We start from the raw sequence: 54,518 nt of genomic DNA, 5'->3' as shown, positions 1-54,518 counted from the left end.
AGTGATGCTTTAACTTACTCTTGTGGGCACAGAGTAAATTTATAATTATGTTCTCCCAGTAAAGCTCAGCTTTAAAGTGTGGATAACTGAAAGTGGCAACATGTTGTCTTAAAGTCCCAGTGAAATAGATATGAAGAACTAAAACCAGGTTCATCAGGGAAGTTCACAGTTTAAGAGAGAATGTGATAGAATGTACTAGAAGAGAGGGGGACAATGAAGGAGAGGCAGAAACACCAAAAACACTTCAATTCTACCTAGTCATGCTGTCACACATCTTCAGGAGTGTTTCATTTCCTATGGCAGGTCCTACAAAGCCAGCAGGTGAACTACAGGCTAAGTGTCAGGATGGCTGAGGCTGGAGTGATCAGGAAGGGCCTTGTGAAGGGACTGCCATTACTGGCGGTATTTCATGACAGAATTTTCCAGAACCAGATGGCTGTAATCCAGCACAGACTGAAGCAGGGCAACATAGGATGTTTGGTATGTAATATACGTTTGAGCGAGGATAGCCAATGAAGATGGAAGTCAGGGGCTGAAACTGCCCTATATCCTTCATGTATATTGCGTGGAGAAGTCAACAAAGTCCTTTTCATTACAGATCTTCACCTTATTGGTTGATCTCCCTGTACCCCAGGAACACATCCCTCCACCTTTTCCCTGCCCTCAGTTCCCAAGACCACGTTCTGGATTGGTTGGCTTCACTGTAGTCTCTGAGCTGTTTTCTCTTCTGAAAGAGCACAATGCTCTAGGACACAGACTCCACTACTCACTAGCGTTAAAAACAAGCACAACAAAACCTCTTCAGGCTACTTGTTTAACCCCTCTGTCTAATTTCCTTTTATGTGAAATGGGATAATGGTACCTAATGGGTGTGCTGAGGATTAAATATCGGTAAAGTGCTTAGAACTGATTGCTTTGTACATTAACTCCAATTTTTAGAGCAGACATCTTAAATCTTCCCTTTGAAAGACTAAGAATGTGTGGAGAAGCGAAATTTTTGTACATTTTCTAGATGTTAAGCCATGTGCCTGTGAGCTGGTCACAAACACGATCCCTTCACCCGGGGGTTCGTTGTCCTGGCATGTGACCGTCTCTGTCAAGGGTGGCATTTGGTGATGACAAACAGTTGCATGTTGAAAATACTTCCAATGGGCTATAGAAATGACAGGAATGAATGTCAGGCAATAATAGAGATGGTGAATAAGTCCATTTACAGCAGCCTGATTCGATCCACCATCCCAACATAAATAGAGCCAAATATGATGCCCAATATAAACAACAGTTTTCACTGTTCTGCCAACTGAATCCTGTGGTGAAAAGAAAAACCAATCTCACTTTACATTTTAAAAGCGATAAAAAGAGAATGGAAAAGCAAAAAAATGTAATGCAGTGGGAAGTGCCCTAAATTGGGAGTATGGCCATCTAGAGTCTGGTACCTGGTATGCTACTAGCAAGCTGTGTGAGCTTGGGAAAATATCTGTACCACTCTGAGTCTGAGTATCTGCAAAAATGAGAGGGTAGATGGGTGCTGAAATCCCCAGCAGTTTTTATAGGCTATGGTATTTATTCTCGATTTAGTGGGACTGTTTGTACTAACCAAAGGTTGTGGTTCTAATGAGGCAAAGATAGTTACTTCCCCATCAGGAGAACAGCTTCTCTTGGCTGACAGGGGACTTGCTCGATTTCAGCACAGGAAGTCCTGCATCCCAGGAAACCCCTCCGTCCTGGGCTAACCGGATGCTTGGTCACGCTAGTTCCCTCTCTTCTAAGGCAGATCGTTCGGATCACCAGTGCTGCGTTGGCTAGGGAATCCCATGATCATGGCTCTGATCTTGTGCCAGTGGCAACAAAAGCAGTTTATGTGACAAACCCAACAATGTGCCAACAACCCGTGACATCTCAGTTCTTTGAAAAATCCATTGTGAAGTAACTAGGAGCTGAAGAGCTGTACTCAAAAATAGAGGGAATGCATTTTAGAAAATGCATTCAAGACCCCGCTTGATTGCCCAGCTGCCTTTAGTGCCAGTGATGCCCCAGGGGACCATCTGGGCAGAAGGCAGAGTTCCCGAACTTTCGCTCGTGAACATCACCCTCCTGTGCGTTGAGGGTTCTTACATCTGTGAGCATTTGGCCAACTGAGACCAAGGGTGTCTAATTCTCTGAATTTCCCTAGACACATTTTGACGTACAGTTGCTGAAGAGTGAACTCATCTGAGGAACCAAGGGAAAGACCTTAAATTTTGTTACGCCTCAGAATAGCCTATATTTAGGACAGAGCAGTCCCCTAAAGTATTGAAAGGGACAGAACCCTCTCAGAGCAATGGTGCATTCATTGATAACTGCACTCGTAGCCTTCAAACAACACTCGGTGAAAGACAAAATTCACAGACAGTGTCCTGTGAATTACAGAAAAGTCAGTTGGCACAAGAAGACTGGTTTTTGATAAGTTAGTAATTCCTTACTGACTTGCATTGGTGTTGCCATAAACACAGTTTCGAACCTTGTATTAGGTTGGTGCAAAAGTAACTGTGGTTTTTTGCAATTGTTTTTAACCTTTTAAACGGCAATTACTTTTGCACCAACCTAATAATTTGGAGATGTTTTGTTACACGTGTGCAAGTTAGGAAAGATAATCCACCTGAGAAATAACCACTTCCTTCCCTGTATTTTGACTGTTGGGAACATTCTGGCTCAGACAGATGTCAAATGGAAAACTCGTATTTGTAGTCTTCTGACATGTCTTGACGCTTCTTTCCACAGGCAAAGTGAAGGAGTGGGTCTCATTTCTTTCATTCCCTCACCCATTCTTTATGAAGCACCTACTAGGAGGCCATTGTGTTAGGGTGGGGCTCTGAGGTAAGTACAAGACAAATAAAATACATGACTAAGGCTTACATGTGGCAGGCTAACTTGTTAGCTTGCAAGTAAGGTAATATCTCAAACCTTTATCAGTTCTTGACAATTTATTCACCAGTTATTTGAATGTAGGGCCAGGACTCCTTGAGTATGACTCCACTGACAACCTGTCTCCCACAAACCACACCTGGAATACATTACCTACTGTCTATCTGTATTTTTTTAATGGGGTGAGAACTTAAAAACATGTACAACAGTCTGAGTACAGAATCCTTCCAGATATTTTTCCCCTTTATAGTTATCTCACCCACATCTGTTTTGATAGCTATATGAGTCAGTATTCTTCAGAGAGACTGAACCATTAAGAGATACATACATAAATATAGATACATACATATAGATGTGAACTTATTTTAAGGAGTTGGCTCACACAATTGTGGGGACTTGCAAATCTGAAATCTTTGCAAGGACAAAGATTTGTAGGACAGGCTGGTGGCAGGCTGGAAACTCAGGCAGGATTTCTCTGTTACAGTCTTAAGGCAAAATTCCTTATTCTCCAGGAAACCTCACTTTTTGTTCTTAAGGCCTTCAACTAATTTGATGGGGACCACCCACATGATCAAGGGCAATCTCTTTTACTTAAAGTCAACTGATTTTAAAGGTTAATCACATCTACAAAATACCTTCACAGCAACGTATGGACTAGTGTTTGAACAAACTGAAGACTACAGCCTAGCCAAGTTGACACACAGGATGAACCATCACAGTAGCCTTTTTCTTTTTTAAGCAGCCCACCTTGCTGTCTTTCCAAAATATTGAACTCTGCCTCTTCTTATATTCATATTTAATTGTGCTATGGCATTACAATTAAAAACATAACTGGCGAATTACCCAGTTTTCCTGGGTCCCATGTATGCAGGAGGTATACATGTGATTAAATTTTTATTCATTTTTCTCCTGCTATTCTGTCTTACGTCAATTTGATTATTAGACCATCCAGAAGAACCTAGAAGAGTAGAAGAAAATTTTTCGTCCTCAACAGTTGGCTTAGTCAGCAGGATAAAATTTACTGGCTGGAACTCCATGTTTCCCCACCCCGCAGAATACTGCAGCTGACAGATCCTGTGATGTCTGAGGAACAGTCAGCAAGAAGTAAGCATTCTTACCCTGTCAGCCTCCCGGATCTCTGTCTGCAGGCTTTGGTGGAAGTTAGAAGTGGTGAGAGTCGTTTTTCTCTTTCTAAATTTAGTTTAGCAGAGAAAATAGTGGAACTAGTTCCTTGGGTTTAGCAGCACTTGGTTATTTGGTATGAGTACTCAAGAGTTTTCTTAATTGTTTTCCTTTCAGAGGTGGTAAAAATAGGGCCTCTCACAGTTCTCATTTTTCCACCAGCCAGAGGATGGTAGATGCATGCATCTGGCTTGCAGCCAAGTGGACAGTGGATTCAAACTTAGGGAATCTAAAAAAACATGAGTGAATTTTTGGCTTGATAAGTCATCATATTCTGTTCAAAAGCAGGGCAAACAAGTGTTTCCCTCTATTTTGGAATAGTTGTTTCTAACTCTGGGAATAAACTGTTTTCCTTGGTTAAGCCATAAAAAGGCTTATTGCTTTGAGTCACTATTGATATCCTCGGGCATAGCTAAACCTTTGCTATGGATCCTTTCTCCTCCCAGAGATGGTCACTGGTTTTCTTTGTCATCTGTCTATTATATTGTTTGTCTTGTTCTGTGTTTTGAGAGCGTGGTTTTGACCTATGAGAATAGCCATCTGGAAGGTGCAGGTAGCTGTATGCATTTGGCCGCCAGCCAAACAGACTAGGGATTCAGGGCAGCTGTATGCAGTGGGACATGTGCACAGGAATTTACGTGGGGCTTGCAGCTGGGTCAGCTGTTGTCCGTATGTCAGAAGCACAGGATCTCTTTGTCTTTATGCCCCACTGTTCCAGCTCTCAAAGATACTTGTCATGAGGGGTCCCCCCAAAAATAAAAATAAAATAATAAAAACATAACTGGCGTGAAAATGAATGTAGGAAATCAACTCAACTGGTAGACACAGAGGGGCATACGTACTAGCAGCTTACTGACTTGACATGTTATATAGGTCCTGGAGATAAGCCACCATTTTTATTTATTTATTTTTTTACAGAAGGAAAGGAGAGTGCAGGTTAACCAATCAGATTTTAAACAGAGGTCAGTCAAGAGAGCTTCTGTTCCTGTTGGTCTCCAGCTTGCCTGTCAATTGGAATCACTTGAGCAGCATTGAAAACTCCCATCATTCACACCTCACCTAAGAGTAGTTAAATCAGAATCTTTGGGTGCCAGGCATCATGTTCCCTTTCCAACGTGCAGCCAAGATTGAGAACTTCTGGTTTAAGGTCCTGGTCATGAAGCTCTCAAAGTCTGCTGTCTCCTCCCAACGTGTAAGTGTATCAGCTTTGGGACACTATATTTAGAAAGCAAAAGAGCAAAGAAAAGTGTATACAAAAACAAAGGGCCATCATTAATGCCCTAAATCTGTACAAATTCAATACACTTTGGTGAATTTAAAAACATTTCCTCCTTAGTTAGAATTCCTACATGTGGAATTGCTCCATAAGAGCAATGCCCATTTTAAATTTCGGTATATTTTAATTGCTCACCAGAAAGGTTGTATCAATTTACACTCCCACTCAAAGTCACTACGCTGTAAATGGACAATCTTTAACCTCTTTGTTCCAATCTGATAATTTAAAAATACTGGGATGTTGTTTTATTTGCATTTCTGTAAGAATGTTATTTTACTGACTGCAAATATTTTCCTTTATAGGATCTATAAAGTAATATAGTAATATAAATATTATATAGATATACCCAACCTTGTTAATCTATCACCTCTTACAGCAATGTTTTTATCTTTTTTCTTTAATTATAAAAAATACTTTATTACTAATTATAAAATAATATATATCCATTGAAGAAATTTTGGTAAATACAGGATAAGAAATGAAAAAAAATGATAATTACTTGGCAATAATAATGGCTAAAAGTAAAAAAATAATAATAATAATGGCTAAAAGTGTAGCATATAACCAAACACGTATTTGTTTTAAAACCATTTTTATTTACACTTAGCATATTATCTTTCTCCATGTCATTCAGTATTCTAATATGTGACTTTTAGAGGCTGTCTAGTTGTCTAAAGTATTGTTTTACATCCAGTATCCTTCAAGGCATCTGAAACAAATGGATCTTGGCTTAAATTACTAATCCCTTTACCTCTCTCGTATATATCACAAGTTGTGGACTGACCGTTATTTGGTGGTTCCCAGTGAAACATGGTTCCCAATATTCAAGCTTGTGCAGATGGCCCTCCCTTACTGACTCTGGCTTTGGCCAATAAATAGGACGTTAGCAAGGATGATGCAAGCAAGGATTTCTTAGTGCTTGTACATTGGTTGGGCTTGTCTCTATTGAAATGCTCATTCATAATATCTAACCACCATGAAAAGAAGCCCAAGCTAGTTAGCCAGGTGGAAAGAAAAAGAACAAGAGGTCACAGCCTTCCAGCCTTTGCCACTGGGGCACCAGCCATGTGAACAAAGCCATCTGACTGCAACCTCATGGTAGACGCCAACTGAGACCAACAGTAAAATAACCCAGCAGAGCCCCCGCTAACCCACAGAACGATGAATGCATAAACTGGTTGCTGTCTTAAGCTGATACGTTTTGGAGTGGTTTATTACCCAGCAATAGATAATTGAAACATGACAGCATCTGATAGGAATACTGGCATCAAATATGGAAAATAAATCTTTAGACTCATAAACTCAAAAAGGACTTTTTCTTATTATCTGGTTAAATTTCTGAGGTCCTATCTGATTAGATGACACAGAAAGAACATGGGTGGTAGAGTGAAAAAAACATGAATTGTAACCCAGTTTTGCATATGACTAGATATATGACTTCTTAGAGTCTCAGCTTCTTTGTGGGCAAATCAGGTTTTAACACTAGCTACCTCGCAGGTATTTTATTCGTCAGCTTTGCAAGTGATGGTGCTTTTGACTCAGTGGACTCATAAACAGGATGAAGGAATGTACAGATGTGAGTTAACATTTTTGTTAGAAAGCCATGTCTCAAACCCAAAAGAGTGTTCTTTCCACTGTACCTCTATTAATGAATTTACTTATGGATTTATGAAAACCAGATGGCAAGATAGATTCTCTGTAATGCCCACCTGGCAAAACTGCTTCTGATTTTTCAAGGCAGCAGGCAGACAGCTTGGAGACCATTACGTCCATAAATAGCCTTTCCTCTTTTTAACCAAGTCATCTACTCTATTATTTGCATCAGGGGCCTTTTTTTTCAAAGCATCTGTCCCTTTGGACTCATCTGGTAAACTCCAATACTTATGATACTTATGTGGGCCCAGTCCTCAATACAAAAGAAGGTTTTTGTTACATGAATTTGCATATCCTGTCAAGGACAGCTTCAGAACACTTTCATTTCAAGGTAAAATGAAACTTACAGGAATAAGCAGAGAGGTGCTTCACAGTTAAGTTTAAAGGGGGCAATAAGAAACAAAAGACAAGTTTAATTGTAGCATGGGGCTTTACAATGCTAAAAATGTAGTGCATATGAAGGAACTATATAGCCTGTGTTCTATTTCCATGTGTCACAAAGAGCAGGCTCACGGCATCTGCAAATTTCTAGTAAAGCGTATTATTTGAAAAATGTTCATGGTTGTATCTAACTTTAGACTTGTTATAAAAATACCGTTAAAGTCTTTTCTCCTTTTCATCAAGCAGATCCTGACTTTCAGCATCCAAGAGTGGAAACAGCCAGCAGAAATTGGAGAAGCAGTGGGGTTAATACCTAGATCTCAGTCACATACTCACCTAAATCAAGCATCTTGCATAAAAAACAGTAAGATGTTATACTGTTCCATGCTTGGAACCCAGCATTAGGTGGACTGGAGCAATTTGCTTAAGGGATTTAGTTGGGTTCCCAGGCACTATAAGAGAGTATGTATGATGCTAAGTGTGCACTGAACCCCGTGGATGTCCATGCCAAGGTCAAATGGCAGAGCTGGGACTCACACCTGCCCTTCTGTCTCCAGCTCTGTACTTGTTCAGCCACCATTGTGGTTGCTGGCTCAAGTCTGGCCTTTCAGAGACTTAATTCCAAGAGTTTGCCAATGTTTAAATCTCTAGATTTACATGACACTAAACTTGGGCTGCCAGATAAAATACAGGATACTGAATTAAATTGGAATTTCAGATAAACAACAAATAATTTTTTTTAGTATAAGCATGTCCCAGTTTGTCAAATTTAGAAACCGTACACTAAACCTTAACTACCCACCAAGATTTGTTCCTGATCCTTATTCCGACCATAACGAAAAAAAGCAAATGCAATGAGGCTTAGAAAACCCAACTACGAGGCAGCCCAGCCCATGAGAGGCCTGTCCTCACAAGATAAATAGAACTCTATCCTCTTCATTCAATAATTTCTCTTGAGCTAACTAACCTGCAGGGGACTAAGGCGACAATGTGGCCATCTGCTGGGTCATCACTCAGACTGGGAAGTTCACTGGGGCCACAACTAACTCTTCAACAGATGATCTTTTACAGGTTCAAGATTAGTCATCGCATTATTGCTTGTTCTACCAAAGATTGGAAACGACCCAGGTGCCCGTCAATAGGAAGATGGTTGAGTAAACTGGAATATCCACACAATGAAACACTCTCTAGCTGTGAGAAAAGAAGGATGTCCCCGAGACAGAGGTGTAGAAGGAACTCCACATGAAAAAAGCAAGTGAGGAACACAGGGTATGCTGACAAAGTAAGAAAGGAGGGGGAGAAGAATAGAAAGAAACGCTGGAAAGAGAAGTACAGAATTCATGACAATGGTTTCTGGTGGGGATGGTGCTTGGGTGGAATTGAGTGGATGGTGCATAGGGAGAGTGGAAGATTTGTTTACTCTGTATCCATCTGGGTATGTGCGTATATATGGATCTGTGCAGAAAAGAGTTAATGTAGCAGGCCTGAGACTGCTGTCATTAAGGCTGGCTTCTGAGGTTGGCCTTTGACTGGCATCTGGGAACTTGGATTTCTAGTGGGTTCCCACCATTTCCAGGACTAGTAAGAGTGGCTCTCTGTGGCTAAACTGTTTGTCAACAATGTGATTTATGCTGAACACCTGCTTTCCTTCTGGGAGTCTGGGATTGTGGTACGTGTTAGGCAAACGGTGCCTACGTGACCGCCCCCAATAAAAACCCTGGGTACTGAGTCTTCTAATGAACTTCCCTGATAGACAGCATTTTATACGTTTTCTCAGCTGGTTGCTGGGGAAATTCAGTGCAACCTGAGCTTGCGCCTGGTTTCCTCTGGTCATTGCCCCACGTACCTTTTCCCTGTACTGATTTTGGTTTGTATCCTTTCACTGTAATGAATTATACCTCTGAGTAAACTATGTGCTGAGTCCTATGAATCCTCCTAGTAAATCACTAAACCTAGGGATGGTTTGGGGGACCCCTGACACCGCAATCTCTCTCGCTTTCTCTCTAAATACATATATATATATATATATATATATATATATATATATATATATATATATGTATATTTATATACATATATATAAAATATATATGTATAATATATGCATCTATTATACATAGATATTTGTGTACTACATGAATATGTTATCTATGAAATATATTATTTATTTGCCTAACTAAAAGCCCCATTCAATCTATCTCCCTTCCTTTGTTTCTTTTTTCTATTTACTATATATAAGAGTTCTTACCTTATGATTTCTATTAAAATTAAAGAAAAAGTTAAAAGGCTATGGCCTTGCCTTGTATTTGCCTAACTAAAAGCCCCATTCAAAATGTTTTCAGAGAGAGAATAGAAACAGAGAGAGAGAGAGAGAGAGAGAGAGAGAGAGAGAGAGAGGAATCTCTTTCTCAAAGGAATCTCTCTCTCAAAAGGCATCTCTCAAAGAATACAATGAATTTCACTGCCTCGATCTATATAAAGAGACAGAAAATTCTTGTAGCTTTTAAATGGCAGTGTTAGTTTTTTCTTTCAAACTTTTTTCAGCTCTTAGACATTAATGTTTCAAATCCTTAGGGCTTTGTTCTAGAAGAATATGGCCCTCTTTGTACATATGAAACAGTCCAGCACATAACTGAAAATACAGATCTGCCATTTAGGAGAACATTTTTGGAACAGAGCTTAAAATCACCTTTAGGGGGGTAATATCATACATTTAAAAGGTTTTTCTATAAAGAAGGATTATAAAGAGATTACAGAGACATAACCAAATTCGTTGTGTGAACACTGAGTAGCTCCTGAATCAGAAAAAAACAAAATGCTGTAAAATATGGTTTGGGGACGAATTAGGGAAATTTGAATGTAAAATTGATGTGAGGTGATGTGCGATTACTGTTAACTCTCTTACTTTAGGAGATGTAGACTTAAGTGTTTGGGGTAAAAAGTCATGTTGTCTGTGTTTCAAATGGTAAGAAAATCATACACTACACCCACATACACAGGTAATGGTGAGGTAGCTCACTGGTAACAGTCGTTGCACTTAAGCAGCAGGCATTCCAGCTGCATCGGACAATTCTTTCAACTGGTCTATGTATCTGAAAGTTTTTAAAATAAAGTTGGGAAGAAAAAGATTTTTACCACCCAGAGTCAGTTCTTCTTCCATCACCATATATTTGATCCCCTTTACCCTATAGACGATGTAATACAGAATTGTACACCCGAAATCTATGTAAATTTACTAACAATTGTCACCACAATAAAATTAATTAAATAAAAAAAAAAAAGAAAAAGATTTTTAAACAGGCCGTTAATGTAATTGAAGTTAAAATAGAGTGATATAATAACAGTTAGTAGAAAATCAATAACCACTCTGCTATGAATTCACCACCTTGATTTAAGAAGGACTTAGACTCTTTTGAATAAGAAAACAATCGGCTTCCGAGATCAGTCAGTAATATTGTGATAACCATGTATGGTGCCAGGTGGGTACTAGAGTAGTCAGGGGAATCACTGCGTAAGTCATTTAAATGTCTAACCACTATGCTATATACCTGAAAGAAATATAGTATTGAAGGTCAACTGTACTTGAAAAATAAATAAGAAAACAAAAGGCGTTATTTACCCTTGACTACTAGACAAGTTGCACTTCATTAAACTCATAGTGAAATGAATCAGATGACTTCTCACTTCAGTTGATCAATTTGAATAACGATCTTCCTCCCAAAATTGACCTCATTGATTGAATTGTTCTTATTTCATGATCAGATCACTTTCATTTTATCATCATAAAGAATGATTTTTTAAGCACCTACTATGAACAAGATGCTGAGGACAATGCATTCTTAACTCGAGGGGCTTGTAATATCATTGAGTAGCTAGGAGATATGAATCAAAGATAAATAACGAGACAAAAAGAATAATCATTAAGCTAAATGCATAGTGTCGTAATCTCTCAGGATCTTACCGCATAAAACCTGAATATGTCTTTACTGATCACACACAACCTCATTCCTCACTTTATAGGCAAGTAAGCAGATTTTTTAAATGTATTTTTAAATTACAGCTGACATACAATATTATATCAGTTTCAGGTGTGCAACATAGTGGGTAGACATTTATATACCTTACGAAGTGATCACTGCAATAAGTCTAGTAATAGATTTGTTTTTAAGTGATCGAATTTTTCTTTCAGACTCTCGGGTTGTCACTGTTTGTTTTATGTTGGTTGTTGTCGTACTCAGACTTTCCCACTTCAAGATTATAAAAATATTCATCTATGGTTTCTTCTAATACTTTTAATGTTCAATGTCTTATGTTTAAATTTTTGAATCATGAAATTAATTTTGGTGTAAGAAACATGGTAGGACTATAGCTTAATTTTTTCTAAACTTCAGCCAGTTGCCCAACACTTTTAAAATTTCTTTTGTCATTGATGTGACTTTAATGTCCCATGTGTGCTTTTACTTAATTTTGATATCTGCTCTCTTTCACTGATGTGCTGGTATGATGCCATTGTAGGCATTATGTTGCCTTTGTAGATCTGGAAGATAAATCCTCCCCTTCGTACTTTTTCTTTTAGAAATTGCCTGACCATTCTTACAAGTGGTCTTAACCCAGTCAGCTCCAATGCCTCATTTGTATATCCAGTAGTTAGTGATGTGCCTTTTACCATAGGAAAGGAGATGACATTTATGGATAACATAGCTCCAGTCTTTGTGCCCAACAAGAATGCCCAACTGACTTCCAAAATATCCCTGAATTGAGAATCAATCTGGCAAGTTACCCATGATATCCTGTTGGTATTTGACTGGAATTGCACAGCATGACAAATCAATTTAAGCAAAATTTCCATTTTTTATAGTGTTATGGTCTCTGGCTCTAATAACGATACATTTCTCTTCATTTATTTACGTCTCCTTTGTGTTCTCCAGTGTGCTGATAGGAAACAGGTGGCACACTCAAAGTTAGAAATGGATGTTTAGCAAAGTGACTATTAATGACAGTGGGGACAGGATTTAGGGAAATTAGAAAGGATGGTATAGCAGCACTCCAGGAGGACTCTTTACAACCCCAGGCCTGAAACGGCAAGGGGAAGAAACAATTAGTAGAATTTGGGAAGAGTGGCCATTAGGAGAGCATCACTTGATAAGAACTTCATTAGAGGGTCTAAGCCAACCCACAGCCTCAGAAAGGGGGAAAGGGAGCCAAGGGGATAAGTGCTCTGACCTGTCCCTCCATTGGCCATACCCAACCAGATGTCTGCCAGCTGTTTCTGTTCTTACAGCTCAGTGTTCTCGGACGCAGAGCAGGGTAGAAAGGAGAGGGGATCTGGAGAAGAAATGGCAAGCTCGCAGTCTTCTAGGTAAGGTGTAATAGACTTCCACCCTCCTGCCACCTCCTTCATTCCTAAGCATTTCGTGTCAATTTTCTTCCCAAGTATTTCATAGTTCTGTTACTGTTTTCAATGGGATCTCTGCTTCTAGTACCAATCTGGATCAATTATTGTTTATATGTGAGAAGGCTACTGATTTTAACAAATGGTTGCCATAGCAAAGTGGTTTGATAAGGTGATTGAATTTTACTGCCTGTGTGAATATCACTTACATGGTATATGACCTGAAGAAAGTCCATTATTTTTTTCTGCATTAATTCCATTGCTTGTAGAAAAAGAAAAAAAGAAGAAAAAAGGATAATAAGATGTTTACTTCTTTTTTAGTATTTAATGAGATAATACATAAAAAGCAGTTAAAACAGTGTGGATCTGGGGCACCAGTGGCTTTTCAATTCAGTATATTAACCCTGATCATTATCAGCTGATTTCCCCCATGCCAAACTTCATTTTTCAAAAATCTCTCCAGGTCAACTAGATGAACTAAAGAACTTTAAAACATAACTATTGATATTGTGACTTTACCTACAAAAGGCCCCAATAATTAGGAAGGGAAGAATTATCTTGGGGACCCCACTTTGAGAAGCAAGTCTTTATATAACACTAGACTACAAGTACAGCTGACCTCTTTTAACCAACATGAGTGAACCAACTGGAAGCTTTGCCACTGCTTAAAACCCACAGTCCCTTTCAGCTGGGTCCAAAACAGAACAAGGTCAATTTAAACATGTCTCTAAGATTTCTGTGGAACAGCTGTTCTCAACCTGCAGCACTTTTGCCCCCCAGGGGATATTGTGAATTGTCTGGAGACATCTGTGATTATGACAACTGGAAGGGGTAATGCCACTGGCATCCAGTGGGTAAGGGTCAGGGATGCTGCTAAACATCCTACAATGCAACAAAGAATGGCCGCACCAAAAATGTCAGTAGTGCTGAGGCTGAGAAACTCTCCTGTGAAAAAGGAAGATCAGTCCAGCATGTGGTCTGGATTTAGACGAGACCTTGCCCCAGTTACGGTGGTACAAATAAGAGGAACCTGGTGTTTCTGCAAACCTCGTGTGCTGGGTGGCTTGGAAAGTCACGCTCCTCCTCCCACCCGCCAACCTTGTCTTTGCACTTGAAAACTCCAGGGCTAGCAGCCTGGAGGCTCTGGGACTCTACACCTCCTAGAGCCCAGGCATCTATCTCTTCATCTCAGAAGACTCCAGATATAGAATCGCTCCATGCAATCAATAAAGGTATTTTAAACATCGGGACAAATTGAGATGATTTAAGTAACTATATGTATGAGCTGTTCTCAGGAAGCAGGGAAGGGTGAGAGGGAACCCAAATCATGCTTTTTAGACTCTAAAGAAGAATTTTGGTAGTGTAAAATGTCAGTTCTTCGAAGATAAAGTCAGACTTTTAATATTAGAAATGGTTTTCTGGAGTGTGTCTCTAATCTGTATAAGTTTGAGGAAGTGAATACTATTAATAGGTGTTTTCAACAGCACCTTTTAAAGCAATGTTCCCAGCCTGTTCTGAAGCTACAATACTTTGTGGTTTTGAAATGTAAAGTTTGATGTTTTCTCTTTATTTTAGTTGATGCTATGGGGCCCATCTCTGGCTGACTTTGCTGCCTCTCTTGCTCTGCTCTCTTCAACCAGACCTCTGTCCATTTTGGAAGAAGACTAAAAATGGTAAGAACAGCTAAGAGATCCCTAAAAAGTTTTATCTGTAACCTTTGAGAAAAGAACTGAAACCAGCTGGCAAGAGCGATGTTTAAGAATCTGCACTTTGGTTATTTGCTGGTGGAAAGTTCTTTGTGATAATTCATAATCATGATGAATCATTAAGGTATTTCATAATTCCAGATTAGCCAATGCTCTGTCCAATTGCCTACAAGAATAAACATGTGCTGCAGTGAGGAGGGACTGATGTTTGAACTGGGAAAATAGTTTCTGTGGGTCCAATTTTTTCACTCTGTGTTTTTGGCTTTCAAACCCTATAAATCACTGAAGTTACTTCGTGCCTTTCCAGTGTATGGTGTCATCTGAACAAGTATGCTATAGGGGAGCACATAGGACCAGGATTGCAGGAAACCTGGGCTTGCATGCTATCAAAGAAAACCAGAGCTGGACGGTAGTAGTGAAAGATGGAAAAACAGATTTTGTTCAGGAACTATTGCAGTAGGGGAAAAGAGAACTCTGTATAGAACCGGGCTCACTTCCAAATACAGCAAGGACAAGTGGGGATTTACAGCTGATGAGCAGAGTGAGGGTTGGTGGATGGAAAATTACTAGGAGGAAACCTCAAGGCTGGGAGGATGCAGCATGAACTTATTTACCAAGACTCTTGCTGAAAACAGGACAAGGAGATCAGACATCACTTCGGGGGTGGCAGGGGACTCATCTTTGAGGTCTTTGACCAGAGGTCAAGGGTGATCAGACATCAAGGGTGAGGAATTCTCGTTAAACTGACTTAGCAGGATTCATGCTACAACTAGACAGATGGGCACAGATACCCAAAAGTCGCTTAGAGGAGCCTGACTGAAGTTTAGTTAAGCAGTGAGTCTTTGTCAGTGCTGGTCTGTCACTAGCTGGGGGACCTTGGGCTTATCACCCAAGCCCTCTGAAACTCAATTTCTCTGGCTATAAAATGAGTATTATAATGCATCTCCAGTTGCATTGTAGGGCCATTGTGAGGCTCAAATGACAGACTGTATGTTCAAGTCCTTTGCAAGCAGTGCGAGTTATTGGGTATGCCAAATATTAATCAGCAAAAGTCATCAGTGGCTTTTTTTCTGAAATTATTTTGTCACCCAAATCAGACATGATAGAGCACATTCACCAGAAACCCACACTAGCTTCTAAATCTGAACGTTGACACCAAGGCTCATTTTGTGTCTAAAGTCTAATGAATAGTTAACCATGGGGGTACTATGTGACAGAGGAAACAACTTCTTAGAGTTTCGTTTCCTAGATACTCAGATGTCTATTTTTATGCAAATCCATTTTGCATCTGCCTTCGCCCCTTGAAGGATGGCACGATAAGATTGGTACTAATTAAGAGAGCTCACACTTATTGACCACTTACTATATGTCAAGCCTCATGCTGAGGACTTGATGTCTGTGATCCTATTTCGGCTTCCAAAGCAGGCTTGGGAGGCACTGATGAGGGATCTGGAGCTTCGAGAGGTTAAGGAGCTTGAGTGGTCTTGACTGGCACCTGACTTCGGGAGCCATGTTGGAGACCCCTGTGCTCTACCTAGACCAAGCCTGGAACATAGTTACCCAGGAGGTACACAGTAACTGGGGGCTTTGATTATCTTACTTCTTAAGACAAAAGGAGAAGTTGGTAGATCTTTTATGAGACATGAAAAAAAAGCACAGGAAAATTATTCAACCTGATTAATAGTTATAGTTCTGATCTTTTGATATGGAAACTCCACTTCTAGAAACTCTTCTTAAAGAAACGATCAGGGATATGGCAAACTATTTACAAAGATAGTCTGTGCAGCAAGGCAAAGAGAATCTCTCATGTCCCATGTTGGGGAAGGGTTCATTCACTGTGATCTACCCATTAAATGGAATATTATGTAACCATCAAATCATTTTTAAAAATAATGCTGAACAACATAATACTCATGATATAATGGTAATGAAAACAAGCTAGAAATTGGTAAGTATCATTTATTCCTGATGTTTTTAGTGCATGTGCTAGATGCTAACTAAAGGTTGGTTAATCTGTGATGATGGTTTACATGAACAAATGTGTCACCTATTTTTCTTAATAGTTTCACAAAAGAGCCCTGCATTCTAACCATTTTACAGTAGAGAAATCTGAGGCTCAAAAGGTAAAGTGATTCATCAGAGAGAGCTCTTAAGTGGCAGAACAAAAAATTTAAATCAAGTCTTTGCACTGACAAAGCCCCACCCAGCTAGTTCTAAAAATGTTTCTCACTATGTGAAATAGATACAGGAATGGGGAAATCAGTACTAGAAGGAAACATGTCGAAATGTAACAGTAGCTAAGCAATTTTCAAAATAAAAACATTATTCTGCTCTTAACTATAGCAAATTTCTTCATGGCTAAACCAAGGGGTAATAAGGAATCCACTGACTAAATTAATCAGTTCTGATTATTTAAAAATTTGGAAGATGGTGCTGAAATTAAAAACGATAATTACAGATTAACCAACCAGTGTCTTTTGTTAAAAAACAAAATTCAACCGAGTAAATTTGAAGATCTAATTGGCTTTAATTAAGTGATTCGTGACTCAGTCAGCACCCCATCCAGTAACTAGAAGAGTTCTCCCAGGGGTTATACAAAATGAGAAGTTTTATTGGAAGAAGGGCAGGACAAGGGAGCTACATAGTAACAAAAGAAAAGGCAGGATTATTCTTGGGTTTACATGTCTTTCCTTTGGGGGAAGAGAACCAGAAGGGTTTTTATCATGCAGATCACTCTTCTTTCTCTGGGGGGGTGGTGGGGTGGAGAGGGCCTACGTAACAGATTACTGGTGCTTGACCAGAAATTTCCAGACTGGTTAAGATGTTTCTGGGAGAGGTTTAAACTGCAATTAGATCAGGTATGAAATCTAGTTTTGGTATCATGGGCTTTTAGAATGAGTGGTGCCATCTGAGGCCTGTGTACCCCAAGAATAGATCATTTATATCTTAGAAGCCCCCCAAAGTTTAGGGCTGAGGTTGGCAAATTATGACTGTGGGCCATATCCAGCCTGTCACCAGTTTTTGTACAGCCCACAAGGTAAGAATGTTTTTCATGTTGTTAAATGATTGAAAAAGTCAAAGGAAGAATACTATTTCTTGACGTGCAAAAGTTATATTAAAATCGAATTTTAGTGTCCATAGATAGTTTCATTGTTTGTGTATTTGTTGCTATATCGACTATAACTGCTTTTGCACTACAAGGCAAACTACTCAAAGGGTGGAGTAGTTGTGACAGAGACCATATTGCCTACAAAGCATAAAATATTTATTAACTGTCTCTTACAGGAAAAAGTGCCACTCATGGTTTATGGAAAACAAGGCAATAGGGTATAAAGTCAAATAAGTTTTAAAATCATATGGTCTTTGGTACCTGTTGTGATGCATAATAGTCGTTGAATTCCTAATTTATGTAAGACTATATCATTTTATTCTTATATTTTGAAAACTAAGTCTGTTGAGCTAAAATCGTAGGAAGTAAATGATTAAAAGTTTTTTCGATATAAGTGGGTAATATTCTTGTACTTAAATTTTTTTGTTGTATAATAAGATTTTGGCATTTGTGGTAGTTACAGTTTACAGAGATTAGACTATAATTAGAAGTATTTCAAAATTTTCAAAAAGAGGGTATTTGGTTATAAATCTATTAGGGAAATTTCCAGTGCAGGCTTGGTCTATAAAACAAATAGCACTTAAGTAACTTCCCTTATTCACAGTGCTTGGTTGGCCCCTTGGGGATGTAAATAATACACATCTACTTATCCAGCAATTCAGTTCCAGATCTACATGGCAAAAGATTAGTGAATTCAAATGTAAGGGTTTCCAACAATTGCTCCCCCACTCCTCACCTCTTCTATGTCCCTTCTTATTATTCTCCAGCCAGCCATCACTTCGAGGTCAACCGAGCTCATCCACCTGCCGCTCCCCGCCATGACATAATCCCTTGTTTCCCCAGTTGGTTCACGGGACTCCCTCCACCAGAAGTACATATGCCAATACTTCTTTTTCAACTCAGGCAACTTGGCTTTTATCTGCTCTGTGATCTAGAAAAGATATCAGAGGAGCAGCTGAGTGCATGGAGGTGTCCCCTGAAGCTTGGCACAGGGTAGCCCACAGGGGTTGCCCAGTATGCTGGCCTTCTGACTGCTTGGTTAGGTGAATGAGCAGAGGAAGGAGAAGAGGAAATTCTCTCTTAACTGAGTATAACAGTAAGGGTTCCTCCTCTCATCTCAAGATGAATTTCCATTTGTGAAGACTTTTGCAGAAAGTATTAATAATTAAATCTAACCAGATAATGGCTAGGCAAAGAATGTATGATAAAGACTAGAAGGGGGAATGCAAATTAAATACAGAAAGGTGAGGAGTTTTTGGGGGGGTTCCTTATTGCCACCAGGTAATTACACTCGACTTCCTCATCCAGTGGTTCCCTGACCCTCCTAGAGTTCTCTCTTCACCTTCTCTCTCTTTGAACCTTCAGCACCTCCTGCTGTCTCCTCACTCTTAGCTGCTAACCTTACTTCCTACTTCTCTGGGAGCATGGCGGCAATTGGAAAGAACTTCTACATGTTTCCTTCTCATTGTGTACCCACCCAGAACTTTTGGACATATATGTCCTGCATGACCTCCTATCCAGTTAGCTATCACTGCGTAACAGATCACCCCAAAATACATAACTTTAAACAAAAACCATACGCTGGTATGTGTCGTGGGTCCAGAGGTTGACTGGGCTCAGTTAGGTGGCTCTGGTGCTGGGTCTCTCATGCAGTTGCAGTCAATGCCTGGAGGTTGGACTCACCTGAAGACTCACTCTCTGAGGTCTGCTGCCTGGGCTGGGAGACTCAACAGCTGTGGGCTGGAGCAGCGGGGGCTGCTCAGGTGTCTCTGTCTCCATGTGGTCTCTCCAATATGGCGGCCGATGTGTAACCAGACTTCTTACAAGGCTGGTGGCTCAGGACTCCAAAGCAACTGGAGAGAGAGAGAAAGTGAGAGATGGAGAGAGGGCGAGTGTGAGGTGAGGTGGAAACTCTATCACCTTTTCCATCCTAGCCTTGGAAGTCCAGCAGCATCACTTCTTCTGATGCTGTCCTTCAAAGCACTCACAAAAGCCTGCCCAGGTTCAAAGGAGGATGGGAGATGTGTCAACAAATTTGTGGACTCTTACGTTAAGGATGAAATTTCTATATTCCTAGCTGAGGCCAACCGCCCCACTAGTGCACTGTGTCTCCTTCCTGCTCGCTTACTTGGGGTCAGTGCTCCAGCCTTCTCTCCTTTCTCTCCTACATCATCATCATCATTATTATTAATGTTTTTTTGCATTTGTTTTACTTTCATGACCTGAAGTGTGTCATTTTCACCAGCATTACAACATGCTGTTATTTCTGCCTTCCTAAAGTAAATTCTCTCGATGCTACTGTCCCTATGAATGCCTGCCAGGGTCTTTGTACCCCCCGCCTCACCCCCGCTAGGAAACTTCCCAGAAATATTTGCTGTCTCTAATCCCGCTCCTCACATTCTTCCAAGAACTTTGAAGTCATATTTTATTTGGCTTCACCTTAAAACATATCCAGGATTTGGCAAGTTCTCACCACTTCCATCCGTTCCTGCCAGCTGGGTCTTTTGCTTGAATTATTTTATTAGCCTCTTGACTGGTCTCCATGCTTCTACCCCTGCCCCTCATTGTCTCTTCTCAACGCAGCAACCAGTATGATCCTTCTAAAATCTAAGTCAGCTGACTCCTCAGCTCAAAAACTTGCAGTGGATCCTCATGCCACTCAGAGTAAAAGCCACCATCCTTGGAATGGCTGACAAGGCCCTTGGTACTTGGCAGGAGGGCTGGGGGCCCTCCCTCTTTGACTTCATCTCATATCATTCTTCTCCTCTCCCTGTTCCAGCTACAGCAGCCCTGTTGCCATGTTCATGAATGTTGCAGCATATTTCCACCTTGAGGCCTTTGTTTTAGGCTCTTCCTTCTGCCCTGAATGCTTCTCCCCTAGGTAGATCTGCATGGCCACCTTCCTCCTTTCCTTGAAATCTTTGCTCAGATGTCACCTTCTCAATGATGCCCACCCAAGCCACCTGATTTATAGTCACATAGCCATCTTGCATTCCTGATCCCCTTCACCCTGCCCCACTTCTTTTTCCATAACACTTATCACTTAACATCTCATAATTTATTACAGTTATATATTTTTGAGTTTATTATTTGAAGAACATGAGCTACAAAAGAGCAGGAATCTTTTCTATTTGGTCCACTGGTGTGACGCAACACTTAGAAGCAGGTACCTGACACATAGCAGCTATCAATAAATACTTGTTGAATTTTTCATTTTTCACAATTTCCTTCCACATTGTTACAATGAGGTTGTATTACTGCATCTGTAATTTTTAGAATGTTTAAATAAAAACAACACATACTCTTCATAAAAAAAGAAAACCTCAAGAGTAGAGAAGCATATAGAAGTCCTTCTTTCCTACCCAGCAAAGGCCCCTTCTTACCACTGCCGAGAAGAAATCACTGTTAAGTTTCTAATGTGTTCTTCCATGATTTTCTCTGCAAATACAAATCAAATATATTATATATATATATATATATATATATACACACATATATATATATATACACATGTACATATAGGTACACACATCATAAAGGGATTATATACTATATGTTATTGTGATAGTGCTTTAAAAATTCATTTTAATGTCTTGCAGCTTAATAGTATATCTTGCACAGCTTTTCATGACAATACCTATAGCTCTTCTATATTTTTTCAAAGATGTATTCAGTATTCCACTATTGGTGGTTTTCCATTTGTAACCAATTCCCCAAATTGAGGGATCATCATTGAGTTGTTCCCATTCTTACTATTTCAGAGAGCTGAATAAAACTAATAAAATAATTTTATCTGAAGACATGCAATGTTTATTAATATAAAAAGATGTACTAGGTTTTTTTCCTCTCCCTTTCTGTGAAATCCTTACGTTCATAGTGGTTGGAAGCTTTGCCTAGACCAGTTTGAAACATCGGCAGACTGAGGTTCTGGGGTCTCGGAAGACTCCCGACTGATAAGTTTCAGAGGGCTCTGGGCCAACCCTCAGAATAATAGAATAACTGCAGTAGAAAAGGAGTGTTGAGGTCAGTTAGCTCAACCCCACAGTGTGTAGGTGAGAAAGTCAAGGTTGAGGAGAATTCATACGGTAGCTCTGCATTAGACAGAGTGTCTGATTCCTGATCTGGCTTTCAGTTCACAGGGTGGTAACCCCCAGAAAAAATAAACATGAGAAGTCAGACTAATCCTGGTCTTCCTGTAACTCCTTGCAAGATGCAAACCATTTAACCTCACTTCCTCACTCTTGCCATCTGTCCTTCTAACTCCTTGGAGTGCATCCATACATCTATTACAAACTTGCCAAATCTTGAACATAAAAATACTGTCTGCAAAGCAGGAAGTTAGAAACTTCTTGGTAAATGTGTTTTCCTATTAGTCATCACAGCTCCACAACCACAGACATTCTGGTGGGAATCTAATAGGGATCTAAAATCAGGAGAATTCAATTCCGAATACAGCCCCGAGTCCTTCCACAAAGATGGTGCATCTAAGGGAATACGTTCTGCCACTTTGAAGGGTTGTTTATTCAAACTGTTGTCTGAATAGTGGGCAGGCACATCACCTTTAGGCCTGACTGGCCCTTGTCTTGCATCTTCTTGTTTCTGCCATGGATTTCCTGGCAGCAGAGGCCTGGGTGCAAGAGACACACACAGCTTCTGAGATGTAGCAGCAGAGGAATTTGGTTCGTAATTGGGCAGGAATGGTATGTGACTCATTATCGTTCCCCTACTTTGTCTAGCACGGTGCCTTGCATGCAGTATGTTCCCAGTGATATTTGTTGAATGATTATGTGAGCATGAAATTCTTTATTACGAAGGTAAAGCTCAGCATGCCATTAAATTTACAAGGTCATAAACTCCTAGCATAGATAGTGTTGCTGGACATCAGATGTGATTCATAAGAAATGTATCACCTAAAAAGTCTCCTCTCTTTTTCCCTTAAGGTGGTCCCACTCAACTCATAAGATACTTTTTAAATATTTGTAACTTTTTCTTCTAAGAACTCTGATTGGCCCAATATCAAAATATTACAGTGCCAAGAATCCTTTCACTGGGAAGGAAATTCACCACGATGCAAACAGACATTCTATCAAGTGTACTGGCTGTCACTATATGAAATAACATGCAGATGATTGGTCAACAGGGAGGTTGAATCTTGGTTCAAAATTGTCCCTGTAATCTCTGCTTCCTCATGAATAAAACGGGAATATTTATATATTCTTTGACTTCATTGTCAGGGCTTGGTGATGTAATATAAACAGTGTGTCTAGCTCAGCATCTGGCACATAACAAAATACATGATAAAAAGCAGCCCTTACAAAAAACAAAAACACAAATGACTGATGACTGTTCCATGTGAATTCTACATTTTCCATTTTAACAAAAAGAGATGATTTGCTGAAAGAATAGAGCACCTGTGCATACAAAATCACACATCCCCATATTTACCATAATTAGCTCACTAATTGAGCATCCAAATTTACCCAGTGTGTTTGCATGTGTAATTAGCTATGATTCATTACCAAAGCTGGGCCTGTGTCATGCTGTATTATGCTATTTTACAAATCACGTTTCTGAAAGACGCATGCCTTCGGCGATCATTGCCAAAAACACAAGCAAAACAAAATAGCGTGGATTATTTGTATCAAATGACAAAATAGACCTGGCTCACTACTGAATGAACTCTTACATTTAAAAATAACGTTGGTCGAAGCTAAGGTCCCAGCTTCCATCTGAAGCAGGTCATTCCCAATGGTTTGAAAGGGGAAATGTTCACACTTAAGGAAATTTCCATTGGAGTAAAGGATCCTTTAACATTTTTCAATCATTTTCTCAAGAATATCTTTTAAGTTTGGAAGCCTCACAGGTATTATTTCTCTTTAAATAACAAATGTAGAAAGGCTTCGTTCATTGAGTCAGGTTTTTTTCCTCACTTGCTCGATCAGAGCCCAACTATCTCGTTGCAGTTAATCGTCTCTTTGGCATGGATCTTGGAATGCAAACTTGCTGGTATCTGAGTTCTGGGTTTCCAGGGCAGCTGGCGTGGAAAGCCAAGACGTCTGGTCTGGTGGATAGCATTCCAAGGGCCAACTGGGCTGGGGCTCAACTATTGAGCATAGGCCAACAACAGTCCCATTTTGGCTGTTCTTGCTCCCAGGAGAGACAAATGAGCTCCGTGCTCTCACTGGGGTTTCAGGTTCAAGGAAACAGTTTTTCTGAGAAAGCAGATTGTGTAGGAGTCCTTCTGCAGCTCCACTTTCCACGAGCTTCCTCCGACACCCTCTCCTTTCCTTCTGTAGCACTCTTCCCACTTCAACCCTTCTTTTAGAGGCACCAAGCCCTCCTGGTTTCTTTTCGTGCCCTTATTAAAACTCTGATCTTTGGAAAAACTTTAGTATTTGTGATCATTCAATGTGAATCTTCTGTGGCACTTGGAAGACTCGCTATTGGTTGAAGTTAGTGGCATGTAAACTGACTTACAGGCTTTGCAGACAATATAATTTCTTCTACTATTAGGTTGGTGCAAAAGTAATTGCGGTTTAAAAGGTTAAAAATAATTGCAACAACCGCAATTACTTTTGCACCAAACCTAATATTTCGCAGTCTTGGGTTGAATTTTTTTACAATTCATTCCATGTATAAGCATAACACAGCCTAAGATTTTTTCTAGACCAGGGGACTGCAAACTACAGCCTGTGGGCCAAATCTGTCCGGCTACCTGCTTTTGTATGGCTTGTGAGCTAAAAATGGTTTTTATGACTTTAGTTACATTCTAAATGTTATTTAAGCACCCACATAATATCCTCAATTTTGCCTAAGATATTTACTCTGCAGCCCTTTACAGAAAAAGTTTGCCAACCCCTGGTCTAGGCCAACACTCTCTAATAGAACTTTCTGCAATAATAAAAAATGTTCCATAATTGCACGCTCAAATACCATAACCTCAAGCCTCATGTAGCTTGAGCACTTGAAATACGGTTAGTGTGACTGGGAAAGTGAATTTGAAAATTGCATTTTTAATTATTTTAAATTTAAATAGGCACCTGTGACTGGTGGCTATCCTATGAGACAGAGCAGCTCTAGACAACTTTAAGTCTAAAGATTCTGCATTCTGTCAGTGCTCCTCTCTCAGTTTCATCAACTCCCCAGAGGCTGCGTGAGTCAAGGGGGAGGCAGCACTGTTAATCAGACTCTTTGCATTGGTCCGCCTTTCATTGTCTGCTAGAAAATGATTCATAGAAAATGCTTGAAAACCGCATGTGAGCATGTGCTTATGTCCTCTTAAGGCTGCTACTTTGACTCTCTCCATTACATGTGCTTTAGTTTAGGGTAAAGCAGTTGGCTTTTTCAACCTTGCAAGGCCCCAAATTAAGGACGTCTTAATCAACTTTAGAGTTCAAGCTGCAGGCAAAGAAAACCTCACTTACCAAAGCTGTATTTCCTTTCATCCCTGCTTACAGACTGGCTAAGGACAGCCCTAGTTCATTTTTCCCATGAGACTGGTAAAAACAATGAGAAGCCATCAATGCACATCATCATTATGAATACACTTGACCCTGGAGCAATGCAAGAGTTAGGTGCACCAACCCCATGCACAATTGAAAATCCACATAGAACTACACTTGGCCCTCTATACATACAGATTCCTATCCATAGATGGAAAATACTGTTTTTGAGCCACGGTTGTTTGAATCCTCAGATGCAAAACCTGGGGATATAGAGGGCCAACTGTGTATTTATTGAAAAAATTCACATGTAAGTGGACCCATGCAGTTCAAGCCCATGTTGTTTAAGGATCAACCGTATTGCCAAACCATTTCCCCTAAGAGTAAAGTCACAGCTGGCATTCTAGGGCGGTAGTGTACAGCATGATGACTATAGTTGCTAAGAGAGTAGATCTTAACATTTCTCATCACCAGAAAGAAAAATTATAACTACCTGAGGTGATAGATGTTAAATAGACTTATCATGGTAATCATTTCACAACATGTGTGCCTTAAATCATTATGTTGTCCACTTTAAACCAATACAGTGTTATATATCAATTATCTTTCAATAAAACTAGGACAACAAAAGTTGCAGTTGGCAGGTGTTCTGCCTTCGAAGATAGTATAGGTGATAGTTGTGTAAAGTGTTTTAGGATGGAACTAACAGGGATCACCAGCTTTACAACTCCCAATATCTGAGTCTTTCTTACCCATAAACTGACAACATCAATGTCACATATTTTAAGTTCTCTATGGAGCAATTTATTTCCCAGTTCTAAATCCTGCACTGGCTAAAATTAAGCAATGTTTAAATCTAACAGAAATAGAATTTCCAATAAAAAAAAATAGAAATAGAAAAATGCCATAGAAAATCCAAATAACAATGGCTTAGCATAACAATTTTATGATTTCTTATAAATTCCTGGAAGTCAGCAGTTCAGAGCCATTATTTCTGCTTTGCTCTATGAGGTCATACAAGGATCCTGATACTCTGGATCATCTATCTTATTGGTCCATCATCCTTAGCACATTTTCCTCATTTGCATTATCCAAGATGGCTGGCTACAACATCCGTATTATAAGAAGCTAGATGGAAATAGACAGGAGGAAGGGGAACAGATCTACTGTTTAAGGGTATGACCCAGAAGATGCACATCTCACTTACTCTCACTTCACGTTGGCTATAACTTTGTCACATGGCCGTGCTTAGCTGCAAAGGAGTCTGGGAAATACAATCTTTTTCCAGAGTGCCATATGCCTGGCTACAAATGGAGATCCTCACTATGAGATGAGAGAAAGGGAGAAAAATGGTATTGGGAGATATATAACAATCTCTGGACTCTATGAGGATAATAAAAAGAATTAATTGGGAGAATCAGAAAGCACCGTATGGAATAAGAAAAACATACCATTAAGTTACACGTGTATAAGTGTCAGTGTTTGGAAAGAACTAAAGAAAAAAAAACAGGAAGAACTAGTTCATTCAGTTCAGGTCAAGATTTACCTCCAAATGAGTTCAGATCATGTCGTGTTTGCCATCAGCTGAGTTAGGACCCAGCTTTCATTTTGGAGATTTTGGAATTGCAGACTTCTATTATTACCTCCATTTTACAGATGAGTCAACTGAGGCACAGGGAGGTATATGTCTCTGTACTCAACTGCCCTATACTTAATTTTCCATATTTTAAATCCTGTGTAGTTTTCCTCTCTTCCACTAGATTTTGAGCTCTTTAAGGGCAGAGACTGTGTCTGCTGCCCCCAGTAGGCATTCAAAAAGTATTTGTCAAATGAAGGAATGAATATGAGTGAGTGGAATTCTGATTTTTTTAAAAAAGGTTTTATTGGGGAAGGGGAACAGGACTTTATTGGGGAACAGTGTGTACTTCCAGGACTTTTTTTTTCCAAGTCAAGTTGTTGTCCTTTCAGTCTTAGTTGTGAAGGGCGCAGCCCAGCTCCAGGTCCAGTTGCCATTGCTAGTTGCAGGGGGCGCTGCCCACCATCCCTTGTGGGACTCGAGGATTCGAACCGGCAACCTTATGGTTGAGAGGATGTGCTCCAATCAACTGAGCCATCTGGGAGCTCAACAGCAGTTCAGCTCAAGGTGCCGTGTTCAATCTTAGTTGCAGGGGGTGCTGCCCACCATCCCTTGTGGGACTTGAGGAGTTGAACTGGCAACCTTGTGGTTGAGAGCCCACTGGCCCATGTGGGAATCGAACCGGCAGCCTTCGGAGTTAGGAGCATGGAGCTCTAACTGCCTGAGCCACCAGGCTGGCCCCCTGAGTTTTTTTTTTTTTTAAATCAGATTAAAAAAAAAAAAACTCACAAATACTTACTACAATTCCTACGTAAGGAATTGTTGGAGAACTTTCTGGTCTAGGTCCATTGTCTTGGCCCAGGAGGGTTGTCTGGATCCTTGCTGTATCCCATATTGTTGTTTCTGTGTCTGTCATTTTGTTGTAGGGGGGTCTTCTCCTGAGCACAGGGCCTGCCTCAGAAGTGTACATAGATAGTGAATTACTGAGCCAAGACTAGGACCCAGTTCTTCCAACCCTCAATCCGGAGTTCTTTTCACAACCTCATGTGTGATTGGTGCAATAGGAGATGAGACGAAGGAGTGATTACTTGTGTCCGGATTGATACCAGGAAGCTTCTTGAAGAAGATAGGTTTGAACTGGGCATTACAAGAGCAGAGCTTCTTAACTCTTTCCCCGGGCAGCCAGTTTGCTCAGTGGTTCAAGCGCAGTGCTCATAACACCAAGGTCACCCATTCGATTCCCACATGGGTCAGTGAGCTGTGCCCTCCTCCACAACTAGATTGAAAACGTCTGGACATGGAGCTGATGGGTCCTGGAGAAACATACTGTTCCCCAATAAAAATTAAAAAAAAAAATTTTCCCCAGAGTAATCCCATGGCAAATGGAAGAAACAGAGCATGACCCTGGGGAATGGGGGTGTAGCCTGAGGGAACCTACTTCAAGGAGAGCTTTCTTTTAAGTATTTTGCTTTATTTCACTATTCATTCATTCATGCATGTAGCACACATAATGGAGCACTAGTAAAGTGCCAGGTACTGTTTTACATGAGGACACACAAAGCCCTGGTCTCTTGAAGCTTACATTCTCATGCAGATGGACATTAAACAAATAAGCACATAAATCATAAGCAGTAAATTATGAGCAAATAATTTTCGATTGTGCTAAGGGCTATGAAGGAAATCTAGCAGGGCAGTCGAGTACAGAATACATATACCTCTCTGTGCGTCAGTTGACTCATCTGTAAAATGGAGATAATAATAAAGGTCTGTGATTCCAAAATCCCCAAACTGAAAGCTGGATCCTAACTCAGCTGATGGCAAACACATGATCTGAACTCATTTGGAGGTGAACCTTGACCTGAACTGAATAAGCTAGGACTTCCTTTTTGTTTTTCTTATCCTTCTGAGAGTGGACAATCCTGTGCTTTACTGCACAAATTTTTGTGTGTTTGATTATGCTGCCCCAGGCCCAGTATTGCATAACATGGGGTACACACATCATATTACCTTCTAAAGTCTGAAAAATTCTGAATTACAAAACACATCTAGCTCCAAAGCTTTGGGACCTTTGGCACCTGTAGTGCCAACTCATCTGGTTCTTATGAGAAGTAAGTGAGTTAACATGTAAAACACTGCAAATGGTGCTCACCGTATAGTGCTGCCTAAGTCAACAAATGTTACTGTCATTATCACCATTAATACATGGGGGGGGGAGGTTTAGAGAAATTGGTCAAAGAAAACTTCTCTGAGGATGTGTCACTTAAGAAGACACCTAAAAGATGAGAATGACCTGGCTGTAGGAAGAGGAAGAAAATGATAATTTTAGGAAGAGGGAACAGCAAGTACCACGATTGGTTCAAATGCAGAACAGAAAGCAGGCCAGATGTCTGGTGTGTGGTCAAAGAAGGGCAAAGATGGTTCAAGGTCAGAGAGGTAGCCTGGAGTCATGACATGCACGATGTAAGCAATGGTAAAGACTTTGAATTTCATTTATGAAGAATGCTCTGATGCAATTTGATGAATGAATTGTAGAGGAGAAGGAGAATCAGGGAGACAGACCAGTTTAGAGTCCAGTATGGTAATCCAGGTGAGAGCTAATGGTTCATTGGAGTAGGGAGGTGGTAGAAGAGAAGGAGAAAAGTAAACAGGTACCAAAAAAAGCTTAGAAATAAAGAAGAAAAGGGCTCTCTGATTAATTTTTCATTCTAATTTATAATGTGTCCATGTGTAAAGGGTAGAAATGACACAGTCTTTGTCTCAGGTGCATTACAGTCAGTGGTTTGCTGGACCCAGCTCATATGGACTTGCCAGAGCAATTTTGCACATCTCTTCCCAACTCTGCATTCAGTGCCACCACAGGGTCAGCTCAAAATTGGCCATGGTGGGAGTAGTTACACAATGGGAGTTGGCAAGTGCCACAAATCAGGACTTCACAAATCAGAGACTGGGAGTCAGGGGAGAGGAAGAAAGCCAGTTGTTAAAAACTTACCAGCACACCACTGTTTTTTTTTTCTATAACTAAACTAATCTTAGAGCCTCCATTTCCCCCATAACAAAAATACTTAAACTAGGCATACAAGGTCAGACAATTAAGTTTGCGAACTCATCCTAGAGAAAGTGCTACATCCCTCACTATGTATCACTATGTATCACTGACTATCACTACGGTCACCTTTGAAGTCCTTCCCTTGGGAAGCTATGCACCGACGCCAGTGCCTAGTCCAGCCTTCAAAGCAATTTTGCAACTCTTTCTGGAATGGCCATCAGAGCTGTTGTCTTATTACCCTTGATGTCCTGAGTGTCATCAAAATGTCTTCCTTTCAATATTTCCTTTATCTTCAGGTAAAGAAAGAAGTCATTGGGGGCCAGATCAGGTGAGTAAGGAGGGTGTTCCAATATAATTATCTGTTTCCTGGCTAAAAACTCCCTCACAGACAGTGCCGTGTGAGCTGGTGCATTGTCGTGATGCAAGAGCCATGAATTGTTGGCGAAAAGTTCAGGTCGTCTAACTTTTTCATGCAGTCTTTTCAGCACTTCCAAATAGTAAACTAGGTTAACTGTCTGTCCAGTTGGTACGAATTCATAATGAATAATCCCTCTGATATCAAAAAAGGTTAGCAACAGCGTTGCAGCAAGTTTGCGAACTTAATTGTCAGACCTCATATGCCAGAAAACTCAGTTTGATGACTACTGTTCCAACTGCTGCATATTTTTACCTCAGGTAATTCAGGAATCCTCCCACTTCTTCCCAGGGTCTTGTCTAAGTTCATGGGAGTGGGATTGGAAGAGGGCTTCTGTTTCCTGGTTTGTCTTTTTATCCATTTTGCCCGCCTCTGTAAGATAACTTACCGTGCTGGTCCGCAGCATCACTCTTAGTAGCATTACTTATTGCCTTTTGACGGTGGGGTTTATGAACCCATCACGTCTTCTGACAGAAGCGTAGCTGGTCTGGGATCTTATTATCAGGGACCATACAAATAGGTTACTCTACTTCTCTCCTTTCCTTCCTTGAAAGCCCTTCCCCCGATCTTGACTTAACCCCTCCTCCCTGAGTGGTGAGTGTTTTTCCTAAATCTTTGAGTAAGATTGATGTTCAAGGAAGATATACCATATTTATCGAAGGGCTTCCTATACCCCCTGCCCTATTGCCATATCTTCCCAGGGATCTGAGAGCTCCAGATTAAGAAGGATAGTCTTAAAGGATAACTAGAACTCGGGTGGGTGTAAAGGGTAGGGAAGACTACTCTAGGTGGAGGAACTTGTGAGTCAGAGACCTGCAAGCTGGGCTGTGGTTTCGTAATGAGAGAAGCCGGTAGCGGAGTTGTATCAGGTAAGCACAGACAAATGGATAGGGGGTACAGGAAGCCCAAAGTCTTATGGAAGACTGGCTGCCTTGATGAAAAGTTAGGCTCATTTTGTAAAAAAGAAAAGAAAAAGAAACCCATTTTACACATTTGAGAGCAATATAATATGATTAATGTTTGGGCAGCTCAATGGATGGGATAGTTTGGAAGAATGAAAGTCTGGGGACAAAGATGAGGCTTTGGAGCAGACCAAAGATGGAATAATCCCAGCTGAGACTGTGTCAGCTAAAGTGGCAAAGCAAGGAGGATGTCAAGAAGGATGATGAAGGAGGTCAACCGGCCTCAGTGAATGGTTTTAATGATGGGGAGGAAGAGACAGGTTGGTGAAAGAAAAAAAAAGACAACAAACTCTAGGCATGTAAAGATGTGTGAAGGAGCTCTTTGAGATCCTTCTGACCCATATTGCATTAGACAAAAAGATTTACTACCTATTGGAGGAATTAAGGAAAGTAGGCCTTTGATGTATCAGATATCAACGTGATTGGTTGATTCAGTCAATTGGGAGGACAAAACATTGGTTGAGCTAGTAGCCTGTTGGAGACTTACAGGCTGGATCAGTCCACGGATAAGCACTGGTTAAACTAAAACCAGTAAAATATAGATAGAAATCCTGAAACTTGAGAGTAGTCCATGGTTCAACCACCCTCTAAGGCAGGGCAACTTCAAGTTAATATGGTGATTAGCAAAGCTCTTCAGTGCTTCCCATATTCCTTTTTAAGGTCTGTCTCCCCAGCGGCCAGTGTTTCTCATGTTAAACCTGGATGTCCAAGAATCAGTGTTAAGGGTAGGTTCCCATATGTCCCAGGTTGCCTGACAGAGTCTTGGCTTATGCCTATCGTCTTGGCATAATTATTAACAGCTCCCCTCCTTTCATTCCCATAAGTATCCATCCTGTTTGACCAGTTAGGGGTCACCCAGACAGTGCCCTGACTCTCTCTCCTTTCCAAGTTTATGTAATGTAAACCCAATGTGTTGGGAAAATGTTCATCCCAGAATCATATTGGAGATGATTTCCAAAAACAATCCAAGAGTGAAGCCAGGTTATAGATTGGCAGTGCCAAAATGGCAGGAGTTGCGTGATCTTGGGCAAATCAGCTAATATCGCTGAGCTATGTCTTAATCTGTAAAATGGAGATAATGTATCTCCTTTGTTTCCCTACTTAAAATATTAAAATGCTCAAATATTGTGTAAGATTCTTATAATGGGTACCACAGCAGGCTTAGCAAGTAAACATTAATTGCATTAAAGTCTTAATGTGTTTTTCTTCCCAGATGTACTTGCACTTTAACATTTCTTCACTCCCCGCAAATTTCAGACTTTGGAAGCTAATTGATGGCTCTTCCATTGTAGCATTCTAAATAACAGTGAATAGAAAAAAATACTATTTCTACCATCTTAAAAAGCTATGTAATTGAAAAGCTAAGATGCTAAAAGCTAAATATGTAACTAAATTATCATGAACCTCAGTAACTGACAAATACAGTCGTGGGATGGGGGGTGCTGTTTATACAGTTACAAAAATACATGAATTATTTATTTTATAATGTAGCAAAAGAAAAGCAGCAAATGGGAATTTTGGACTTTGATTCTTGTTATATTTGTGAATGGTGATTTATTCTCTCTTAAACTTTCAGGTGTTCCCAATGTGGACATTGAAGAGACAATTTCTTATCCTCTTTAACATGATCCTGATTTCCAAACTTGGGGCTAGATGGTTTCCTAAAACTCTGCCCTGTGATGTCAGACTGGATCTTCCAGAGACTCAAGTGATTGTGGACTGCACAGACAAGCATTTGAAGGAAATTCCTGGAGGTATTCCTACCAACGCCACCAACCTCACCCTCACCATTAACCACATCCCGAGCATCTCTCCAGCATCCTTCCACCAGCTGGACCAGCTGATAGAAATAGATTTTAGATGCAACTGTGTACCTATTCTACTGGGGCCGAAAGACAACATGTGCAATGAGAGGCTGCAGATTAAACCCGGAAGCTTTAGTAGACTCACTTCTTTAAAATCTCTTTACCTGGATGGAAACCAGCTTCTGGAAATACCTCTGGGTCTTCCTCCCAGCTTACAGCTACTGAGCCTTGAAGCCAACAGCATCTTTTCAATCATGAAAGAGAATCTAACAGAATTGGACAACATAGAAAAACTGTACCTCGGCCAAAACTGTTATTACCGCAATCCTTGCAATGTTTCATTTTTCATTGAAAAAGATGCTTTCCAAAATCTGCTAAATTTAAAATTGCTCTCCCTGAAAGATAACAATATCACAGCTGTCCCCACTGTTTTGCCACCGACTTTAACAGAACTCTATCTTTACAACAACATCATTGCAAAGATCCGTGAAGATGATTTTAGTAACCTCAGTCAACTGCAAATTCTTGACCTGAGTGGAAACTGCCCTCGTTGTTATAATGTGCCATTTCCCTGTACACCCTGTGAGAATAATTCTCCCCTACAGATCCATGTAAAGGCTTTTGATGCATTGACAGAATTACAAGTTTTACGTCTACACAGCAACTCTCTTCAGAATGTGCCCCAAAGATGGTTTAAAAACATCAACAAACTTAAGGAACTAGATCTTTCCCAAAACTACTTGGCAAAAGAAATTGGGGATGCCAAATTTTTGCATCTGCTTCACAACCTTGTCCAACTGGATCTGTCTTTCAATTATGAACTCCAGGTCTATCATGCATTTATGAATCTATCAAGTGCATTTTCTTCACTGAAAAACCTGAAAGTTTTGCGGATCCAAGGATATGTCTTTAAGGAGCTGCAACTCTATAACCTTTCCCCATTACATAATCTTTCCAATCTTGAAGTTCTTGACCTTGGCACTAACTTTATAAAAATCGCTGACCTCAGCATATTTAAACAATTTAAAACATTGAAAGTCATAGATCTTTCAATGAATAAAATATCCCCTTCAGGAGATTCAAGTGAAGTTGGCTTCTGTTCTAACACCAGAACTTCTGTAGGAGCCCATGGGCCCCAGGTCCTTGAACAATTACATTATTTCAGATACGATGAGTATGCAAGGAGTTGCAGGTTCAAGAACAAAGAGTCTCCTTCTTTTTTTCATGTTAATGAAGAGTGTTATTTGTATGGACAGACTTTGGACCTAAGTAGAAATAATATATTTTTTATCAAGTCCTCTGATTTTCAGCATCTTTCTTTCCTCAAATGCCTAAACTTGTCAGGAAATACCATTGGCCAAACTCTTAATGGCAGTGAATTTCAGCCTTTAGTGGAGTTGAAGTATTTGGATTTCTCTAACAACCGGCTTGATTTACTCTACTCAACCGCATTTAATGAGCTACGCGAACTGGAAGTTCTAGATATAAGTAGTAACAGCCATTATTTTCAATCAGAAGGAATTACTCACATGCTAAACTTTACCAAGAACCTAAAGGTTCTCAAGAAACTGATGATGAATAACAATGACATCTCTACCTCCACCAGCAGGACCATGGAGAGCGAATCTCTTAAAGTTCTGGAATTCAGAGGAAATCATTTGGATGTTTTATGGAGAGATGGTGATAACAGATACTTAAAATTCTTCAAGAATCTGATAAAGTTAGAGGAATTAGACATCTCTGCAAATTCCCTGAGTTTCTTGCCTTCTGGAGTTTTTGATGGTATGCCTCCAAATCTAAAGACTCTCTTTTTGGTCAAAAATAGGCTCACGTCTTTCAATTGGGAGAAACTCCAGTCTCTGAAGAATTTAGAAACTTTGGACCTCAGCCACAACCAGCTGAAGATTGTCCCTGAGAGATTATCCAACTGTTCCAGCAGCCTCAAGAAACTAATTCTTAGCAATAATCAAATCAGGTGTCTGACAAAGTATTTTCTCCAAGGTGCTTTCCAGTTGCGATATCTGGACCTCAGCTCAAATAAAATCCAGATTATCCAAAAGACTAGCTTTCCAGAAAACGTTCTCAACAATCTGGAGATGTTACTTTTGCATCATAATCGGTTTCTGTGCACCTGTGATGCTGTGTGGTTTGTCTGGTGGGTTAACCATACAGAGGTGACTATTCCTCACTTGGCCACAGATGTAACTTGTGTGGGGCCAGGAGCACACAAGGGCCAAAGTGTGATCTCTCTGGATCTGTATACCTGTGAGTTAGATCTGACTAACTTGATTCTGTTCTCACTTTCCACATCGGCAGCTCTTTTTCTGATGGTGGTTATGACAGCAAGCCACCTCTATTTCTGGGATGTGTGGTATAGTTACCATTTTTGTAAGGCCAAAATAAAGGGATATCAACGTCTGATATCACCAGAATCTTGCTATGATGCTTTTATTATATATGACACTAAAGACCCAGCAGTAACAGAGTGGGTTTTGGATGAGCTGGTGGCCAAATTGGAAGACCCAAGAGAGAAACATTTTAATTTATGTCTTGAGGAAAGGGACTGGTTACCAGGGCAGCCAGTTCTGGAAAACCTTTCTCAGAGCATACAGCTTAGCAAGAAGACCGTGTTTGTGATGACAGACAAGTATGCAAAGACTGAAAATTTTAAGATAGCATTTTACTTGTCCCATCAGAGGCTCATGGATGAAAAAGTGGATGTAATTATCTTGATATTCCTTGAGAAGCCCCTACAGAAGTCCAAGTTCCTCCAGCTCCGGAAGAGGCTCTGTGGGAGTTCTGTCCTTGAGTGGCCAACAAACCCACAGGCTCATCCATACTTCTGGCAGTGTCTGAAAAATGCCCTGGCCACAGATAATCATGTGACCTATAGCCGGGTGTTCAAAGAGACAGTCTAGTCTTCTTTGCAAAATGTGACTACCTAACTAATGAAGGAGAAGTTTGGCTGCCTAGATTTTCTCAAAGATGTCTCACCAAGCATGTTTTTAAATTCTCCATGACTTGGGATTGCCAGTATCACAGAGGTGTCATCAATGTATGACAAAGGAATTGGAAAAATGGGATTTATATAATAATGCACTGAGTTGTCTTATCTCTCTATGTCTCCATTGGCACTTGAGTCTCTCCTTTCTGCTCCTGTATAAAATACTATTGGGGAAAGGGTAGCAAGAAGAGATGGGGTTCTTGATTCTTCTTTAATTGATTATTAAATATATACAGAATCATGAAATGGAGAACTGCACTTCCATCCTTAAGAAGTACTGGTATGTATATAAGTAGGGTAAAAAAATGCTCAGGGTCTGTCTACATGGCATCAAAATATACCAGAGTTAATTAGTGAACTAAAAACCCAGTTAAGGGGCGGACAGGTGGCTCAGTTGGTTAGAGCGCGAGCTCTGGGTGACGGGGCTGCCAGTTCGATTCCCATATGGGCCAACGAGCTGCACGCTCTGCAACTAGAATGAAGTCAATGAGCTGCCGCTGAGCTCCCGGGTGGACACATGGCTCAGTTGGTTGGAGCATGTCCTCTCAACCACAAGGTTGCCAGTTCGACTCCCTCAACCGATGGTCAGCTGCACCCCCTGCAACTCACAATGGCAACTGGACCTAGAGCTGAGCCGCGCCTTCGACAACTAAGATTGAAAAGGACAACAACTTGACTTGGATGGAGTTGATGAGTCCTGGGAAAAAATACACTACTGTTCCCCAATAAAAAGTCTTGGAAATACACACTGTTCCCCAATAAAGTCCTGTTCCCCTTCCCTAATAAAATCTAACAAAAACAAAAAATCCAGTTAACTCCTCAATGAGTTGCCTCAGTGTCATCTAGCGCCCTCTTCTTCACAGGCCAAGTATTGATACCTGCCAGGAGGCTGCTGCTTGGGTGCCACTTACTGCTTTCCCTTGGGCCTCTGGCTGGGTTCCATGGGGAAATAGTGAGAAGCATCTTTACCGTTGATGGGCATAGTCTACTTACAAATGGAAAAAACTTCAAGTGATCTGGTTTCATACAAAGTGATGCTCTTTACCTTTGATGATAATTTACCTGCTTAAATATTGTATGGACTGAATGTTCCCCCCAAAATTTGTATGTTGAAATCCTAACCCCCAGTGTGATGTTGTTAGGAGGTGGGGCCTTTATGGGGTGATGAGGTCCTGAGAGTGGAGTCTTCATGATGGGATTAGTGCCTTTATCAGAAGAAACCAGAGAACTAGTTTGCTGTCTTCCCACCATGTGCGGATACAAAAAGAAGTCAACAGTCTGCCACCCAGAAGAGGCCCCTCACCAGAACCAGACCATACCAGCACTCTGGTCTCGGACTTCCAGCCTCCAGAACTGTGAGAAATAAATGTTTGATGTTTAAGCCCCCCAGTCTATGGTATTTTGTTATAGCAGCCAGAGTTAAGACATATTTTTATCTGCATTGCAGACTATGGTGTCCAAAGTAAAATTGCCTTATCCAGTGATCTTTCCAACTGCTTTGTTAATTAAGACTGTATACTTAGGAGTACTGCAACCTTGGTCCATCAACATTAGATAGTTTTGATGGTAAACTCTAAAAGAGGACCTGAGAGCATGTATTTATTTATAGTTACCAGGCAGGGATGACAATGAGATGGATTTCTTTCAATTTCGGCGGGGAGAGATGGGGGTGGAGAAACTGAGGTTTACAGACCTTAACACTGAGAAAGCTTCAGTCTTAAACTTTAGCTTTATGACTCAAAGACCATAGAAAGGACCAAGACATTCTGAAGACACATATTTTCAACTGGGTTGAAATTCATATGAGTTCATTAGTTGGGAGATGCTGTGTTTTCCTCATATATGGAACTGCCAAAGGTTTAACTTTAAATATGGTTGTAAATATAATACATAGTATATGAATTATTTCCAAAGGACGTGTAATCAATTACTAAGGATCATGAATTCCCAATTAATCTCTGGAATGAATAGAGAGATAATTAAGTTGCCAGAGCCAAATTTTTGACTATTTCTGTAACCTTTGTTTTACTTCATAGGTAGATGCCTTTCTTCTTTGGTGAAAACAAAGATAATGTCATAGAAAATTGGCTTTTGGCCATCATAAATTTCCTTCCATTAAGACATATAAATGCACACAGTTTAAGCTATTTTGGCAATTTATAAACCATAAAGTACTTGAAGACTTTAACATCTTCTGAAATGGATCAAGAGGAAGGGAAACTGAAAATAATGCAACTCAAGCCGCAGCATATTTCAGCATGAGGTTACAAGTACGGCGGTTTCTCATAGGAAACAACCAAAAGCACATCAACAGATGGTCTTAGTTTTAATTCCTTTGTAATCTTGACAAGTCACTCTTTCAACCTTCTGAAGACCCTCTGTGAAGTTCTATATGACTGGAACCATTCATATCCCGATCAAAAGCCACCAACTCAAGCTACCAGGAGAGTGTGACTGCCAGGTCCCCTGCAAAGTTCTGAATGTCCTGCTTCTCCAGTGACCCTCTTCTGGTTCACTCTGATCTGGAAGGGACTTCCTTCCGATTCTCCATAAATGCCATTCCACTGTCAAGGCTTGGACACTAGCCCCTTTCAACCCTGAACCTGGCCAGGGTTTATCCTTCCTCCTCAGATAGATACTGTATCTCAGCAAGACTTGGGCATTTTCAGGATTCAAGACAAGGGAGGCATTAGACAGGGCAAAGGTCATGGCTGATAAAAGGCAAGGCAAGTGTTTGCCGTCTGTAAAGCAGAGGGAGGATGTCTGCTCAGAGATAGCCCCATCCTGAGTCAGGTTCTCTTGGCCCCATCCTCACATCTACTTCCAACTCAATCTGTCTGAACACTCTCAGGTCAAATGGTCTCTTAAATGTAGTCAGGGAATATGAGTACGTGAGGGGCTACAGTGACTTGAGAACTTGGGCATCTTGTCCCTAATCTCCAAGGAAACTGTAATGGAAATAGCAAGGACACACACTCTTATTTTTTGTGAGGCGGTCCCCTCCATCCCCATAAAACATGCTTTTTATTTGCTTCCTCCTTCTCATCCTAACCAGGTTGTACATCCTGCAAGGTATTTATGGACCAATTTTTAAACGGGGATGAGGATAAGGTTTGATTTGTCCTCTAACTCTTCTGCACGTGCTGGACTGAGCAGAGAACACTGGTTATGGGGCAAATTTACTAGCCCCTCCTTGGAGCCTGGGGTGCCAGGCTGCAGGAGAAGTTAGTAATGGGACACTCCATCAGTCGCATTGCTGGAAGATTGAGCCCTTGACCCTAAGGAACACTGGGAACTACCTGTATCTTCTGATGTACAAATAATGTGGGAAGGAGATGACCAAAGAACATGATTGAGGGTGACTCAGAAGGAGATGTGCTTTGGAGAACACCAGGACCGAAAATGAATCCAGTTCACTGCATTAATGTAATGAAGAAGAACATGAGCCCAACCAACCAACCAACCAACCAACCAACATAGTGAAGGGGAAGGGTTAAAAAGAGAGAAAGTCTCAAACTCATGATGAGAGTGTGTGGGAAAAGGTCTGGTGACATAGGGGCCGTCCATGCTGGTGACAATGAAATTACAATAGGGCAGTTTCACACTGTTTAGGTTTTATATCTTTCCCATCTTGGTTCACCTCCCCCTCCCTCTCAGTTTCCTCTTTGGCTTTAGACACCCATGGCAAGTTTCGTGTAATGCACAAGAGTGAAGAAAGAGTTGTTGCAGGTGGATTCTTCTGTTGGAAGCAGTGGTTTTGTGTGAACTTTTGGTTTAAAACTAATATCTTTCCCAGACACACAGAATAAATCCCCACCTGTTTCAGTGAGCACGCCTTCTACTATAATTGGCTTGATGAAACCTTCCCTGGGTGACTCTGGCCGGACTCTCTGCCACATTCAAATTCATATTCTTTCTGCTTATCTCAACTTTTAAGCATGTGAGTTAAGAAACTGAAGACATTGTGCGCTGCCTTTAAGATTACCCTAATCTCAGGTTGTAATTAATTTCTAACATGTTTGTCATGACATTTTAATGGTAATATTCGTATATCCCTTCTCCCTCTTGGTGAATTACATTAATTAAATGTTTTGGAAGAGCCCAGACTTAAACTGACTGAGGAAGTTTGAGTCACATTGTCTCTCAATGAGCACCCTTCAGAAACAGTCTGGTAGGCACCGGAGGGGAAGAGGAAGTCCCGGGGGCCTCACGGCAGTTTTCAGACATCCCAAGAGTCCACCAGTGGGCAGGGTGAGGTGGGCGTTGCCTCCATACACAGAAAATGGCTCTCAATGTTACTGTGGCCAGTGGCAACCTCGGAGGCTAAGGCCAGACAGAGACAGCCAACTAGGGTGCCACTATTGTCTTGTATGACACACATGACTGCTTCACTCCTCACTGCCCGAGGAGATGCAGTGGGTCATAGATTCCAGGGGCTTTCATAATAGTGAATTACGTGAGTTAACAACTTGAGCCATAGAAGTTTGTAGGAACATCCCCATGAACCCATATCTGAGGCCCATAGTCCGAGGGGGGACCACACTAGTAAGAAGAGTGCTTGGGCTGTTTTGAAAGTTAGAACTAGTCTGCCGTCCTGCAGTCACCCTTGGGAACAGTGGGTAACACTCCCGGCCCAGGTCCACATGGAGGCCCACCAAGTAGGACTTTGTAACCAGGTGATGGGCATTAAATAAAACGGTTTACAGTGTCGTCTCTGTCTCCTAGGTTTGCATTTCCCCCGGGTTGTTGCCTTTTGATTGAAGCATCATAATTGAAATACCCACTTAATTTATGACACATTGCTCTTGTCCATTAGCACATGATGGGTTAATGTGTGAGATAATCAACTCTCCAGCACAGACCACGTAAGTAACCAGAATACAAGAAGCATGTTCTCATTGGGGAGGATGGACTTTAAAATCATCACAGGTTTGGCTCCTACTCATGAGGGCGGACCCCCAAAAAGAATGACAGGGCAAGGAGAGAGTGAGGAGGATTTTAGGAAGAAGAGTGTAAGATGAAGTCACTGGTACCTGGACAATGTTATTGAGTGGAGTGTGGAAGGAGGTCACATTTATCAAGCAGCAAATGCAAATTAAATGCTTAATTTATTCCATTAAATCTTCACATCACCTCTATGAGGCTGGTATTACGAGCTCCATTGTGAAGATGATGGATCAACTCAAAGTTGAAGGTGGGATCAGAGGGGTTAAGTCAACTGCCCAAGGTCACAGAGGAAGTAAATGGCCCTACCCCAAACTGACCCTGTTCTGTTCAGCCAGTCCAATTGCTTCTCCAATTTTACTGGGGACCAAAATCACCTAGGGAGCTTGGAAACCATGTGGATTCCAGGTCTCTGGGGCCAAGGAATCTGCATTTCTGGGACTAGCCCGGGTGCTTCTGAGGCATCTGGTCTGTGGAGCCCAGTTTGGGAAGTATCACATCTTCCTTTGGGATCCCAGGGACTGCTAATACAGGAGTCACTTCAGCAAGCAAAGCCTGGGACCCCCGGGGTGCTCAATTTCTCTTTCTCCTATGTACAACCCTTGGTGTTCTTAACCCACTGCTAGGGAGTAGAGCTGCACTTCAATTCAAATTGCTTCCCACTGACACTTATTTGGGAGGGGTATGATTTGACTCTATAGGATTGGCAGTTCTGTTCAGGGCTGAAATGTAAAGACAACTTGGAGAAGTACACTGGATGGTTTTAGGTAGAGACAGGGCAGGTGGCCAACTGATTCACAGTCCCATTCCCATAAGCTCTGCTTACATTTCTGGTTTAAAGGCTGTATTTAGTGTAATTTTCTTAGTGTCTGACTGAATGAAATGCTGACTGTGCTTTACGTATATGGAGTATAGTGCCACCTAGTGGAACCTCGTGGATGTTGGTGTTCGGCTCCCCAGACTCTTGGCTGGGTCTCCAAAGACCAGTGTGGAAAGAAAATACAAGGATATAGTCATCTTTTTAAAAGTGTGTTTGTGGCTATTGGGTCATATACCCGGTGGATTAGTACAGATATACGTAGGGGTATGGTAAGTGTTGTTTATTGATGAGAGGGCAATATAAAAAAGGTTGCAGACCACACACTATCAAATCTTAGTTTCCACACTTATTTCCATTGCTTTGCTTGGTGTCTCAAGACGGGCTGACCGTGCATTTCCCTTTGCACATGCAGATGTAGATGAAATACCCAAGTTAACCAGGTGAACAGCCCATTTCTCTCTATGACATACGACACATTTCCTCTTTTCATACAACGTGGCCCCCAATGTTAAACTGTGGTTTAAGTAGCAACAGAATCTCTGTTAGTGTCTCTATCATCTATCTCTTTATCTATCTATCTATCTATCTATCTATCTATCTATCTATCTATCTATCTATCTATCTATCTATCATCTATCATCTCTATCTATCTATCTATCTATCTATCTATCTATCTATCTATCTATCTATCTATCTATCTATCTAATCTTTCTCTCTTTCCCTCTCTGTCTTTTTCATATTTCTGAATAATCTAACCACTAACCATTCTTCCCCACCACCCCCTCCACTCCCAGCCCATACATGGCATCTTTAAAGCTTGCTCTAACTTGGTAGTTTGAGGGTTAGCAGTCTTTTTCATCCTACTTAATTGTGAGTTCATGAAAGCTGTCACTGTGTGGGCATGATGCTTGAGTGTTTCTTGCCTGCTTCCCAAAGACAAAGTTAACTACGTCAAAGATGATGGAATGCTCACTTGCTGATCAATATATATATATAAACATTCCACATACAGTGAATATTTCTCATCTTTTTCTTTTAGCACACAGTATGTGGGAATTGTCTTCTAACCATTTCTGCTTTGTATAAAGTTTATGCTCAACAGTTCATGTACTACATTTATATAGTATATTTAAAATATTTTTTTTATTTAAAGGGTGACACTGAATTTGTTAGCTCTTCCATTCATTACTTAGTCTCAGTCACTGCTTGTTCTACTCTTGTCTTCTTTGGATTTAAGCCCATCAAACTTTCCAGAAACGTCTCAGATACCCAGAACTCATTTTTATAGACTCTTTAAAATATATATTTTTTCATTTTTCATAATCTCCTGGCTACCATGACAACACTGACCACTTCCTGCTTAAAATTTGTCTTAGGAAAGTCCCTTTCTGTTGATCCAAGTTGCCATATTTCCCCAGTTCTGCTTTTTCCTATGATCCTGCAAGGAGAAGAAGAAAATCCAAAAGTATGAAGTATTGCCAAATGTTGCTTTGCATAAAACTGTATGATGGTTCTTAACCTGTGAGAATCAGAATTGAGCTTTTCCCTTTCTTACCCCTTTCCCCTTCTCCTGATATTTCTACTGACTCTGGGTATAATTGGTCTCCATTGTCACACATGAGTTTACATTTGTTCTGATATAGCCTGTTTTCATAAAATTTCACTTAAAAACTTCTGTTGAGAGAGACCATATCAAGGTTTAGATACAAAAGTATAAAGTGCTTTCTTCCAAGAATGTGATGGGTAGGGTTTAGCTCTCCCTAAGGAAAGAAGGACAAGTCCCCATCCTTCCCCACTTCAGAAGGTGATATCAAAATGTAAGGAGAACGGACAACTCCCTCTAAAGTACCATTTTGAATCAACAATAGATGAGTAAAATCTCAATTAAATGATCTATAATAAATTAGTCTGCAAAAAGTCATGCCATGCTTGGATTCCTGAGATGATGAAGACTTTCCTTTTTAAGCCTAAGAGCAAAACTTATAGATTTTTCCATCCGTATGTATCCACCTTACAGGGAAAGACAGAGTCCTTATCTTCAGAGGCACTGAAGATATCATTTCTAAGACTCATCCTTATTGATTGGGGTCCATCATTTCTTGTACGCATTTATAAGACAGCGTAAAATGTAAATATGAAATTTGTATTCTGCATTATGTCAATGTAGTACTTAGAAGCTGTCAATTACATTCATTCATTCATGCATGCATGCATTCATTCACTTTATTCAGTCAGTCAATAAATAATAATGAGTGCAACCATGGACCAGGCATGGTGCTAGGAGCTGAGAAGACACTGGTGAGCAAAAATAGAATGATCCCTGTGCTCCCGGAGGTTATTCAGAAACCCATTCATCAGATAATCACATAGAAGATTCAAGAGCTTCAGAGGAAAGGAAAAGTGTCTTCTAAGATTATATAATTGTCAGTTCCCTGAGTTTAATTGGGGAGCAGGAGGGACAGGCTGCCTAAGGAAGGCCACTCAACCGACATGTGAAAAATGAGTTAACTGAACAAGACAATACTGAAAGAGGACCATATTTGTGGGTGAGAGATCATGAGTGTGGTTTAGTCACATTCAATTTGGGAGGTTTCCAATACCCAAAATGGAGACGCTGAGTCAATAGTTCGGCATAGTCTACGGAGCTCAAGGGAGTGAGCTAAGCTAGAGATATGTAGTTGAAGTCTTCTGTGGCAATGGCAGCAATGGACACCTCGGGCAGGGAGGATGTAGTCTAGGGCCTCGCTACTCAAACTGTGGTCCATGGACCAGTAACATCAGTATCTCCTGGGAGTTCATTAGAAATGTGGAATCTTGGGCCCCACTTCATATCTGCTAAAGCAGAACCTGAATTGTAACAAGAGACGCAGGTGGTTCCTGGGCATGGTACAGTTTGAGAAGTAGTGCCCTAGGGTAGATTTTCTCAACCTCAGCACTACGGACTTTCGAGGGCAGAAAATTCTTTGTTGGGGCTCACCATGGAGTTGTGGGGGGAGAGCTCTCCCGTGTATCGTAGGATGTTTAGTAGCATTGTCGGTCTCTACCCATGAGATGCCAGGAGCACCAACCCCTACTTCTGACAACCAAAATTCATGCCAAATGTCCCTTGGTGGACAAATTACCTTGTCTCTTAGTTGAGAACCACGGACCTAGGGGCAAGGTATGAAAGGGAAAGATGATGGGAATTGAACTTTGAATAATTCTAACCTTTCACGGCTGGTAGAAGATGAGCCTGAAAGGGAAAATGAAAAGAAGACAAAGAGCTGGAAGAAAAACCAGGAGAGCACGTGTCTAAGAAATCCAGGCAGCAAGGATACTGAAGACAGCGCCACATGCTGCTGAGATGAAGATGCAGATGAAGATTGCAAAGTACCCATTTAATTTAGGGAAATGGAAGTTACTGGTGACCTGAGAATGAGCTCTGTTGGCAGAGGGGAGAGGTTAACTTCAGATTGGAGAAGGCTGGGAGGTGCAGAAACCCAGACAGTGTGTAGAGTTCTTCAGTGTGGCCCGCAGAGCAGTAGTTATCAGCACCCTCTGGGAGCTTGTTAGAAATGCAGAATCTCAGGCTGTCGCGGTGGCTCAGGAGGTTAGAGCTCCATGCTCCTAACTCCAAAGGCTGCCGGTTCGATTCCCACATGGGCCAGTGGGCTCTCAACACAAGGTTGCCAGTTCAATTCTTGGAGTCCTGCAAGGGATGGTGGGCTCCATCCACCCCCTGCAACTAAGATTGAACACGGCACCTTGAGCTGAGCTGCCTCCCAGATGGCTCAGTTGGTTGGAGCGCAGGCTCTCAACTACAAGGTTGCCGGTTCGACTCCTGCAAGGGATGGTGAGCTGCGCCCCCTGCAAGTAAGATTGAACAGGGCACCTTGAGCTGAGCTGCCACTGAGCTCCCGAATGGCTCAGTTGGTTGGAGCGCGTCCCCTCAACCACAAGGTTGCCAGTTCGATTCTTCAACTCCCGCAAGGGATGGTGGGCTGCTACCCCTGCAACTAGAAAACGGCAACTGGACCTGGAGCTGAGCTGCGCCCTCCACAACTAACACTAAAAGGAAAACAACTTGAAGCTGAATGACACCCTCCACAACTAAGATTGAAAGGACAACAACTTGACTTGGAAAAAAAGTCCTGGAAGTACACGCTGTTCCCCAATAAAGTCCTGTTCCCCTTCCCCAATAAAAAACAGAAAAGCTGAATCTCAGTCCCTCCCCAGACCTGCTGAATCTGCATGTGAGCAACAGCCCCCGGCTCCCAGGTATTCCTACGCACATTAAAATTCGAGAAACAGTGCTAATAGGTAAACTAGTTTAGTAGTGGATGAGAGGAGACCTACATTGTGCAATTGTATCTACAACTGGTTTGCTACCCGTGACTGCCGCCTTAAATAGACTTACCTTCTATAAATAGATTTAAAAGAACCTCATGTGGTTGAACACTGTGGATGTTTAAACAGGAAAATGTGCAACTTACAAACTCAGAACTCAGAACTTGGGTTGCATTCCTATTTTTAAGATACTTGGTAGATTCACAACTTCATGATTTCATTGGTCTCAAGTACAATTGTTACTTTATATTTTTATCCAGGCAGTTAGTGCCATTGAACAAATGAAAATGTTACAACTAATTGGCTCTCATTTAAGAAGAATAGTATAGTTTATTGTAAACAGAATCTTAACTAATGTTTTTATTAATTGTTTTTATGCCAGGGGGCATGCAGTGGACATATATTACTCTGCTGATTTTCAGTTTTTATTTCCCCCCAGCTTTATTGAGGTGTAATTGACAAAAATTGCATAACTTGAAGGTGTACAATATATGATGGCTTAATGTACATATACATTGTGAAATGATTACCACAATCAATTTAGTTAATACATCCATCACCTCATACAGTGATTACCATTTTGGGGGGGTTGATGAAAATGCCTAAGATCGACTCTCTAATCAACTTTCAGGTATACAATTAGAGTATTGTTAATTACAGTCACAATGTTGTGCGTTAGATCCCCAGAACTTACTCATCTTAGAACTGTACCCTGTGACCAACATCTTCTTATTTCCCTCAGCACAGCACTGCTCCCCCACCCCCAGTCCCTAGTAACCACCATTATACTCTCTGGTTCTGAGTTTGACTTTTTAAAATTCCATGGACTAGGGAGATCATAACAGTATTTGTCTTTCTCTGTCTGGCTTATTTCAGTTAGAACAATGTGCTCCAGTTTCATCCATGTTGTTGCATATGGCAGGATTTCCTTCTTTTTTAGGGCTGAATAATATTATGGTTGAAATTATACACACACACACAGAGGGTGCCAAAAAATGTATACACATTTTAAGAAAGGAAAAAACTATTAAAATTGTAATACTATATACCAATAACAAAAGGCAAGTCACGTTTGACTTCTGCAATTACAAGAGGTGCTCAAAGTGGTTCCCATCAGCGTCCAGATATTTCTAATTATGGCGAACTACTACTTGAGCAATGTTGACCAAAATGTTAACATCTCTTAAAATGTGTACATTTTTGGCATCCCCAGTGTATATACATTTTCTTTATTCATTCATCTATTAATAGACACTTAAATTGTTTCCATATATCTTGGTTATTGTGAATACTGCTGCAATAGTGCATATATCTCTGCGAGATACTGGTTTCATTTCTTTGGGATATATAACCCGTCGTGGAATTGCTGTATCATAAGGTAGTACTATTTTTGATTTTTTGAGGAACTTCCATACTGTTTTCCATAGTGGCTGCACCAATTTACATTCCCACCAGCCATGCAGGAGGGTTCCCTTTTCTCCCTACTCTCTCCAAAACTTGTCTCTTCTCTTTCTGATCATAGCCATTCTGACAGGTCTGAGGAAGTATCTCATTGTGGTTTTGATTTGCATTTCCCTGATGATTAGTGATGTTGAGCATCGTTTCATGTATTTCTTGGCCATTTGTATGTCTTTTTTGGGAAAGTGTCTATTCAGTTTCTGTGCCCATTTTTAAATTGTTCTTTTTGGTTGTTTGGGTTTTTTTTTTTTTTTTGCTACTGAGCTGTATGAATTCCTTATATATTTTGGATATTAAGCCCTAATCAGATATATGGTTTGCAGATGTTTTCTCCCATTCTGTAGGCTGCCTTTTCATTTTGTTGATAGTTTCCTTTGCCGTGCAGAAGCTTTTTAGTGTGATGTCATCCCACTTGTTGATTTTTACTTTTTTGCCTGTGCTTTTGGTATCGTATCCAAAAATATCATTCCCAAGACCAATGTCAAGGAGCTTTTCCCCTGTTTTCTTCGAGGAGTTTTACTGCTACAGGTCCGACATTTAAGTCTTTAATCCATGCAAACACATAGGAAGGAAACCCTGTCCCATCAATAACAAGGGTTGTCACCACAGAGATTCTTGGGCTGGGGGTAATGCCAAGATATGCCAGAAGGAGAATATATTTATCGTGAGACAGTCCCAGAGAGTCAGAGATCAACTCCCTCACCTGTAATAGTGGTTCTTAGTCTTGGTTGCAGTGGGGACAGAGAGCAGTTTCCAGGTTCTTGGCCTCACGTGGAAAGGTGCTGGCTCAGTTATTAGATGGCCATCAGCTGTAATCAGATGGCCATCTGTGGCTGCGTGGCCATCAGCTGTTACCAGTTAGTCATTAGCCACTAATATAACTGCCGTGGCTACGCTAGAGGTTAGTTGGTTGGTTGTCAGAGAAGCACATGGTAGATCGCCGCTCCAGCTTTCTGTGTCTCCAATGCAGCCACCAGTGAGAATATAGTGGTATGACTCCCCTATCTATGGCTCCTTTGGGTTCCTTTTTGGCCTCACCATGTCCTGCGTTCTTGTGCAGGGAGCGGGACCAGAGATCCTGCATGACAGTTGTACCTTGAAATTACCCGGGGAACTTTCAAAACCCCATGCCTGGACTCCACCCATGCAGATTCTGATTTAATTGGTTTGGGGTATAGGTAGCCTGCCTGGGCGTTTGGAGGTTAGTTAAAGCTCACAGGTGATTCCAATATGCAGGCAAAGAACCGCTGCTTTAGACTCATTACTCTATTGTAGGCGGTTCTCAGACTTGAGCAGGCATCCGAGTCACTTGAGGGGCATGTTAAAACTGGGATTGCAGGTCCCACATCAGATTCTGATTCAGTAGGTCTGGAACTGGAGCCTGAGGATTTGCCTTTCTAATAAGCTAGCCCCAGGGGGTGTTGAGGCTGCTGGTCCCAGAACCACACTTTGAGAACTGCTCTACTGAGCTCCTGGGTTAAAATATTTGAGTCCTGACAGCTGCCTTTTAAATAAGAACCAGATGATCCCCATGCAAGTAATCTAAACACAAACCTTTGCAAAACCCTGCCCTAGACACAATTTATATCTAACGTTTGGTGCTGACTTGACACTCAGAGGCAGAGTCATCTTTGAGATGTCATCTCTTTTCTTTCCCTTTTCCTTTGTCAGCAGTCAAAAGGACCTCAAGCTCTGTGCACGTCGCCTCGGGGAACACATGCCTGGGTGAGTTATTTGCATTTTGTCTTCTAAAGGCCTAACGGGATCAAAGGGGTGTTTGTGCAGGTAGCTATTCAAGGACAGCTGGATCTCCAGGAAGGGCAAAGAGAGAAGGCTGCTTCTCCACCGCTTTTGGAGAGAGAAGTGAAGAGGGAAGGGAGGGAAGAGAAAAGGAGGGCCGGGGAGGTCTGTTGGTTCTGAGAAACTTTTCTGTGGAAAATCACTAAGAAATGGATTGTGGATGCATGGGGCACGAGCACACACCACCCTGGCGTGGCACTACATCAAACTCAGAAACTACACCACCCCTGGGAGGCAAGGATCCCCAGCCCCCTGAAGGTCTGAGTGAAGCTTCGGGACAATCAGGTAAGATGAAAGCTCAGAGATCTAGAGGAAACTGAGTCATAGAAAACAAAGCTGTCTTTCTGCATATTGCAATTGGTAGACTGAGAGTCACACCCGGTACATTAGATATATGTTCAGCTATTTGAACATTTTCCACCTGGCAGTATTTCTTCTGTAATCTGGTTTTGTTTTGTTTTCTCAAAATCTAACTCGGTAACTGGTTGTAGAATATACATTGGCAAGTCTGAACTTCATTTCACATAATTTATAATTTTATGAAATTGACCCTTCTCTAGCTCATTACTTAGTTAAAATTCTCTCTCTATTGCCAAATGCGGGAGCAAAAGCTTATTGTTTCATGGTGTTTGTGTTTCTTAAATCTTTAACACTTTGAGACCTATAGGGCAAATTATGAGTAAAAAATGTTTTTATTTGGAAACATGAGTTGCCTTAACTAATATTGCCCCAAAAGCAGGAATAAATCTTTTATACATGTGTGTATTTTATTAACTTTTACAGCAATTTAAAATGTTATACTCCTTTTATCCTACCGGTTATTATTGCACAATGGATGAATTGACCAGCCTGGCTATTCGGAATGTCTGAAATACTGGGCGGGGAGCGCCACCTGGTGGCAAGATGGATATTAACTCCTTTGCCGTTGGCTGGATCTTCCAGAATTTCTGACCCTCGAGGCATTTCTGAAGTCCTTTGGAGTACAGGTGCAAAAAGAAGAAAACAGAAACGCGTTTCTCCAACTCTAAAAGCACCATTTTGAGAGATATGGAGATTGGGAGAAGAGGTTTAGAAGGAAAGAAGACAGAAAGCATGTCGGGTGTGGGGAGGGAAAAGGGACACTTGGGATTGAGATTGTGAGGAATCAAATAAGGACCTCATGGAGTCTCCCTCTTCGTGTAGAGCCCTTGGCCTCAAACCTCAGATTGTTCTGTGCTTTCAGAGTTCCCTCATGTGTTTGAATTAAGTGGCTGTCCCCGAAATCTCCCCACATATTTTCTGCCTCTGGTATTGATTCCCCCGCCTGATGCTCTCTCCCCCAGTACAGAACCTCACCTTGGACATCACAAAGAAATTGGAGGCGCCCCAACGTGCACTTCTTCAAACTCCCTCCCCTCAACATCAAAATATGTTTTATGTCACCATCCTCTGCACCGTCTCACAAAACAAGATTCTTTCTTCAGAGATCCTATCCACCAAAAAGCCTCCTATTATGCAAGGAGAGGTGGCCCTCCCTTAGGTGTCCCTTCCCCTTTGAAAGTTGAAACCCCACCCAGCCCTGCTTCTGGGTCCCTTCCTTTCACCTACTTGGGAAACATGCTTCATCAGATATACTCATACTCCATCTGTTGCATAATCACGCTCTTCTACTCTGCTGGCATTTCTTCTCATCTGAATACTCTTCTTTTAAAATTATTTTCCCTCCAAAAGATATTTGTTGCAGCATTGTTGGTAATTTCCAGAAATTAGGATAAACCCAAATGTCAATCAACAGAAGATTCATTAAATAAAATGTTATATTTATACAATATATACAGTATAGCCATTTTAAAAAAAGAATAAGACAGGATCCATATCTAAAACAGTGCTCTAGGTTGAAAAATGGTGCAGAATAGCACATACTGTGTGATCCCATTTTTGTCAAAGAATTTTGTTTGTAATCATGTGTCTCTGTCTATATACATAGGAAAAATCTTGACTGCACACCAAACTGTTAATAATGTTTGTCTTTGAGGATATATATATATATATATATATATCCCTTAATTCTACCAACATCATACTGTGTCTCCCTTTCATTTTCACCAGCATTTATCAAATGATAAGTGCACAGGACCAAGCTGGATGAGTAAAACAGCCCTTGGACTCAAAAAGTTTATGGTCTGGTAGAAAATGTAAGATGGACCCACCAAAATACAACCCAGGGTAGAATGTGACAAGACCAGCAGAACTTTTGGTTTAATTTAGGCAAATCACTGAACCTTGGCAAGCCTGCTTCCTCCTCTGAAAACAGAGATTATAACCACTAAAGACGAATGTGAAATGTGAACGGGAAGAGTTTTAAATGGGTGCCTGGCACAGAAGAGGTCAAATGTCACAAGAGGCAATGGCGGGGCCTGGGGACTGGGAGAGCTCACATGTGCTGGGTGGGCTTCGCAAAGTGGGTGCCAGTTGAGATGGGCAGGACGCCAACAGCTGTGTGCCAAATGCTCATGACCGAAAGGCACCCACAAGATCACAGAATGCAAGCTCCCACGATTTGCAAAGGTGGGGTGAAGTGGGGACAATTGGAGACCTCTCCAGAAAGCATGGAGAGGGCCACAGAGCCGGGAACGACTTAGGGCATTTTCAAGGAGCAAAGGCCAGTCATGTCAACTGAATGGCAGGACTGAGATCCAAGAATATTGAGAGGGAAAGTTGGAAAAATACTGAATCTAGACTGTGGGGAACTGGCATCCTAGTTGACGGGCCCATGCTTAGGGTGGCTGTCGAGCTGAGATAATGGTAATCAGTGGACTCATTCAGGAAAGGGAGCTCCACGTCTTAGGGTTGGTGCTGAGTGGGGCACGAGCATATCTGATCTATCCCCCATTACTGTGTAACCCCATATAACCTGGCTTTTGGTTCTACTATGCTGTCCAAACTGCCCTCTTGAGTGTCACCAATAACCTTCTCTTTGTCAAATTATGTGACTTTTTATAGGTCCCCGTGATCCTCTCTGTTGTTGGAATATTGGATAGTGGTACAGCTCTGGAGCCAGAGTTACCTGACTGTTTTAACCTCTTTTTGCTTTGGATTCATTCCATGATAAATGATTATAACCATAGTCCTTCCATTGTAGGGTTCCTGGGAGAGGTAAATAAGTTAATAAGGGAAAATGCCTGGCACATAGTGAGCTAGCTCTACTTTAAGGGTCAGATGTGGCTATGCAACACTTCCTTTCTTCTCCTCCCACTCTCCTCCCTTCTCTCTCCATCCTTCCCTCCCTTTACTCCAAAGACATTTACTGAGCTTCTACCCCACAGCCACTGGGCTGGGTACAGGGGGATCAAATGTTAAAGTGCCTGCTCTCAGGGAGCCCCCAATCCAGAGTGGGGTGCACACTAGTCACTTAATGTGTGCTAAGAGTTTTGAAAGAGGAAAGCAGAGGATGGCTTGGCCCTTGGGGAGCACAGAACAGGAGGCCCAACCCAGCCAGGAGCGAGGCTGGGTCAGACTTGGCATCTCAGAGTTGATGAAATCCAAACTCTGTCCTGGAAGAATCGCAGAAGGTAGCCAAGTTTTGGCAGAAAGGCGAGATGGGGGCAGTGTGAGCATGTGCCCAGAGGTATGCGTCAGGGGGACTTGGAAGAGGAAATACAAGTGGCTTTTAAAGACTGGAGTGCTGGGTCAGAAGGGCGACTTCAATTTTGATGAGCTGGGAAGGGAGACAGAACTCATCAGAAAGCATCTTATTTGTAATCCTAAGAAAGTTAGACTTTATCCTGAAGGCAATGGGATATCCTCTGAAGAACTTTTGTAAAGGTGGGGTGGCGGGGAGGTGTTGAGAGCTGAATTCTAGAAAAACCAGCTGCTTCCTCTTAATCTTCCCCATACTGTTCAGTCCTGATTTGCCCCTTCCTAAGGTTTCTCTTCCTCTGGCTCCTTTGACAGCTCTACTTCCATCACCCTCATTCAACAATGAATTTTCATGGAGCCCTTGCTGTAGGCAGGCCCTGTGCAGAGAACTAGAAATACAATGATGGCCAGGATGGCCATCTTTATTGTGCTCATTGCTCTCTGAACGCTTCGTGAAGGTCCACACTTTCTGCCTTTGCTCTTCTTTGGAAAGAGCTTTTCTTGTCCCTCTTTTGTTTTAAGCAAGAACGTTCATATTTTGTTTTACATATATTTGCGTATACACGCATATAGAATCTTAACCATACTCAGTTTTACATGGTGTTGACGTAAGAATGTCCAAACCTGTAGAGAATTTTTTTTTTTGAGAATTTTTATAAGAGTTTATTTGAGCCAAACTGATGACATGTGCCCTCAAATGCTCTGGAAAATAACTGTTTTGCAGCTTCTTTTATGCATTTGAAATCAAGGAGGGGACGTAAGGAAGATTACATGGAGGTGGGAGAAAGGTGGGAATTGGGTTACAGGATAGTTAACAAGATTATGTGCTCTCTTGAGGGATAATACCCCCTTCCAGGGCTATTACAAACATGTGTTAACCTAGATACACAAAAACAACGGACAGGGCTGGCTTAAAACCTTTCACTAAAGAAATTCTAGTCCTCAGGCATGAGTAGCTACCATGACCTGTCTGGTTAGGAATTTATGATCAGATCACCCTGTGGTTACTTTCCATAGAACCCCTTTTTTATCCACAATAGTCATTTATTTTGTTTTCAATATTTAAATAAACATTTTATTTTAGAATAGTTATATAGAGAAGTTGCAAAGACAGAACGGAGTTCCTCTATGCCCCTCACCAAGTTTCCCGTTACTAGCAACTTATATTACTATGATACATTTTTTACAATTAATGAACCAATATGGATACATTATTAATTAAACTCCATAATTTATTCAGTTTTCATTAGTTTTCCCTTCATTTTCAGAATATTAAATTACGTTTAGTTATCATGTCTCCTTAGGTTCCTCTGAGCTGTGACAGTCACTCGGATTTTCCTTATTTTTGATGACCTTGACAGTTTTGAGAAGTATTGGTCAGGTATCTTTTTACTGTGCCCCTCAATTTGTTGTTGTTTTTCTGATGATTTTCTCATAATTAGACTGGGGTTGTGGATTTTGAGGAAGAAGACCCACAGAGGTGAAGTGCCATTTTTGACACATCATATCAGGCGTACCTGTTATCAGCAAAATTATTTTTATATTTATCCATCAGAATCTATATTAAGCTAAATATGGGTTCATACTGATGCCTCCAACTCCAACCCAGTGTCACGTGGTTTATTCTAGCTTCCCCTCTTGTATAAGCTCTATTTTTTTTAATTAAATTTATTGGGTGACAATTGTTAGTAAATTTACA

General features: G+C 41.0%; 1 protein-coding gene across 1 annotated transcript; it reads left to right on the top strand.

The window, feature by feature from the left end:
- Positions 1-13,901: 13,901 nt before the first annotated feature.
- On the top strand, positions 13,902-37,235 carry TLR7 (toll like receptor 7). The gene is given in 4 exon segments (XM_081043169.1): positions 13,902-14,020; positions 14,364-14,399; positions 14,402-14,461; positions 32,621-37,235. Coding segments are annotated over 4 exon segments (3,258 nt in total). The 5' UTR covers positions 13,902-14,005; the 3' UTR covers positions 35,768-37,235.
- Positions 37,236-54,518: the final 17,283 nt, after the last annotated feature.

The sequence above is a fragment of the Rhinolophus hipposideros genome (assembly GCF_964194185.1).
Source record: "Rhinolophus hipposideros genome assembly, chromosome: X".
Lineage (NCBI taxonomy): Eukaryota > Metazoa > Chordata > Mammalia > Chiroptera > Rhinolophidae > Rhinolophus > Rhinolophus hipposideros.
The sequence above is the reverse complement of the archived record's forward strand: the minus strand, read 5'-3'. Positions and strand labels throughout refer to the sequence as shown.